Source organism: Phocoena phocoena, chromosome X, assembly GCF_963924675.1.
Source record: "Phocoena phocoena chromosome X, mPhoPho1.1, whole genome shotgun sequence".
In the NCBI taxonomy this organism is placed as follows: Eukaryota; Metazoa; Chordata; class Mammalia; order Artiodactyla; family Phocoenidae; genus Phocoena; species Phocoena phocoena.
In genome coordinates, this window is record NC_089240.1 from 68046205 (window position 1) to 68118293 (window position 72089).

General features: G+C 35.9%; 2 pseudogenes; both read right to left on the reverse strand.

Moving 5' to 3' along the window:
* Window positions 1-40360: 40360 nt before the first annotated feature.
* On the reverse strand, window positions 40361-40735 carry LOC136142161 (ferritin heavy chain pseudogene; annotated as a pseudogene).
* A 4820-nt stretch (window positions 40736-45555) lies between these two features.
* LOC136142973 (52 kDa repressor of the inhibitor of the protein kinase-like) lies at window positions 45556-47315 on the reverse strand (annotated as a pseudogene).
* Window positions 47316-72089: the final 24774 nt, after the last annotated feature.

Genomic DNA, 72089 nt, shown 5'->3' on the forward strand with positions numbered 1-72089 from the left:
ACTTTAACAAATTCATTGAATTGTTCTAGTAGTTTTCTGGTAGCATCTTTAGGCTCCTCGATATATAGTATCATGTCATCTGCAAACAGTGAAAGCTTTACTTCTTGTTTTCTGATTTAGATTCCTTTTATATTTCTTTTTCTTCTCTGATTACTGTGGCTAAAACTTCCAAAACTATGTTGAATAATAGTGGTGAGAGTGGGCAACCTTGTCTTGTTCCTGGTTTTAGTGGAAATGATTTCAGTTTTTCACCATTGAGGATGATGTTGGCTGTGGGTTTGTCATATATGGCATTTATTATGTTGAGGAAAGTTCCCTCTCTGCCTACTTTCTGCAGGATTTTTATCATAAGTGGGTGTTGAATTTTGCCAAAAGCGTTCTCTGCATCTGTTGAGATGATCATATGTTTTTTCTACTTCAGTTTATTAATATGGAGTATCAAATTGATTGTTTTGTCTATATTGAAGAATCCTTTCATTCCTGGAATAAACCCCACTTGATCATGGTGTATGATCCTTTTAATGTGCTGTTGGATTCTGTTTCCTAGTATTTTTTTGAGGATTTCTGCATGTATGTTCATCAGTGATATTGTAGTTTTGTTTTCTTTCTCTGTGACATCTTTGTCTGGTTTTGGTATCAGTGTGAAGGCGGCCTCGTAGAATGAGTCTGGGAGTGTTCTCCCTCTGCTCTATTTTGGAAGAGTTTGAGAAGGATAGGTGTTAGCTCTTCTCTAAATGTTTGATAGAATTCGCCTGTGAAGCCATCTGATCTTGGGCTTTTGTTTGTTGGAAGATTGTTAATCACAGTTTCAAAATCAGTGCTTGTGATTGGTCTGTTTATATTTTCTATTTCTTCCTAGTTCAGTGTCGGCAGGTTGTATATTTCTAAGAATTTGTCCAATTCTTCCTGGTTGTCAATTTTATTGACATCGAGTTGCTTGTAGTAATCTCTTAGGATCCTTTGTATTTCTGCAGTGTCAATTTTTACTTCTCCTGTTTCATTTCTAATTCTATTGATTTGAGTCTTCTCCCTTACTTTCTTGATGAGTCTGGCTAATGATTGATCAATTTTGTTTATCTTCTCAAAGAACCAGCATTTAATTTTACTGATCTTTACTATCATTTCTTTCATTTCTTTTTTGTTTATTTCTGATCTGATTTTTTATGATTTCTTTCCTTCTGTTAACTTTGGGTTATTTTTTTTTGTTCTTATTTCTTTAATTGCTTTAGGGCAACATTAGGTTTTTTATTTGAGATGTTTCCTGTTTCTTAACATAGGATTGTATTGCTATAAACTTCCCTGTTAGAACTGCTTTTCCTGCATCTTATGTTTTGGTTCATCATATTTTAGTTGTCATTTTTTACTAGATATTTTTTAATTTCCTCTTTTATTTCTTCAGTGATCTTTTGGTTATTAAGAAGTGTATTGTTTAGCCTCCATGTGTTTGTATTTTTTACAGATATTTTCCTGTAATTGATATCTAGTCTCATAGTGTGGTGGTCAGAAAAGATAGTTCAGATGATTTCAATTTTCTTAAATTTACCAAGGCTTGATTTGTGACCCAAGATATGATCTATCCTGGAGAATGTTCCATGAGCACTTTAGAAAAATGTGTATTTTGTTGTTTTTGGATGGAATGTCCTATAAGTATCAATTAAGTCCATCTTTTTTGATGTATCATTTAAAGCTTGTGTTTCCTTATTTAGTTTCATTTTGGATGATCTATCCATTGGTGAAAATTGGGTGCTAAAGTCCCCTAGTATGATTGTGTTACTGTTGATTTCCCCTTATATGGCTGTCAGTATTTGCCTTATGTTTTGAGGTGCTCCTAGGTTAGGTGCATACATATTTACAATTGTTATATCTTCTTCTTGGATCGATCCCTTGATCATTATGTAGTGTCCTTTTTTGTCTCTTCTAATAGTCTTTATTTTAAAGTCTATTTTGGCTGATATGAGAATTGCTACTCCAGCTTTCTTTTGGTTTCCATTTGCACGGAATATCTTGTTCTATCCCCTCACTTTCAGTCTGTATCTGTCCCTAGGTCTGAAGTGGGTCTCTTGTAGACAGCATATATATGGGTTTTGTTTTTGTATCCATTCAGCCAGTTTGTGTCTTTTGGTTGGAGCATTTAATCCATTTACATTTAAGGTAATCATCAATATGTATGTTACTATTCCCATTTTCTTAATTGTTTTGGGTTCATTATTGTAGGTCTTTTCCTTCTCTTGAGTTTCTTGCCTAGAGAAGTTCCTTTAGCATTTGTTGTAAAGCTGGTTTGGTGGTGCTGAACTCTCTCAGCTTTTGCTTGTCTGTAAAGTTTTTAATTTCTCCATCAAATCTGAATGAGATCCTTGCTGGGTAGACTAATCTTGGTTGTAGGTTTTTCTCCTTCATCACTTTAAATATGTCCTGCCAGTCCCTTTCGGCTTGCAGAGTTCTGCTGAAATATCGGCTCTTAACCTTATGGGGATTCCCTTGTGTGTTTTTTTGTTATTCTGTTGCTGCTTTTAATATGTTTTCTTTGTATTTAATTTTTGATTTTTTCATTAACATGTTTCCTGGCATGTTTTTCCTTGGATTTACCCTTAATGGGACTCTCTGTTTTTCCTGGACTTGATTAACCATTCCCTTTCCCATATTAGGGAAAATTTCAACTACAATCTCTTCAAATATTTTCTCAGTCCCTTGCTTTTTCTATTCTTCTTCTGGGACCCCTATAATTCGAAAGTTGGTGCGTTTAATATTGTCCCAGTTGTCTGTGAGACTGTCCCTAGTTCTTTTCATTCTTTTTTCTTTATTCTGCTCTGCAGTAGTCATTTCCACTGTTTTATCTTCCAGGTCACTTATCCATTCTTCTGCCTCAGTTATTCTGCTATTGATCTCTTTTAGAGTATTTTTAATTTCATTTATTGTGTTGTTCATCATTGCTTGTTTCCTTTTTAGTTCTAGGCTCTTGTTAAATGTTTCTTGCATTTTCTCTATTCTCTTTCCAAGATTTTGGATCATCTTTACTATAATTTTTCTGAATTATTTTTCAGGTAGACTGCCTATTTTCTCTTCATTTGTTAGGTCTGGTGGGTTTTTACCTTGCTCCTTTATCTGCCGTGTGTTTTTCTATCTTCTCATTTTGTTTATCTTACTGTGTTTGGGGTCTCCTTCTTTCAGGCTGCAGGTTCGTAGTTCCCGTTGTTTTTGGTGTCTGACCCCAGTGGCTAAGTTTGGTTCAGTGGGTTGTGTAGCCTTCCTTGTGGAGGGGACTAGTGCCTGTATTCTGGTAGTTGAGGCTGCATCTTGTCTTTCTGGTGGGCAGGTCCACGTCCGGTGGTGTGTTTTGCAGGTCTGTGGCCTTATTATGATTTTAGGCAGTCTCTCTGCTAATGGATGGGGCTGTACTCCTGTCTTGCTAGTTATTTGGCATACTGTGGCCAGCACTGTAGCTTGCTGGTTGTTGAGTGATGCTGGTTCTTGGTGTTGAAATGGAGATCTCTGGGATATTTTTGCCTTTTGATATTATGTGGAGCTGGGAGCTCTCTTGTGGACCAGTGTCCTGAAGTTGGCTCTCTCATCTCAGAGGCACAGCACTACTCCGGGCTGGAGCATTAAGAGCCTTTCATCCACACAGCTCAAAGAAAGGGAGAAAATTTGAAAGAAAGAAGAAAGAAAGAAAGAAAGAAAGAAAGAGGATAAAATAAAACAAAGATAAAATAAAATGAAATTATTAAAATAAAAAATAATTATTAAGAAGAAAATTGTTTTAAAAGGAAAAAACAAACACAGGAACAAAAAATGGACAGACAGAACCCTAGGACAAATGGTAAAAGCAAAGCTATACAGACAAAATCTCACACAGAAGCATACACACACACATTCACAAAAAGAGGAAAAGGGGAAAAATAATATATCTTGCTCTCAAAGTCCACCTCCTCAATTTGCGATGATTCGTTGTCTATTCATGTGTTCCACAGATGCAGGGTACATCAAGTTGATTGTGGAGATTTAGTCCGCTGCTCCTGAGGCTGCTGAGAGAGATTTCCCTTTCTCTTCTTTGTTTACACAGCTCCTGTGATTCAGCTTTGGATTTGGCACCGCCTCTGCTTGTATGTCACCTGAGGGCATTTGTTCTTTGCTCAAACAGGACAGGGTTAAAGGAGCCGATGATTCGGGAGCTCTGGCTCACTCAGGCGGGGTGGAGGGAGGGGTACATATGTGGGGAGAGCCTGTGGCGGCAGAGGCCGGCTGACGTTACACTAGCTTGAGGCACGCCGTGCGTTCTCCTGGGGAAGTTGTCCCTGGATCACGGGACCCTGGCAGTGGCGGGCTGCACAGGTTCCTGGGAGGGGAGGTGTGGATAGTGGCCTGTGCTCGCACACAGGCTTCTTGGTGGCGGCAGCAACAGCCTTAGCATCTTATGTCCGTCTCTGGGGTCTGTGCTGTTAGCCGCCGCTTGCGCCAGTCTCCAGAGCTCCTTTAAGCAGTGCTCTTAATCCCCTCTCCTCGCACACCAGGAAACAAAGAGGAAAGAAAAAGTCTCTTGCCTCTTTGGCAAGTCCAGACTTTTTCCCGGACTCCCTCCCGGGTAACCGTGGTGCAGTAACCCCTACAGGCTGTATTCATGCTACCAATCCCAGTCTTCTCCCTGCGATCCATCCGAAGCCGGAGCCTCAGCTCCCAGATTCCGCCAGCCCCGGCGGGTGAGCCGACAAGCCTCTCGGGCTGGTAAGTGCTGGTTGGCGTGATGCTATGTGCGGGAATCCCTCCACTTTGCCTTCTGCGCCCCTGTTGCTGTGTTCTCCTCATGGCTGCAAAGCTTCCCCCCTCCGCCACCCACAGTCTCTGCCCGCAAAAGGGCTTCCTAGTGTGTGGGAACGTTTCCTCCTTCACAGTTCCCTCCCCCTGGTGCAGGTCCCGTCCCTATTCTTTTGTCTCTGTTTATTCTTTTTTCTTTTGCCCTACCCATGTATGTGGGGAGTTTCTTGCCTTTTGGGAGGTCTGAGGTCTTATGCCATCGTTCAGTTGGTGTTCTATAGGAGCAGTTCCACGTGTAGATGTATTTCTGATGTGTCTTGGGGAGGAAGTTGATCTCCACCTCTTACTCATCTGCCATCTTCCTCCCAATCTCTTCATATATATCTTCTTTATCCATTCAATTTGTGGTGGATACTTAGGTTGCTTCCATATCTTGTCTATTGTAAATTGTGCTGCTATGAACATTGGGGTGCATCATCTTTTTGAGTTAGTGTTTTCATTTTTTTTTGGATGTACACTCAGCAGTGGAAATCCTGGATGATATGATAGTTCTATTTTCAGTTTTTTAGAGGAACCTCCATATTGTTTTCCATAGTGGATGCATCAGTTTATGTTTCCACTAACAGTGTTCAAGTATTCCTTTTCCTTTGCATCCTAGCCAACCCTTATTTGTAGTCTTTCTGACTATAGCCATTCTGACAGGTGTGAGGTGATATTTCAGTGTCATTTTAATTTGCATTTCTCTAATAATTAGCAATGTTAAGCACCTTTTTATATGCTCATTAGCCATCCATATGTCTTCTTTGGAAAAAATGTCTATTCAAGATATATATATATATATATATATATATATATATATATATATATATAGTTTGGATATTAACTACTTATCCATCATATCATGTGCAAATATTTTCTGCTGTTCAGTAAGTTGTCTTTTAATTTTGTTGGTAGTTTTCTTTGCTGTGCAAAATCTTTTAAGTTTAACTAGGTTCCGTTTGTTTATTTTTGCTCTTGTTTCCTTTGCCTGAGGAGACAGGTACAAAAAAATATTGCTACAATTTATGTTAAAGAGTGTTCTGCCTATGTTTTCTTCTAGGAGTTTCATCATTTTAGGTCTTACATTTAGGTCTTTAATCCATTTACAGTTTATTTTTGTATAAGGTGTTAGAGAATATTTTGAGCTCATTCTTTACATGAATCTGTTCAGTTTTCCCAGCAGCACTATTGAAGAGACTGTCTTTTCTCCATTGCATATTCTTGACTCCTTTGTTGTAGATGAATTGACCTTAGGCATGTGGGTTTACTATGTTCCATTGATCTTTGTGTCTGTTTTTGTGGTAGTACTATGCTCTTTTCATTACTGTAACTTTGTAGTATAGTCTGAATTCTTGATACCTCCAGCTCTATTCCTTTTTCTCAAGATTGTTTGGCAAATTGGGATATTTTCTGTTTTCATAAAAATTTTTAGATTATTCGTTCTAGTTTTCTGAAAAATGTCATGGATATTTTGGTAAGGATTGCATTAAATGTGTAGATTGCTTTGACTAATATTGTCATTTTAGCAGTATTAATTCTTTGAATCCATGAACCCAGGATTTCTTTCCATTTCTTTGTATCATCTTCAATTTCCTTCATCAATGTTTTATAGTTTTCAGAGTATAGATCTTTCACCTCCTTTGTTAAATTTATTGCAAGATATTTTATTCTTTTTGATAAAATTTTAAATGGGATTTTTTTCTTGCTTTCCCTTTCTGATAGTTCATTATTATATCTATAAAAAGCAACACATTTTATATATTAATTTTTTATCTTGCAACTTTAGTGAATTCATTTATTAGTTCCAAGAGCTTTTTGGTGGACTTTTGGGTTTTCTATGTAGATTTTCATGTCATCTTCACAAAGTGACAGTTTTGTTACTTCCCTTCCAATTTTGATGCTTTTTATTTTTTACTTGTCTGATTGCTGTGGCTAAAATTTCCAGTACTGGGTTAATTAGAAGTAACAAGAGTGGGCATCCTTGTCTTATTGATTTTAGAGGAAAGGCTTTCATCTTTTCATCATTGAGTATGATGTTAGCTGTGGATGTGTCATAAATAGCTTTTGTTATATTGAGATATGTTTTCTCTATATGAACCTTGATGAGAGTTTTTATTATGAAGGGGTGTTGAATTATTTTCAAATGATTTTTCTGCATCTATTGAGATGATCATGTGAGTTGAATTCTTCCTTTTGATAATGTGTTGTATAAAATTTCATATCTGGAGTAAATCCCACTTGCCCATGGTGTGTGATACTTTTTATGTATTGGTGAATTCAGTTTGCTAATACTTTGTTGATGATTTTTGCATCTATATTCATCACAGGTATTGAGCTGTAATTTTCTTTTCTCATAGTGTCTTCGTCTAGTTTTGGTATCAGTGTAGCTGTGCCCTCAAAAAATTGATTTGGGAGTGTGTCCCTCCTCTGTAATTTTTTGCAATAATTTGAGAAGGATAGCTATTAGCTCTTCTTTATATGTTTGGTAGAATTCTCCTCTGAAACCAACAGGCCCTGGACTTCTGTTTACCAGGAGGGTTTTTTTTTATTACAAATTCAATTTCAATGCTATTGATTAGTCGGTTCAGATTGTCTGTTTCTTTCTGATTCATTCTTAGCAGATTGTATGTTTCCAGAAAATTTTTTATTTTTTCTAGGTAGTCCAATTTTTTGGTGTGTAATTGTTCATAGTATTCTCTTATGATTTTTGTACCTCTGTGGTATAAGTTAATATTTCTCCTTTTTCATTTTTTATTGTTTTCTGGGTCCTCTCTCATTTCTTCTTATTAGCCTGGCTAAAGGTTTATCAATTTTGTTTATCTTTTTAAAAAAACAGCTCTTGGTTTCATTGCTGTTTTCTATGTTTTTTTTTCAATCTCTATATTATTTATTTCCTCTCTGATCTTTATTATTTCCTTCTTTCTTCTGACTTTGGGCTTTGTTTGTTTTTCTTTTCTAATTCCTTTAGATAGAACATTATGTTGTTTATTTCATATTTTCCTTGTTTTTGACAAAGGCCTTTATTGCAATTAACTTCCCTCTCAGAACTGCTTTTTCTGTATCTCATAGATTTTAAAAAGCTTTGTTTCCATTTTCATCTGTCTTGTGGTATTTTCTGATTTAATCTTTGATTTCTTCATTGACTTATTTGTATTCTAGTAGCATGTTGTTTTGTCTCCACCTGTTTCTGCTTTTCTCAGTTTTCTTTCTGAAATTTATTTCTAGTTTTATACATTGTGGTTAGAAAAAGTTCTTGATATGATTTCTATCTTCTTAAATTTTTTGTGACTTGTTTTGTTTCCTAGAATGTCATCGATCTTGGAGAATGTTCCATGTGCCCTTGAAAAGAATGTATATTCTGCTGTTTTTGGAAGGAATGTCCTGTACATATTCTATGTCTCATGGGTTTATTGTGTCATTTAAGACCACTGTTGCCTTGTTGATTTTCTGTCTGGATGATTTGTCCATTGATGTAACTGGGGTGTTAAACTCCCTTACTATTTTTGTAGTACTGTCCATTTCTCCCTTTATGTCTGTTAATATTTGCTTTTTATATTTAGTTGCTCCTGTATTGGGTGCATGTATGTTAAAGAGTGTAATATCCTATTCTTGTATTAATCCTTTCGTCATTATATAAATACCTTCTTTGGCTTCTGTTATTGACTTTATTTTAAAATCTATTTCATTTGATATGAGTATTTTTTCTTGTTTTTTCCATTTTCATGAAATATTTTTCCATCCTCTCACTTTCTGTCTGTGTGTGTTTTTACCTCTGAGGTGAGTCACTTATAAGCAGTATATAGATGGGTCTTGTTTTTTTTTTTTTTTTTAATCCAGTAAGTAAGTCACATTGCTTCTTGGCCTTTTGGCTAAGATCAAGTGCAAAAAGTAAGCCACACTTAAGTCTTTGATTGGAGCATTTTTTCCATTGACTATTGAAGTAATTATTGATAGGTAAGTACTTATTGACATTTTGGTACTTGTTTTCCACTTGTTTTTGTAGTCCTTCTCTATTCATTTCTTCTTCCTTTCATTTCTTCCATTGTGGTTTGATGATTTTCCTTAGTAGTATGCTTCAGTTCCTTTCCTTCTACTTTTCGTGTATCTATTTTGGGTTTTTAATTTGTGGTTACTATGTGTTTCATATAAGTGGACCTATAATTATAACCACTTATTTTAAACTCATGGTCATTTAAAGTTCAAACACATTCTAAAAGATCCACCTCTTTTACTCACCTCCCTTACATTTTTATATTTTTGGTATAATTTTTATCTTGATCATTAATCACTTCACTGTTAATTGCAGTTATAGTTGCTTTCACTTTTTTTGTCCTTTAACCTTCATATGAGGCTATGTAAGTTGTTGGGCTTCAAATATTACTATATATTAACCTTTCTTAGTGGGATTTTTTCCCTTTCCTATAGATTCTCACTTTTTGTTATAGCCTTTTCTTTGCCACTAAGATAAGAGCATTTAACATTTCTTTTAGGGTGGGTTTAGTATTGATAAACTCATTCATTGTTTTCTTGTCTGAGAAGTTCTTTATCTCTCCACTTCTAAATGACAACTTGCTGGTTAGAGTATCCTGGGTTGTAGGTTTATCCCCCTCAGCACTTCAGATATATCATCTTATTACCTTCTGGCCTGCAAAGTGTCTGCAAAAAATCAGCTGATAGCTTTATGAGATTCTCTTGCAAATGACATTTATTTTTCTCTGCTGCCTTTAGAATTCTCTTTTTATCTTTTGCTATTTTAATTATCATATGTCTTGGTTTGGGACTTTTTGGTTTCATCTTGTTTGGGACCCTCTGTGCTTCATGGACCAGGATATCTGTTTCCTTCTTCAGGTTTGTGAAGTTGTCAACCATAATTTCTTCAAATACTTTTTTGATACCCTTCTTTCTCTCTCTCCTTCTGGTATCCCTATAACGTGAATGTTGGTATGAGTCATATTATCTCAAAGACCTCTTAAACTACTCTTGTTTTTATTATTTGTTTTTCTTTCTACTGTTCTGGTTGAATGTTCCCATTATTCTATCTTCCAGATCACTTATGCATTTTTCTGTACCAGTTAGTCTGCTATGAGCCTCTTAGACAGCCTCATCAATCAGGGGGAAGACAGAGGAAGCAAGAAGAACAACAACTCTGCAGCCTGCACAATGGAAACCACAATCACAGAAAGTTAGACAAAATGAGACAGCAGAGGAATATGTCCCAGATGAAGGAACAAGATAAAACCCCAGAAGAACAAGTAATTGAAGTGGAGATAAGCAATCTACCTGAAAAATAATTCAGAGTAATGATAGTAAAGATGATCCAAGATCTCAGAAAAAGAATAGAGACACAGATAAAGAAGGTACAAGAAATGTCTAACAAAGACCTAGAGGAATGAAAGAATGAAAAAACAGAGATGAGCAATAACTGAAATGAAAAATACACTAGAAGGAATCAATAGCAGAATAACTGAGGTGGTAGAACTGATAAGTGAGCTGAAAGACACAATGGTGAAAGTCACTGCTTCAGGGCAGTGTAAACAAAAAAACATGAAAAGAAATGAGGAGAGCCTAAGAGAACTCTGGGACATTAAATGCACCAACATTCACATTATAGGGACCCGAGAAGGAGAAGAGAGAGATAAAGGACCTGAGAAAATATTTGAATAAATAATAGCTGAATATTTCCCTAACATGGGAAAGGAAACAGGTACCCAAGTCCAGGAACTCAGAGAGTCCCAGGCAGGATAAACCCAAAGAGGAACACACTAAGACACATAGTAATCAAATTTACAAAAATTAAAGACAAGGAAAAAATACTAAAAGTAACAAGGGAAAAATAACAAATAATGTACAAGGGAACTCCCATAAGGTTATCACTGATTTCTCAGCAGAAACCCTGCAGGCTAGAAGTCAGTGGCATGATCTATTTAAAGTGATGAAAGGGAAGAACTTAGAACCAATAATACTCTACCCACCAAGGCTCTCATTCAGATTCAGTGGGTAAATCAAAGATTTACAGAAAAGCAAAAGCTAAAAGAGTTCAGCACCACCAGACCAGCTTTGCAACAAATGCTAAAGGAATTTCTCTAGGCAGAAAAGAAAAGACCACAACTAGAAACAAGAAAATTACAAATGGAAAAGTTCACTGGTAAAGGCAAAGATACAGTAAAGGTAGGAAATCATCTGCACACAAATATATGAAAACCAGCAATTGTGAGAAGAGGAGAGTACAAATGCATGAAATGGGAAATGCATTTGAAGTTAAAAGACGAGCAACTTAAAGCAATCTTTTTTATATATAGACTGCTATATCAAAACCTCATGGTAACCACAAACCAGGAATCTACAGCAGATACACACACACAAAAGAAAAAGGAATCCAAACACAATACCATAAAGTTAGTCATCAAATCACAGGAGAAGAGAACAAAAGAGGAAGGGAAGAAAAATGACCTACAAAAACAAATCCCAAACAATTAACAAAATGGCAACAAGAATATACATATTGATAATTACCTTAAATGTAAACAAGTTAAATATCCTAACTGAAAGACATAGACTGGCTGAATGGATACAAAAACAAGACCCTTATATATGCTGTTTAAAAGAGACCCACTTCAGATCTAGGAGCACATACAGACTGAAAGTGAGGAGATGGAAAATGGTATTCCATGCAAATGTAACTCTAAAGAAAGCTGGAGTAGCAATCCTTATATCAGACAAAACAAACTTTAAAATAAAGAGACATAGAAGGACACTACATAAGGATCAATGATCAAGGGAGCAATCCAAGAAGATATAACAATTGTAAACATATATGCACCCAAGATATGATCACCTCAATATATAAGGAAAATACTAACAGCCATAAAATGGGAAATTGACAACAACACAATAATAGTGGGGGACTTTAACACCCCACTTTCACCAATGGACAGATCATCCAAAATGAAAATAAATAAGGAAACACAAGCTTTAAATGATACATCAAACAAGATGGACTTAATTGATATTTATAGGATATTCCATCCAAAAACAGCAGATTACACTTTCTTCTCAAGTGCTCATGGAACATTCTCCAGGATAGAACATACCTTGTGTCACAAATGAAGCCTTAGTAAATTTAAGAAAATTGAAATTGTATCAAGTATCTTTTCTGACCACAACACTATGAGACTAGATATCAATTAGAGGAAAAAATCTGTAAAAAATACAAACACATGGAGGCTAAACAATACACTACTAAATAACCAAGAGATCACTGAATAAATCAAAGAGTAAGTCAAAAAATACCTAGAAACAAATGACAGTGAAAACACGATGATCAAAACCTATAGGATGCAGCAAAAGCAGTTCTAAGAGGGAAGTTTATAGCAATACAAACCTACCTTAAGAAACAGCTCAAATAAACAACCTAACCTTATACCTAAAGCAATTAGAAAAGGAAGAACAACAAAAATAAAAACCCAAAGTTAGTAGAAGGAAAGAAATCATAAAGGTCAGACCAGTAATAAGTGAAAAAGAAATGAAGGAAACAATAGCAAAGATCAATAAAACTAAAAACTGTTTCTTTGAGAAGATAAACAAAATTGATAAACCATTAGCCAGACTAATCAAGAAAAACAGGGAGATTGGAGTGGAGATGGAAGGGCTAAGGCTGGAGCCAGATGTGAGTCATGGCTTCCCCTCTGATCACTGGTTATCCCTATCTTATCAGAGGCAGGGTTGGATCCTGAGTTGATGGAGCAGAAGCCCTGAGGTTTGTGTCCAAGCTGTCTCTGTTTCCTTTACGTGTGTGTTCTCCTGTCTCCCAGCACTGGTACCCCTGCTCCAGAGGGGAGCAGTGTTGGAGCAAGAGTGGCCTGTGTGGGCTCTCAGCTTGTAATAGGGCACAGGCTGTTGGGGGCTGACCACAGACAGAGATCTGGAGTGCCTCCAATGTGCTCTCTGCACAACCACCAGCAGTGGCAGTTACCACTCAGTCTGAGTATCCTTTGTTCTTCACAGCTGATCAATACCCCCTTGTTGTCGAGCCATGCCACAGGGCAGGTGGGGCTCGCATGGGCTTTCTGCATATATGGGGTGTGGGCTGAAGTGGTCTGACTGCCGTAGCAGATTGTGATTGTCCCTGAAGTTCTGTCCATGCAAGTGTCAGTGATGCCAACCCCCACAATGCTCAGATGTCACCCTGGGTTTGAGTCCCTCTGCATCCCATGGCTGAGTTCTCTCCCTGGTCATGGAAGATTTTGATTCAATGTGGAGCTGTGAGTTGAAGTAAGTGGGGCTGCAACATTCACTTGGCTCAGGCTGCAGTGTGTGCTCAGTGGTTTTCTGCCAATTTAGAGTTAGTTTTCAGTAAGAATTGTTCCAAACGTAGATGTATTTTTAATGTGCTTATGAGTGGAGGTGAGTTCCATGTCCTCCTAATCCACCATCTTGATCTGTCCCCCAACTCACCTTTTTGATTCTTCCTTCAAATTGCCATTCACATGATATATTCTTAATTTAAAACCTTGTCATTTCATATCTGATATTATATAATATCTCCATAATAGAACTCCTTATCCATAATCTTTTCCTTCTTCATTCCAACCTACATCAGGTCACCAGGAATCTCCAAAACACTTTCTGATGCTATCACTCTCATTCAATCACAAGATAATTTTAAGTTCAGGTATATAGCCATATAGCCCACAAAGCTCTTAACAATATGGCTCCACCTCACTTTTCCAGCTTCATCACTTTCCAGGTTTTTCCTCTACCAACACATTCATATTCTCTCCCTCCCTCCCTCCTTCTCTCTCTTTCTCCTACATCAACACTGGACTAGTTGCTATTTCCTGAACATTCACAAAATACCATTCCTCATGCCTTGAGAGACACATCCTTCAGGGTACAGCTCAAATTTCTCCTCTTCTGTAAAGAAGACTTCTCTAAATCTGGCACTGATGTGCACTTGCCAATTGTGTGATCTTGAATCAGTTACTCAACTTCTTTAGGTTTTAGTTCATTTAATCCAAAAAAAAGGTAAGGAAAAGTAATTTAACACTTATGCTATCTACAGTTTTATGTGAGAACAGATAAAAGCAAAAATGATAGGAAAATAGAAATATGATTGCTGAACAGTAAATTTTGAAGCAAAAAAGTTACTTTTACACTCACAACTTTTAAAAACAGAAATTTTAAGTACCTATAATTTTTATGAGCTTTGTATGGTAAAGAGATAGATAACGTCTATATGATAGCTATTTAGGAAAAGACACCAGAAAAGGTGACATTTCGGTTTGAATAAAACATCTTGTATCTCATAGTTCACAATGTACTTTCATATGTAGTTGTTCTTTGAACTAAATGTTAGAAATTTTATATTAGGGCTTGGACTTTCAAGATGGCAGAGGAGTAAGATGTGGAGATCACCTTCTTCCCCAAAAATACATCAAAAATACAGCTACATGTAAACAACAACTACAGAACTCCTAATGAACGCTGGTAGAAGACCTCAGACTTCCCAAAAGGTAAGAAACTCCCCATGTACCTGGGTAAGACAAAAGAAAAATCAGAGACAAAAGAATAGGGATGAGACCTGCACCTATGGAAGGGAGCTGTGAAGGAGGAAACTTTCCACACACAAGGAAGCCCCTTCACTGATGGAGATGGTGGGTGGGTGGGGGGGAAGCTTCAGAGCCATGGAGGAGAGCATAGCAACAGGGGTGTAGAGGGAAAAACAAAGGGATTCCTGCACAGATTATTGGTACTGAAAAACACTCACCAGCCTAAGGCTTGGCTGCTTACCCACTAGGGTGGGTGGGGGCTGGGAGCTGAGGCTAGGTCTTCAGAAGTCAGACCCCAGGGAGACGACTGGAGTTGGCTACGTGAAGACAGCCTGAAGGGAGCTAGTGCGCCACAGCTAGCTGGGAGGGAGTCCAGAAAAAAGTCTGGAACTGCCTGAGTCAAGAGACCATTGTTTCATGGTACGCAAAGAGAGGAGATTCAGAGTGCCGCCTAAATGAGCTTCAGAGACAGGCGCAAGCCACAGCTATAAGCGCAGGCACCAGAGATGAGCATGAAACACTAATGCTGCTGCTGCAGAAACAAAAAATCCTGTGTGCAAGCACAGGTCACTATCCACACGTCCCCTCCCAGGAGCCTGTGCAGCCCACCACAGCCAGTGTCCTGTGATCTAGGGACAACTTCCCCAGGAGAACACACGGCATGCCTCAGGCTGTTGCAACATCATGCTGGCCTCTGCTGCCACAGGCTCGCCCCATATTACGTACCCCTCCATCACCCCGACCTGAGTGAGCCAGAACCACCTAATCAGCTTCTCCTTTAACTCCTTTCTGTCTTGGCGAAGAACAGATGCCAGAGGGTGACCTACATATAGAGGGGGCACCAAATCCAAAGCTGAACCTCAAGAGCTGTTTGAACAAAGAAGAGAAAAGTAAATTTCTCCCAGCAGCTTCAGGAAAAACAGATTAAATTTCCACAATCAACTTGATGTATCCTGCAATTGTGGAATACCTGAATAGACAATGAATCATCCCAAAATTGAGGTGGTAGAATTTGGGAGCAACTGTAGACTTGGGTTTTGCTGTATGTGACTGACAAATTTCTGATTTATATGCTTATCTTAGTTTAGTTTTTAACACTTGTTATCATTGGTGGATTTATTGGTTTGGTTGCTCTCTTCTTTTTTTTAATACGTTTTATTTTTTTAATTATTTTTAATTTTTTAATTTTAATAGTAATTTAAATATTTTTTATTTCAATAACTTTTATTTTATTTTATTTTATTTTATTTTATTTTATTTCTTTCTTATTTTCTCCATTTTCTTCTCATCTGTGTGACTGACAGGGTCTTGGTGCTCCGGCCAGGTGTCAGGCTTCAGCCTCAGAGGTGGGAGCGCCGAGTCCAGGACATAAGATCACCAGAGACCTTACAGCCCCATATAATATCAATTGGCAAGAGCTCTATCTAAACACTAATATCCAGCTCCACACAATGACAAGCAAGCCCCAGTATTGGACACACCAGACCAAACAACTAAGAAGACAGGAACACAAGCTCATCCATTAGCAGAGAGGCTGCATAAAATCATACTAAGTTCACAGACACCCCAAAACATACCACTTGACATGGTCCTGCCCATCAGAAGGACAGGATCCAGCCTCATCCACCAGAACACAGGCACCAGTCCCCTTCACCACAAAGCCTACACAGTGCACTGAACCAACCTTAGCTACTGGGGGCAGACACCAAAAACAATGGGAACTACAACCATGCAGCCTTGAAAAAGGAGACCCCAAACACAGTAAGTTAAGAAAAATGAGAAGACAGAGAAATACACAGCAGATTAATAAGCAAGGTAAAAACCCACCAGACCAAACAAATGAAGGGAAAATAGACAGACTACCTGAAAAAAAATTCAGAATAATGATAGTAAAGATGACCCAAAATCCTGGAAAGAGAAAGGAGTAAATACAAGAAACACTTAACAAGGAGCTAGAAGAACTAAAGAGCAAACAAACAATGATGAAAAACACACTAAATGAAATTAAAAACTCTCTAGAAGTAATCAATAGAAGAATAACTGAGGCAGAACAGATAAGTGACCTGGAAGATAAAATAGTAGAAATAATTACTGCAGACCAGAATAAAGAGAATAGAATAAAAAGTTGAAGACTGTCTCAGAGACCTCTGGGACAACATTAAACACACCAACATTCGAATTATAGGGGTCCCAGAAGAAGAAGAGAAAAAGAAAGGTTCTGAGAAAATATTTGAAGAGATTATAGTTGAAAACTTCCCTAATATGGGAAAGCAAATAGTCAGTCAAGTACAAGAAGTGTAGAGAGTCTCATACAGGATAAATCCAAAGAGAAACACATCAAGACATATATTAATCAAACTATCAAAACTTAAAAACAAAGAAAAATGTTAAAAGCAGCAAGGGAAAAGCAAAAAATAACATACAAGGGAATCCCCATAAGGTTAAGAGCTGATCTTACAGCAGAAACTCTGCAAGCCAGATGGGAGTGGAGGACATATTGAAAATGATGAAAGGGAAAAACCTACAATCAAGATTACTCTACCCAGCAAGGATCTCATTCAGATTTGACAGAGAAATTAAAACCTTTACAGACAAGCAAAAGCTAAGAGAATTCAACATCACCAAACCAGCTTTACAACAAATGATAAAGGAACCTCTCTAGGCTGGAAACACAAGAGAAGGAAAAGACCTAAAATAACAAGCACAAAACAATTAAGAAAATGGTAATAGGAACATGCATATTGTTAATTACCTTAAATATAAATGGATGAACTGCTCCAACCAAAATACACAGACTGCCTGAATGGATAAAAAAAAAAAGACCCATATACATGCTGTCTACGAGAGACCCACTTCAGACCTAGGGATGCATGTAGACTGAAAGTGATGGTATGGAAAAGGATATTGCATGCAAATGGAAATCAAAAAAAAAGCTGGAACACCAATTTTCATATCATACAAAATAGACTAAAATAAAGACTATCACAAAAGACAAACAAGGACACTACATAATGATAAGGGAATCAATCCAAAAAAAAGATATAACAATTGTAAAATGTTATGCACCCAACATAGGAGCACCTCAATACATAGGGCAATGCTAACAGCCATAAAAGGGGAAATCAACAGTAACACAATAATAGTAGGGGATTTTAACACCCCATATTCACCAATAGACAGATCAACCAAAACGAAAATAAATAAGGAAACACAGCTTTAAATGACACATTAAACAAGATAGACTTGATAGTTATAGGACATTCTATCCAAAAACAACACAATACGCTTTCTTCTAAAGTGCTCAGGGAACATTCTACAGAATAGATCATATCTTGGGTCACAAATGAAGCCTTGGTAAATATAAGAAAATTGTAATCATATCAAGTATCTTTTCTGACCACAACACTCTAAGACTAGATATCAATTACAGGAAAAAAAAAAACTATAAAAAATATAAACACATGGAGGCTGAACAATACAATACTAAATAACCATGAGATCACTGCATAAATCAAAGAGGAAATAAAAAAAAATTCCTAGAAACAAATGACATTGAAAACACGATGGACTTAAACCTATGGGATGAAGCAAAAGCAGTTCTAAGAGGGTACTTTATAGCAATACAATCCTACCTCAAGAAACAAGAAACATCTCAAATAAACAATGTAACCTTACACCTAAAGCAATTAGAGAATGAAGAACAAAAAAACCCCAAAGTTAGCAGAAGGAAAGAAATCATAAAGATCAGATCAGAAATAAATGAAAAAGAAATGAAGAAAATGATAGCAAATATAAATAAAACTAAAAGCTCATTCTTTGAGACGATAAATAAAATTGATAAACCATTAGGCAGACTCATCAAGAAAAAAAGGGAGAAGACTCAAATCAACAAAATTAGAAATGTAAAAGAAGAAGTAACAGCTGACATTGCACGAATACAAAAGATCACGAGAGATTAATACAAGCAACTATATACCAATAAAATGGACAACCTGGAAGAAATGGCCAAATTCTTAGAAAAGCACAACCTTCTGAGACGGAAGCAGAAAAAAATAGAAAATAAAAACAGACCAATCACAAGCACTGATTTTGAAACTGTGACTAGAAATCTTCTAACAAACAAAAGCACAGTACCAGATGGAGTCAGAGGTGAATTCTATCAAACATTTAGAGAAGAGCTAACACCTATCCTCAAACTCTTGCAAAATATAACAGAGGGAGGAACACTCCTAAAATTATTCTACAAGGCCACCATCACCCTGATACCAAAACTAGACAAAGATGCCACAAAAAAAGAAAACTACAGACCAATATGACTGATGAATATAGATGTAAAAATCCTCAACAAAACACTAGCAAGCAGAATTCAACAGCACATTAAAAGGATCATATATGATGCTGAAGTGGGGTTATCCCAGGAATGCAAGGACTCTTCAGTATAAACAAATCAATCAGTGTGATAAACCATATTAAGAAATTGAAGGAGAAAAATCATATGATCATCTCAATAGATGCAGAAAAAGATTTCGACAAAATTCAACACCCATTTATGATAAAAACTCTCCAGAAAGTAGGCATAGAGGGAACTTAGCTCAACATAATTAAGGCCATATATGACAAACCCACAGCAAATATTGTACGCAATGGTGAAAAACTGAAAACGTTTCCTCTAAGATCAGGAAAAAGACAAGGTTGCCCACTCTCACTACTATTATTCAAAATAGCTTTGGAAGCTATAGCCACAGCAAGCAGAGAAGAAAAGGAAATAAAAGGAATCCAAATTGGAAAAGAAAAAGTAAAACTGGCAGTGTTTGAAGATGACATGGTAATATATAAAGAGAATCCTAAAGGTGCTACCAGAAAACTACAAGACCTAATCAATGAATGTGGTAATGTAGAAGGGTACAAAATTAATGCACAGAAATCTTTTGTATTCCTATACACTAATGATGAAAATTGTGAAAGAAAAATTTAGGAAAACTCCCATTTACCATTGTAAGAAAAAGAATAAAATACCTAGGAATAAACCTACCTAAGGAGACAAAAACCTGTATGCAGAAAACTGGAAGACACTGATGAAAGAAATTAAAGATGATACAAACAGACAGATAAAAGTACCATGTTCTTGGATTGGATGAATCAATATTATGAAAATGGCTATACTACAAAAAGAAATCTACATATTCAATGCAATCCCTATCAAAATACCAATGGAAATTTTCACAGAACTAGAACAAAAATTTTCACAACTTTTTAAAGTTTTTCAAATTTATTGTGCAAAGAATCATGTGCAGTATTTTTTTTAACATCTTTATTGGGGTATAATTGCTTTACAATGTTGTGTTAGTTTCTGCCCCATAACAAAGGGAATCAGTTATACATATACATATGTTCCCATATGTCTTCCCTCTTGCATCTCCCTCCCTCCCACCCTCCCTATCCCAGCCCTCCAGGCTGCCACAAAGCACAGAGCCAATATCCCTGTGCCATGCGGCTGCTGCCCACTAGCTATCTACTTTACTACGTTTGTTAGTGTGTATATGTCCATGATTCTCTCTCGCCCTGTCACAGCTCACCCTTCCCCCTCCCCATATCTTCAAGTCCGTTCTCCAGTACGTCTGCATCTTTATTCCTGTCTTACCCCAAGGTTCTTCATGACATTTTTTTCCCTTAAATTCCATATATATGTGTTAACATACGGTATTTGTCTTTTTCTTTCTGACTTACTTCACTCTGTATGACAGACTCTAGGTCTATCCATCTCATTAAAAATAGCTCAATTCCGTTTCTTTATATGGCTGAGTAATATTCCATTGTATATATGTGCCACATCTTTATCCATTCATCTGATGATGGGCACTTAGGTTGTTTCCATCTCCGGGCTATTGTAAATAGAGCTGCAATGAACATTTTGGTACATGACTCTTTTTGAATTTTGCTTTTCTCAGGGTATATGCCCAGTAGTGGGATTGCTGGGTCATATGGTAATTCTATTGTAGATTTTTAAGGAACCTCCATACTGTTCTCCATACTGGCTGAACCAATTCACATTCCCACCAGCAGTGCAAGAGTGTTCCCTTTTCTCCACACCCTATCCAGCATTTATTGTTTCTAGATTTTTTGATGATGGCCATTCTGACTGGTGTGAGATGACATCTCATTGCAGTTTTGATTTGCATTTCTCTAATGATTGATGATGTTGAGCATTCTTTCATGTGTTTGTTGGCAGTCTGTATATCTTCTTTGAAGAAATGTCTATTTAGGTCTTCTGCCCATTTTTGGATTAGGTTGTTTGTTTTTTTGTTATTGAGCTGCATGCGCTGCTTGTAAATTTTGGAGATTAATCCTTTGTCAGTTGCTTCATTTGCAAATATTTTCTCCCATTCTGAGGGTTGTCTTTTGGTCTTGTTTATGGTTTCCTTTGCTGTGCAAAAGCTCTGAAGTTTCATTAGGTCCCATTTGTTTATTGTTGTTTTTATTTCCATTACTCTAGGAGGTGGGTCAGAAAGGACCTTGCTGTGATTTATGTCATAGAGTGTTCTGCCTATGTTTTCTTCTAAGAGTTTGATAGTTTCTGGCCTTACATTTAGGTCTTTAATCCATTTTGAACTTATTTTTGTGTATGGTGTTAGGGAGTGATCTAATCTCATACTTTTACATGTACCTCTCCAGTTTTCCCAGCACCACTTATTGAAGAGGCTGTCCTTTCTCCACTGTACATTCCTGCCTCCTTTATCAAAGATAAGGTGACCATATGTGCGTGGGTTTATCTCTGGGCTTTCTATCCTGTTCCATTGATCTATATTTCTGTTTTTGTGCCAGTACCATACTGTCTTGATTCCTGTAGCTTTGTAGTATAGTCTGAAGTCAGCGAGCCTGATATCTCCAGCTCCTTTTTTCGTTCTCAAGATTGCTTTGGCTATTCTGGGTCTTTTGTGTTTCCATACAAATTGCTAAATTTTTTGTTCTAGTTCTGTGAAAAATGCCAGTGGTAGTTTGATAGGAATTGCATTGAATCTATAGATTCAGATTGGGTAGTAGAGTCATTTTCACAATGTTGATTCTTCCCATCCAAGAACATGGTATATCTCTCCATCTATTTGTATCATGTTTAATTTCTTTCATCAGTGTCTTATAATTTTCTGCATACAGGTCTTTTGTCTCCTTAGGTAGGTCTATTCCTAGATACTTTCTTTTTGCTGCAATGGTAAATGGAAGTGTTTTCTTGATTTCACTTTCAGATTTTTCATCATTAGTATATAGGAATGCCAGAGATTTCTGTGCATTAATTTTGTATCCTGCTACTTTACCAAATTCATTGATTAGATCTAGTAGTTTTCTGGTAGCGTCTTTAGGATTCTCTATGTATAGTATCATGTCATCTGCAAACAGTGAAAGCTTTACTTCTTCTTTTCTGATTTGGATTCCTTTTATTTCTTTTTTTTCTCTGAGTGCTGTGGCTAAAAATTCCAAAACTATGTTGGATGATAGGGGTGAGAGTGGACAACCTTGTCTTTTTCCTGATCTTAGTGGAAATGCTTTCAGTTTTTCACCATTGAGGATGATGTTGGCTGTTGGCTTGTCATATATGGCCTTCATTATGTTGAGGAAAGTTCCCTCTATGCCTACTTTCCGCAGGGTTTTTATCATAAATGGGTGTTGAATTTTGTCAAAAGCTTTTTCTGCATCTACTGAGATGATCATATGGTTTTTCTCCTTCAATTTGTTAATATGGTTTATCACATTGATAGATTTGCGTATATTGAAGAATCCTTGCATTCCTGGAATAAACCCCACTTGATCATGGTGTATGATCCTTTTAATGTGCTGTTGGATTCTGTTTGCTAGTATTTTGTTGAGGATTTTTGCATCTATGTTCATCAGTGATATTGGCCTGTAGTTTTCTTTCTTTGTGACATCCTTGTCTGGTTTTGGTATCAAGGTGATGGTGGCCTCGTAGAAGGAATTTGGGAGTGCAGGTTGTGCATTTCTAAGAATTTGTCCATCTCTTCAAGCTTGTCCATGTTATTGGCATAGAGTTGCTTGTAGTAATCTCTCATGATCTTTTTTTATTTCTTCAGTGTCAGTTGTTACTTCTCCTTTTTCATTTCTAATTCTATTGATTTGAGTCTTCTCTCTTTTTTTCTTGATGAGTCTGGCTAGTGGTTTATCTATTTTGTTTATCTTCTCAAAGAATCAGCTTTTAGTTTTATTGATCTTTGCTATCGTTTCCTTCATTTCTTTTTCATTTATTTCTGATATGATTTTTATGATTTCTTTCCTTCTGCTAGCTTTGGGTTTTTTTTTTTCTTCTTTCTCTAATTGCTTGAGGTGCAAGGTTAGGTTGTTTTTTCGAAATGTTTCCTGTTTCTTAAGTGGGCTTGTATTGCTATAAACATCCCCCTTAGAACTGCTTTTGCTGCATCCCATAGGTTTTGGGTCGTTGTGTCTCCATTGTCATTTGTTTCTAGGTATTTTTTTATTTCCTCTTTGATTTCTCCAGTGATCACTTCATTATTAAGTAGTGTATTGTTTAGCCTCCATGAGTTTGTATTTTTTACAGATCTTTTCCTGTAATTGATATCTTGTATCAATGCATTGTGGTCAGAAAGGATACTTGATACAATTTCAATTTTCTTAAATTTACCAAGGCTTCATTTGTGACCCAAGATATGATCTATCCTGGAGAATGTTCCATGAGCACTTGAGAAAAATGTGTATTCTGTTGTTTTTGGATGGAGTGTCCTATAAATATTAAGTCCATCTTGTTTAATGTATCATGTAAAGCTTGTGTTTCCTTATGTATTTTCATTTTGGATGATCTCTCCATGGGTGAAAGTGGGGTGTTAAAGTCCCCTACTATGAATGTGCTACTGTTGATTTCCCCTTTTATGGCCGTTAGCATTTGCCTTATGTATTGAGGTGCTCCTAGGTTGGGTGCATAAATATTTACAATTGTTATATCTTCTTCTTGGATCGATCCCTTGATCATTATGTAGTGTCCTTCTTTGTCTCTTCTAATAGTCCTTATTTTAAAGTCTATTTTCTCTGATATGAGAATTGCTACTCCAGCTTTCTTTTGGTTTCCATTTGCATGGAATATCTTTTTCCATCCCCTTACTTTCAGTCTGTATGTGTCTCTAGGTCTGAAGTGGGTCTCTTGTAGACAGCATATATAAGGGTCTTTTTTTGTATCCATTTAGCCCATCTGTGTCTTTTGGTGGGAGCATTTAGTCCATTTACATTTAAGGTAATTATCGATATCTATGTTCCTATTCCCATTTTCTAAATTGTTTTGGGTTCGTTATTATAGGTCTTTTCCTTCTCTTGTGTTTCTTGTCTAGAGAAGTTCCTTTAGCATTTGTTTTAAAGCTGGTTTGGTGGTGCTGAACTCTCTCAGCTTTTGCTTATCTGTAAAGATTTTAATTTCTCCATCAAATCTGAATGAGATCCTTGCTAGGTAGAGTAGTCTTGGTTGCAGGTTTTTCTCCTTCATCACTTTCAGTATGCCCTGCCACTCCCTTTTGGCTTGTAGGGTTTCTGCTGAGAGATCAGCTGTTAACCTTATGGGGATTCCCTTGTGTGTTATTTGTTGTTTTTCCCTTGCTGCTTTTAATATGCGTTCTTTGTATTTAATTTTTGACAGTTTGATTAATATGTGTCTTGGTGTATTTCTCCTTGTATTTATCCTGTATGGGACTCTCTGTGCTTCCTGGACTTGATTAACTATTTCTTTTCCAATATTAGGGAAGATTTCAACTATATCTCTTCAAATATTTTCTCAGTCCCTTTCTTTTTCTCTTCTTCTTCTGGAACCCCTAGAATTCGAATGTTGGTGCATTTAATGTTGTCCCAGAGGTCTCTGAGACTGTCCTCAGTTCGTTTCATTCTTTTTTCTTTATTCAGCTCTGCAGTAGTTATTTCCAATATTTTATCTTCCGGGTCACTTATCCGTTCTTCTGCCTCAGTTATTCTGCTATTGATCTCATCTAGAGTACTTTTAGTTTCATTTATTGTGTTGTTCATCGTTTCTTGTTTCATCTTTATTTCTTCTAGGTCCTTGTTAACTTTTTCTTGCCTTTTGTCCATTCTATTTCCAAGATTTTTGATCATCTTTACTATAATTTTTCTGAATTCTTTTTCAGGTAGACTGCCTATTTCCTCTTCATTTGTTAGGTCTGGTTCATTTTTATCTTGCTCCTTTATCTGCTGTGTGTTTTTCTGTCTTCTCATTTTGCTTATCTTACTGTGTTTGGGGTCTCCTTTTTGCAGGCTGCACGTTCATAGTTCCTGCTGTTTTTGATGTCTGTCTCTAGTGGCTAAGGTTGTTTCAGTGGGTTGTGTAGGCTTCCTGGTGGAGGGGACTAGTGCCTGTGTTGTGGTGGATGAGGCTGGATCTTGTCTCTCTAGTGGGCAGGTTCACGTCTGGTGGTGTGTTTTGGGGTGTCTGTGGACGTATTATGATTTTAGGCAGCCTGTCTGCTAATGGGTGTGGTTGTGTTCCTGTTTTGCTAGTTGTTTGGTATAGGTTGTCCAGCACTCTAGCTTGCTGGTCGTTGAGTGAAGCTGAGTGCTAGTGTTAAGATGGAGGTCTCTGGGAGATTTTCACCATTTGATATTACATGGAGCTGGGAGGTCTCTTGTTGACCAGTGTCCTGAAGTTGGCTCTCCTACCTCAGAGGCAGAGCCCTGACTCCTGGGTGGAGCAACAAGAGCCTTTCATCCGCATGGCTCAGAATAAAAGGGAGAAAAATTAGAGAGAATTAGTAAAAGTATGAAGAAAGGAAGAAAGAAAGGAGGGAAGGAAGGAAGGAAGGAAGGAAGGAAGGAAGGAAGGAAGGAAGGAAGAAATGAAGAAAGAAAGAAATAAGCAAAGAAGGAAAGAAGGCAAGAAGAAAAGAAAGGAGGCAGGGAGGGAGGAAGGAAAGAAGGAGGGAAGGAAGGAAAAAGGACAGAAAGAAAGACGATACAGTAAAATAAAATAAAGTATAATAATGTTATGGAATTAAAAAATAATTATTTAGGAAAAAAGGGATGGATAGAACCTTAGGACAAAGCTATACAGACAAAATCTTACACAGAAGCATACACATACACTCTCACAAAAAGATGTAAAGGGGAAAAAATCATAAATCTTGCTCTCAAAGTCCACCTCCTCACTTTGGGATGATTCGTTGTCTAAAGGAGGGAAGGAAGGAAAGAAAGAAAGAAAGAAAGAAAGAAAGAAAGAAAGAAAGAAAGAAAGAAAGAAAGAAAGAAAAGTATAACAAAGTTATTACAATTAAAATTATTTATTAAGGAAAAAAATTTTTAAAAATCCATGGACGGATAGAACCCTAGGACAAATGGTTGAAACAAATCTATACAGACAAGATCTCACACAGAAGCATACACATACACATTCACAGAAAGAGGAAAAGGGGAAAAAATCATAGATTTTGCTCTGGAAGCCCACCTCCTCAATTTGGGATGATTCGTTGTCTATTCGTGTATTCCACAGATGCAGAGTACATCAAGTTGATTGTGCAGCTTTAATCTGCTGTTTCTGAGGCTGCTGGGAGAGATTTCCCTTTCTATTCTTTGTTCGCACAGCTCACGGGGGCTCAGCTTTGGATTTGGCCCTGCCTCTGCGTGTAGGTCGCTGGAGGGCGTCTGTTTTTTGCTCAGACAGGACGGGGTTAAAGGAGTCGCTGATTCGGGGGCTCTGGCGCACTCAGGCCGGGGGGAGGGAGGGGCACTGTGTGCGGGGCGGGCCTGTGGCGGCAGAGTCCGACGTGACGTTGCACCAGCCTGAGGCCCGCCATGCGTTCTCCCGGGGAAGTTGTCCCTGGATCCCGGGAACCTGGCAGTGGCGGGCTGCACAGGCTCCCTGGAAGAGGGGTGTGGATAGTGACTTGTGCTCGTACACAGGCCCCTTGCTGGCGGCAGCAGCAGCCTTAGAGTCTCTCGCCTGTCCCTGGGGTCTGTGCTTTTAGCCGCGGCTCGCGCCTGTCTCTGGAGTTCCTTTAAGCAGTGCTCTTAAACCCCTCTCCTCGAGCACCAGGAAACAAAGAGGGAAGAAAAAGTCTCTTGCCTCTTCAGCAGGTGCAGACTTTTCCCCAGACTCCCTCCCGGCCAGCCGTCGTGCACTAACCCCTTCAGGGTATGTTCAAGCCGCCAACCCCAGTCCTTTCCCTGCACTGCAACCGAAACCTGAGCCTCAGCTCGCAGCCCCGCCCGCCCCGGCTGGTGAGCAGACAAGCCTCTCGGGCTGGTGAGTGCCAGTTCGCACGTATCCTCTGTGAGGGAATCTCCCTGCTTTGCCCTCCACACCCCTGTTTCTGTGCACTCCTTCGCGGCTCCGAAGCTCCCCCCTCCGCCTCCCGCAGTCTCTGCCCGCAAAGGGGCTTCCTAGTGTGTGGAAACTTTTCCTCCTTCCAACTCCCTCCCACTGGTGCAGGTGCCATCCCTATTCTTTTGTCTCTGTTTTTTCTTTTGCCCTACCCAGGTACGTGGGGAGTTTGTTGCCTTTTGGGAGGTCTGAGGTCTTCTGCCAGCCTTTAGTAGGTGTTCTGTAGGAGTTGTTCCATGTGTAGATGTATATCTGTTGTATCTGTGGAGAGGAAGGTGATCTCTGCGTCTTAATCTTCCGCCATCTTTAAGGTCCCCCCCGTGTTTAATTTTTGAGTAGCCACTAAAGTATTTTCCACAGCCGCTGCCCCAATTTACATTCCCACCAGCAATATATGAAGGTTCCAATTTTTTCACATCTTCATCAACACTTCTTATTTTTTTTTAATTATATTTATTCTAGTGGGTATAATGTGGTATCTCACTATGATTTTAATTTATTTTTCCTTAATGACTAATAATATTGATTATCTTTTCACATGTTTATTGGCCATTTGTATATCGTATTTGTATAAATGTCAAGTACTTTGACCATTTTAACTTGGATTTTTTGTTTTTAACTGTTAACGTAAGGTCTCTTTATATATTCTGGATATTAGACTCTTGACAGATGCATGATTTGCAAATATTTTCTCCCATTCTGTTGTTTGTCTTTTCACTTTCTTGATAGTATCCTTTGAGGGAAAAATGATTTTAATTTGATGAAGTCCAGTTTATCTATTTTTTATTTTGTTTCTCATGCTTTTGGTGTCATATCTAAAAATTCATTCCCTAATCCAAAGTCAGAAAACTTACACTTATGTTTTTCCTGAGTCTTATAGCATCAGCTTTCAAATTTATATCTTTAATCCATTTTGAGTTATTTTTGTATATGTTGTAAGGCAGGAGTCCAAGTTCATTCTTTTGCATGTGGATATCCAGTTGTCCCAGAACCATTGGTTGAAAAGACTATTCTTTCTTTGTTGAATGATCTTGGTTTTAAGGGGGTGGTATTCAAAACAAGACATTTGATAGTATTGTAAGATACAATCAATAAATTTTCAAGATTTTAAAACTAGGACCTTAAGTAAGTAAGCAAGTAAGTAAGTAATGTGGAAGAGTAATACTGAAGAATAGCAATACATAGACTGTATGAATGTGATTATAACTAGAATTTACTAAGCATGAAATGAAGCATTCATAATAAATCACATATAACTTGTTTCACTGTATATATAAGTAAATCATGTGAAAATATGTTCTGTTCTGACCACCAGCACAGGGTGTTCCAACAGTCATTCACTATTATCTAAATCTCTTTCCTGCCATGAAATTTTATTCCATTCTTCTATGTTGATTGGTCTCATAAAGCTATGTTAATTTTTTGCAGCTGAAATACTTTTCCCCCTCTTAAAGTTCCACTGGTCTTGTTTTACTGCCTCTTATAGGAAGCTTGCAAAGTCATTTCCTTTTCTTTCCAAATTTCTCATACTTTATCTTGTTCCTTTTCTTTTCACTGTTTTCTTTTCTCTTTGTTCTGTGTGCTTCATTTTACTTTCATTCGTCTTTTTTTTTTTTCTATTTCTTTATGCCTGTAATGAATAGGTGAGCAAACCGATTCATTATCCCGCATTGTGAAGGTAAAAGATTGACTTTCTAGCAAAGCCATCATAAATAATTGCTTCAGGAAAGAAATTTACCATTTATCATTTTCTGATTCCTGCTTGATCTCAATCATCCTTAGTCCTCCTAGTGCCAAAGCTCGGACCACTGTTCTCACATGCAGGCTTAGCCTGGAAACATTGATTTTAGAATATAAGGCTTTAAAAATTGCCATCCTATCACTCTGTGACTCAATATCAAGTTACTCATGCTACTTGTTTGGACCCGCAATTATGATCCTTTGGATAAATGCTCTTGTGATTTGTTCATTTTGTCCCCATCTTGCCGTTCTGATAACCCATTTTCATTAATTATTTTCTGAGCCTGAGTCTCTATCTTGGTACCTTGCCTTCTACTTCAGTCTTCTAGGACTGGATTTTTGTTTTGTTTCTGTCCATTCCCCCTTCTTCCCTGGAGTTCTCCTTTCTGAACACCAGGACAGTAGCCAAGTCCATGTTAACTTGCTGATGGTCTACTCTGACTTCTGTATTAGCCTCATGAATCCCTTTTTTCTGCTCAGCTGGACTGTTGGGAATTACTATTGTCTTATAAGCAAATAACCTCAAGTTCACCATTCTTAAACTTCAGTGTGCATAGAAATAATTTGTGGTATATATTAGAATTTCAGATTACTGTATTCTATGATCTGAAATTTTGATTCATTATATTTGGGGAAAAGCACAGGTCTTTTAATATTTAACAAGCTCTTTTGGTGATTCTTATGCCAGTGGTCAGCAGACCATACTTTGAAAAACATTATAACTTACAATTATGGCTCGCCAATGAAATGTTCACTATTATCTATTGCCATATTATTTGGAAGCTACTTCTGAATTGAACTTCAGAGTCTAAAGGACTGGATCTGTTTTAGCTGCCTGTCATACCTGATGATTTCCACCTGTGAGGTTTGCTGAGACCTAAATGGCTTGTTTCATTTTTTTATTTTTGAATTTTTATTGGAGTACAGTTGATTTACAATGTTGTGTTACTTTCAGGAATACAGCAAAGTGAATCAGTTATATATATATATATATCCACTCTTTCTTAGATTCTTTTCCCATACAGGCCTTTACAGAGTGTTGAGTAGAGTTCCCTGTGCTATACAATAGGTCCTTATTAGTAACTTATTTCATATATAGTAGTGTGTATATGTCAATCCCAATCTCCCAATTTTTCCCTCACCCCCTTACCAACTGGTAAGCATAAGGTTCTTTTTATACATCTGTGAGTCTACTTCTATTTTGTAAATAAGTTCATTTTTACCCTTTTTTTCTTTTAGATTCTACATATAAGTGATAACATATGATATTTTTGTTTCTCTGACTTCTGAATTGAACTTCAGAGTCTAAAGAGCTGTATTCCCTGCCTGTCATATCTGACGATTTCCACCTGTGAGGTGAGATCTCAATGGATGGTTTCTGCATGCAAACTAAAGATGGGCAGGACCAGGCTCTGATCCTAGAAGTAGGCCCTATATGTGTGGCTTGAAGTTGAAATCACACTTTCCAAGGGTGCATAACAAATGAGCTCAATTTGAGTGTGATTTGATGGGTGATGCTTAGTAGCAGGGCAGAGACAATACTTGTGTTGTCAAGTGATAAGTGGGAATCTGGAAAATATTCAGCATCATGGACATTTGATGGTTTTGGTTGCCCAGCATTAATTTCCTTTTCTTAATTAGTATTTTAATTTCATTATGAGGAATTACCTCTTCTCCATTGCATCTTCTGTAATCAGGTCCCACTTCCTCCCCTAACCAAAGAATGAAATAGTGATCATAATTATGCCAACTTAACACTACTTTCCTGGAATTTCAAGCTTGAAGGGAATTGCAAAAATTCCCTTGTTTGAATCTATTCTATTCCAGCAGAGGGTCCAGTGCATACTCTTTTGCTACAAGAGAATTCCTATTCCTATGGTTACATCTTCTTAGCCTTTAGCTGCCTTTGTTCTTGCTGATTTCTAAACCTGGTTCTCCAGCCTTCGGGTGATTTCTATGAAGAAACAATATGTTTCCAATTAATTTCATTGTGCCTAAGTTAGCCAGATTTACTTCCTGTTGCTTGTAAATAAAGAACTGTAAAGGATATATTCAGGAAGATAAGGCAAAAGGACTGGAAAATTGTAATACAAGCTTGGGGGAAGAGGGTTCTCTGAAGGGAGAGCAACATGTTGGAGGACTCATGTGGGCCCAGAATTTGGACTAAGAATACCAGTTTTAGGGCTGAGAATAAGAGAACTAAGTCTAGATTCTACCTGTCAGTGATAATGTGTTACTAATGTATTGAACGGTGTTGAACCTGCAATTTGAAGTTTTTATACTTATAGAGAGAAGTAGCTGGAAAAGGTAGAGACTGATGGGGCCTGACACACCCCAAAGATCATCTCTAGTTCTAAACCTAGGCCCTGTTAATCATCTTCATCCACTTCTGGAAACCACACTATTCCTGACTACTGAGATACACCTCTAAGAACAAGCAGCATATTGTGAGGATCAAGATAAATACTGGTTCAGACCTTTTAATTTATGCCTTTCCACATGTATATCACATTTAATAATTTTTATTGGTGGGGATGGAAGTAAGGGTAAAGAGGATACAGGTGTTGAAAATTATGTTTATATTTATATCTTGAAAATAAAATTCATTGACATTTCCTAACATGCCATCTTGTTATGGTAGGAAGAGAAGGCAGAGCTAGAGATTGATGAGTCAAACTATGATGGGGTTGTACTTGAGCTGGATAATTTCCACCTGGACAAATAAGAAATGTTCAAGAAAAATGTTTACTTATTCAGCATTAGGAAGTATAAAAATATTCTATATTTGATTCTAAAAATCATATGCAACTCTTCTTTCTACTAAAACTGTGTCTATAATACAATTTTTTCATTTTTAAACTATTTTATTTTACAGGTATTTAGCAGGCAAACTTCTGGAAAGTAATAGTTATAAGCATGACATTTGCAGCATAAAAGACCAGAATCTGAATATCAGTTCTATTATTTACTAATTGTGTAACCTTGGAAAAACTGTTTAAACTCTCTGAACCTCAGGTGTTTTTGTTTTAATTTTTAAAATAGTCATAATAATACTTCATAGTCTTGTATAAAATAAAGTAATAATCACAAAGCATCTAGCACTGTGCCTGGAACTTAGTAAGTAGTAAATATATTATTAGTAGCAGTAATAGTTGTAGTTATAAATTGAGAGACTGTATTGATTTGCCAGCATGATTGCCTGTCTTTTTTGGAAAGATGATTTTTAACATAAATTTTAAAAAATTGATTAAATATTCATTTTTTAGTTTAATTTGGGTCAGTTTTTTAGGAGACTGATTGTACCAAACTATCAACTGTCAGCAACAACTGAGTCAGTCTTTGGTCTCCCAACAAAGCTGGTTAGTGTCATAGGAGCCCCTGATGGAGCATTCAGCTAGTATCTCAGAAAACAGTTCATGGCTGTCTCTAACTAACTGTCTGTCTCATAACTAATCTAATATAATCTTCATAGCCCAGCGAGATAAATAGGGATATCATCTCATGTTACATAACTGAAGTGCAGAGGGCTTAAAAGACTTGCCCAAGATTACATAGTCTGGAAATGAGTCAAACTCAAATCTTTTGTTTTCAAATCCTGTGTTAATTCCATTATGTTTAGAATATGGTAATTTTTGGTATCATATTATAATGCAAATAAGAGCTGTCAATGTTATTAAAGGAAATGTGGTGGGGAGGGGCAGCAAACCAATATGGATAAGTTGTTTAAAAAGAATCTTCTTTTTGGTTTTATAGCAGGTTCCATTTGACTGAATTATTCAGTTGAATTGCTTTAATGTTAGTATATCTATAGTGAATAATCAGTATTAGTAAGAAAGAACATAGTCACACAAATCTAGAGAATGATGATATCTCCTCACGGATCATCTCCCTAGTGATTCTCTACCATAGCTGGCTGCACATTTACAGACCAATAAAATCTGAAATTGGGGAAGGGGCTCTGAATATATACTTTTAAAAGCTACCAAGGTGATTCTCATGTGTAACCAGAGTTGATAACCCCTGATTAGCCCAACTCCTTATTTAGCAAAACATGGTGACCTCAAACTAGTGTCTTAACTACTGCATTAAATATAATTAAACATATCTATATTTTCCATATTGCTCTTGGAAAATCTTGCACTCAAATTTTTATTGACATTATCACCTATTTTGCTTAAGTATTGACTTTACAAGAGTATGGTCTTGAATTAGCATAGCCCAGCGAAGACATGAAGAAAAGGTCCTTGAAGTTTTATTAACTTTTTGCTCAAAGGGAAGTATGAACTTGCAAGGAAATATGTAAACCAGAATGTTTAGGGAGAGAGGTCACCTCTGCTTTTGGTTGTTGCTTTCCATTAGTTTGAAAGGTGTGGTAATTCATTGGCAGGGTGGAATGGAGTGGCTGTAAATAGTTGAACCAGAGGTCAAGATGTGGAAGTTTAACATATAGCCCTTTTTAGTTTTGATTCATTGTTCAACCTAAAGTAAAGTCCTAGGATATTGGAGGCATATATATTTAAAGATAAGAATAATATACCTTTTAAAGGCCAAGTACAAGTCACTTTTAGATGGTCACCGTTGGAGATTATTCATGCTCTGTTTGGGATAATTAAGAACTGATTCAAAATAGTGCTTTTTATTTGACTTAAAAAATTTTTGTATTTATACTTAAATACAGATGTTTTAAATGCATTAAGAATTCAACTAAAATAATTTAATGATCCCATCCCAAAGACCTGTTGGTGATATTGGGTGCTTTACAATTTTCAAAAATTTCACACACATGATTTCATATAATCCCCAACACCCTTATATTGCTCTTCCCCTCCCTCTCCCCACTGGTAATCAATAGTTTGTTTTATATATCAGTGAGTCTGCTTCTTTTTTGTTTTATTCATTAGTTTGTTTTCTTTTTCAGATACCACATATAAATGATATCATACAGTATTTGTCTTTCTCTGTCTGACTTATTTCATTTAGTATAATGTTATTTCTTTAATATATGTCATTATTAACTGAATTATCTTGTTTTTTATGGAAAAATACTTTGTAATTAAAAATAAATTTCAAAGTAAAATTCATACGGTATTTACCGGAATCTTTTAGCTTCATTACTTTAAATATAAATTTGCTTATTGGTGAAATTTTCTATGAACAGCATAAAAACTGCAATTGCATTATCAATCATTCTATGTTGATTTAGTTTTGCTGTGTGTTCAATTTGGATATGGAAGGGTTATTTGTTTACAGAGATATTAAAACTATTGGTCAGGTTTGATTGGTTCAATGGGAGTATTGCTGTCTTTTCTGCATTATATTCAATGGTGTGGTTATAGGTTTTGTGGCCATTTCTTGGTTATTTATGCTTAAGTAATCCCAAAGGAATGGCTTAAGTAATCCCCAAATAATTTCTATGTGCCTTTGGAATATGATTTTGAATTTCCATTCTATTATAAGAATTTTATGTTCTAGGAATATTTTTTAAAATAATTATATCACACCTTTATATTTCACCCTGTACTGGCATTTCTTTGCCAGTTCATATATCACTATTGGTAGAGAAAGGCCTTTATATTCTAGCTTCTGCCATCATAAAAATAATGAACTTGGTTAAAAGAGTGACTATTTTTTTTCATTTTCAAGCAATTGTTCTGCTCCTATTTTGTATTAGGCACTCTGCTAGGTACAATAAGAGACACATAGATGAAGAAGATATTCCCTTCCTTGAGAGAATCATAGTCAAAAAACAAAGACAATATACATGTATCTATAATGCTTAGAGAAGTACAGAGTGCAGAAGATTTATTTCTAATTTGGGTGAGGATGAAAGGGAGCAGAGAAAGACTTTTAAGTAGGGTTCTGAAGGATTAGTAATATCCAAGTATCTGAGTAAGGGAGAGAGTATCTTTCCAGACAAGGGGAAGATTGAGGCATGTTGGGGATGTGATGAGTAATCACAAAAGGGAGTGATGGCAAATAAGTTTGGAAATATAACTGAAAAACTCATCCATGAGGTCAGTTAGAATATGATAAAATTATAGTGGATAGTAATACCACTTGTATGTAAATGAGAGTTGAATATTCTAATAAAAGATGGAAATATTTTATTGAGATGATCTCAACTGTAAATATGTTATATAGATGTATTAATGTTTTATTTTTGATATTTTATGTTACATTTGAGATGCAAGAGAAGTTTCATTTGAAAATGGGCAATAGAAGACCTGAGGAGTTTCGCTGGCACATACATTAAATTTAGTGCAGTTACAGCAATCCAGACAAACTAATGAGGGTATGGAGTGGAAACTTTTGTAATTTCATTAATTAAAAAGAAAGCCATTATTATGTAGCTATTTTATTTATTACAAAATTATATTTAGAAACATTGAGTTTTTTGCAAATTTGTAATAAGTTTAATAGACTCATTGAAATTAGGTCACAAAGTGAAACCTGCTCTTGTGAATGAATTGCTAGTCAGAAAGTAAGTTCTGCCACTGATGCTCAAGGGGTCTATTTTCCTCCAGGTAAAATGATTGACTTATTTGGCCTTCAGCCCTCAAGTCTGAATTCAGGAATCAGCACAGTCCAGTAGGAAAAGGGCTGAACAAAGACTTAAAGGGATATTTGGCTTAAGTTTCAGTTCTTGTAGAATGTATTTTTTTTATGACTGTGTTTACACAAGGGATGGATCAAGTTGGGGCCATAATTTTTTGGGGGGTCTTGGGGTTTTTTTTTGCGGTACACAGGCCTCTCACTGTTTTGGCTTCTCCCGCTGCGGAGCACAGGCCCCGGACGCGCAGGCTCAGCGGCCATAGCTCATGGGCCTAGCCTCTCCGTGGCATGTGGGTTCTTCCCGGACCAGGGCACGAACCCGTGTTCCCTGCATTGGCAAGCGGACTCTCAACCACTGTGCCACCAGGGAAGCCCGGGGCCATAAATTTTAATCTAAAGTAACACAATAACAAGTATACCAAGTATGCCAAGTATACCAAACATTTTCCCATAATTCACAAAATAAAAGCTAAAACAACACAAAAGGGAGGAGCTAGTGCAGAAAAGTAGCTCAGCTTTTAGAATGTTTGCATCAGTTATTTAATTAATTAGTAGCAAACTGTGTTTTCTTAAGGGGAAAACAATTCTGACATAAACATTCCCCACATCTGATTTCAGAAATCCTTGCATGTATAACTTAGTTAAATTATACCTGCCTAATAAGTGATGGCTTTTTGAAATATATGCTGATTGTGATTTGAAATAAAGTTTAAATGTACCAAAGAAATAAACATTATGTTCTTGCTTGAATTTCCCACCTCCCTAGTCAAGTGGAATTTATTCTATATGATATACTTGTTAAACAAAAACTTGAGTGAGAGAAAACATATTTCACATTTGGAGTAGAAATGTCAAGAGACATCCAGTTCTTGGAATTAGGTATTTCCATAAACGAAGTCATTAGGGCATAAAAATACATTTGTACAAAACATAACAGTTCAGAGTATTTTCATATCAATTTTATTCTCAATTGTTAATTGTTATTAACACTTTTATTGGATAGGTATGACAAATAAAATTCTTTACATTTTACTGTTGAGGAAACTGGAATTCAGAGAGTTTGCCTTAGACAACTCAGACTAGAATGCACATCTCTTGACAGACTGGAACTTTAAAAAAATTTTTTTGAAATAATTTCATACTCATATAGAACTTTCAAAACCAGTATGGATTAAATGCTATGTACCTTTCACCCAGCTTCCCCCAATGACATCTTATGTAACTTATATACAATGTCAAACCCATAGTATGACACCCTTTCCTCCCTTTCTTCCTTTATTTATTTTTTGTGTATAGTTCTATAAAATTATCATATGTTGAAATTTGTGTAACCACCATTACAATCAGGATACAGAACTGTTCTATCACCCCAAAGAAATTTCTCTTTATACTTATACTCTCTTCCAAATGTAACCTTTGGCAATTACCAATTTGTCTAGATTCAAGTCCTTTGTCAGATATGTGATTTACAGATACTTTCCCCCAGTCTGTAGCCTGTCTTTTCATTCTCTTCTGAGAGTCTTTCACAGAGCAAAAGTTTCTAATTGTGAAGAGGTACAATTGATCAACTTTACCATTTACAGATTGTTCTTTTGGTGTCAAGTTTACAGACTTGTTGCCTAGTTCTAGATCCTGAAGATTTTCTCTATTTTTTTTAATTGAAGTACAGTTGATTTACAATATTGTGTTAGTTTTAAGTATACAGCAAAGTGATTTAGATATATATTATATATACAAATACATATTTGTATTTCACATGTTTCCATTATAGGTTATTACAAGATATTGAATATAATTCCCTGTGCTATACAGTTAATCTTTGTTGCTTACCTATTTTATGTATAGTAGTTTGTATCTGTTAATCCCACACTCTGAATCTATCCCACTCCACCCCCCATTTTGGTAACCACAAGTTTTTTTTCTATGTCTGTGCCTTTGTTTCATATATAGATTCATTTGTATTATTTTTAAGATTCCACATATAAGTGATAGAATATAATATTTGTCTTTATCTGACTTACTTCACTAAGTATGATATTATCTAGTTCCATCCATGTTGCTGCAAATGGCAATATTTCATTCTTTTTTATGGCAGATAAATATTCCAGTGTGTGTGTGTGTGTGTGTGTGTGTGTGTGTGTGTATGTGTGCATATATATACATAATATATATATATATTATATATATATATATATATATATATATATATATATATATATATATATCACATCTTCTTAAGCCAATCCTCTGTTGATGGGCACTTGGGTTCTTTCCATGTCTTGGTTATTATAAAGAGTACTGTTATGGACTTCTCTGACAGTCCAGTGGTTAAGGCTCCACATTTTCACTACAGGGGGCATGGGTTCGATCCCTGGTCAGGGAAGATCCTGCATGCTGTGCAGTGCAGCCAAAAAAAAAAAAAAATTAGTGCTGTGATGAACAGTGGAGTGCACGTATCTATTCGAATTAGTGTTTTCATTTTTTCCAGATATGTACCCAGGAGTGGGATTGCTGGATCATATAGTAGCTGTATTTTTAGTTTTTTAAAGGAAACTCCATACTGATTTCCATAGCGGCTACACCAATTTACATTCCCACCAAGAGTGTAGGAGGGCATCCTTTCCTCCACACTCTCTCCAGTATTTATTATTTGTAGACTTTTTGAAGATAGCTTTTCTGGCCAGTGTGAGGTGATACATCATTGTGATTTTGATTTCCATTTCTCTAATAATTAATGATGCTGAACATCTTTTTATGTGTCCGTTGGCCATCTGTATGTCTTCTTTGGAAAAATGTATATTTAGGTCTTCTGTCCATCTTCTGACTGGGTTGTTCATTTTCTCAATATTGAGTTTTATGAGTTGTTTGTATATTTTGGATATTAAGCCCTTGTCAGTTGCATCATTTGCAAATATCAAATATTTTTTCCTATTTTGTAGGTTGTCTTTTCTTTTTTTTTTTTTGCAGTACATGGGCCTCTCACTGTTGTGGCCTCTCCCATTGCGGAGCACAGGCTTCAGACATGCAGGCTCAGTGGCCATGGCTCATGGGCCCAGCCACTCTGTGGCATGTGGGATCTTCCCGGACTGGGGCATGAACCTGTGTCCCTTGCATCGGCAGGCAGACTCTCAACCAATGCACCACTAGGGATGCCCTGTCTTTTCATTTTATTGATGGTTTCCTTTGTTCTGAAAAAGTTGTATGTTTGATTGGGTCCCACTTCTTACTTTTGCTTTTATTTCTTTTGCCTTGGGAGACAGATCTAGGAAAATATTGCTACAATTTATACCCAAGAATGTTTTGCCTATGTTCTCTTCTAAGAGTTTTATGGTGTCATGTCTTATATTTAGGTCATTAAATTGTTTTGATTTTATTTTTATATGTGGTGTGAGGGAGTGGTCTAATTTCATTGATTTACATGTAACTGTCCAGTTTTCTCAACACCACTTGTTGTAGAGATTGTCTTTTTTCCATTGTATATTATTGCCTCCTTTGACATAGATAGACCACAGGTGAGCGGGTTTATTTCTGGACTCTCTATTCTGTTCCATTGAGCTATATGTCTGTTTGGGGCCAAAACCATGCTGTTTTGATTACTGTAGTTCTGTAGTATAGTCTGAAGTCTGGAAGGGTTATGCCTCCAGCTTTATTTTTTCCTTATGATTGCTTTGGCAATTCTTGGTCTTTTGTGGTTCCATATAAATTTTAAGATACTTGTTCTAGTTATATGTAGAATGTCATGAGTATTTTGATAGGGATTGCATTAAATCTGTAGGTTGCTTTGGGTAGCATGGCCATTTTAACCATATTAATTCTTCCAATCCTAGAGCATGTGATGTCTTTATATTTCTTTGAATCATCTTCAATATACTTTGTCAATGTTTTACTGTTTTCAGCATACAGGTCTTTCACCTCCTTGGTTAAATTTATTCCTAGGTATTTCTTTTTCATGTGATTTTAAATGAGATTTTTGGTTTTTTACCTTCCTTTTCTGAAATTTCATTGTTAGTGTAAAAAATGTAACAAATTCTTTATATTAACCTCGTATCCTGCAACCTTACTGAATTCATTTATTAGTTCTAATAGTTTCTGTATGGAAACTTTAGGGTTTCCTATGTAAAGTATCATGTCATCTACAAATGACAGTCTTACTTCTTCCTTTCAATTTAGATATATATTTTTCCTTTTTCTTGTCTGATTGCTATGGCTAGGACTTCCAATACTATGTTGAATAGGAGTGGTAAGAGTGGGCATTCTTGCCTCATTCCTAACTTTAATGGGAAGGCTTTCAGTTTTTCACTGTTGAGTATTATGTTGGTTGTGGCTTTGTCATAAATGACTTTTATTATGTTTAGATATGGTCCCTCTATACCCATTTCAGTGAGAGTTTTTATCTAGAATGGATGTTAAATTTTGTCAAATGGTTTTACTGCATCTATTGAGATGATTATGTGGCTTTTGTCTTTCCTTTTATTAATGTGGTATATCACTTTGATTGATTTGCTTATGTTGAACCATCCTTGCAACCCTGGAATGAATCCAACTTGATCATGGTGTATGGTATTTTTTACGTATTGTTTTTGATGTATGATTCTGTTTCCTAATATTTTGTTGAGGATTGTTGCATCTATATTCATTAAAAATAGATGTTGGCCTGTAATTTTCTGTTTTGTAGTGTCTTTTGTTTTGTTATCAGGGTTATGGTGGCTTCATAGAATGAATTTGAGAGTGATCCCTCCTCTTCAATTTTTTGTAATAGTTTGAAAAGGATAGCTATAAGTTCTTTGTATGTTTGTTAAAATTCCCCAGTGAAGCCATCCAGTCCTGTACTTTCGTTTGGAGGGAGTTTTTTGTTTTTTGTTTTTTTTGATTACATATTCTATTTCACTTTTAGTGATCAGTCTGTTCAAAGTGTCTGTCTCCTCTTGACTCAGTATTGGAAAGCTTTCTGTTTCTACAAACTTGTCAACTTCTTCTGGGTTGTCCAACTTGTTGACACATAATGGCTCATAGTATTGTTTTATGAGTTTTGTATTTCTGTGGTATCAGTTGTTATTTCTTTTCTTTCATTTTTTTGATGAGCCTGGGTAGAGGTATGTTGATTTTGTTTATTTTTTCAAAAAACCAGCTCTTGTTTAATTGATCTATTTTATGGTTATTTTGAACTCTATTTTATTTCATCTCTGATCTTTATTATTTCCTTCCTTCTGCTGACTTTAGGTATATTTTGTCAGGGGGGGAGTACCAAATTACTTTATTTGAAGAAATGAAAGTACTGAGGAAAGAACTTGTAGATGTTTTGGTACAACTTATAGAAAAGGTAAAAGTAACCCAAATATGCAGGCACTGCATTGGTGACAAAGGAAGTCACCCCTCTGGCTATGGAAAGCCAACCTACAGCTTAGCTCTTGTTATCAGTGTTTCCCAGGGTGTGCTTGTCAAAGAAATACTTTGCCATGCCACGTTTGGTGGCCCCCATCTTATGCAAGTTGTTAACATGGTCACCTAATTCTTTGATGGATTTCACCTGCTCCTTCAGGTAATGAGTCTCAATTAAGTCACACAAATGGTGGTCATTTTTGTCAGTGGCCAGCTTGTGCAGTTCCAGTAGCGACTGATTCACACTTTTTTCCAAGTGTAGTGCACATTCCATTGCGTGCAGCCCATTCTCCGAGTCATAATGGTCTGGTTTCTTGATATGCTGAAAGAAGATTTCGCCACCCAGTTGGTTTACTATTTTCCCATTTTTCTTAGAGTGGTTGATTTCTGGTTTCATATCACTGTGGTTAGAAAAGATACGTGAAGTAATTTCTATCCTCATAAATTTGTTAGAGGCTTGTTTTCTGACCTACTCTGTGGTGCATCCTAGAAAACATCCCATGCATGCTTGAAAAGAATGTGCATTCTGTTCTTTTTGGATGTAGTGCCCTATAGATATCCATTAAGTTCAACTGGTCTATTGTGTCATTTAGAACCTCTGTCACCTTATTGATTTTCTGTCTGGATGATCTGTCCAATGATGTCAATGGGATGATAAAGATTCCTACTATTATTGAATTATTGTCCATATTTCCATTATTTATTTATTTATTTATTTTTGGTTATCCTTTTAAATTATTTTTTAACATCTTTATTGGAGTATAATTGCTTTACAATGGTGTGTTAGTTTCTGCTTTACAACAAAGTGAATCAGCTATACGTATACATATATCCTCATATCTCCTCTCTTTTGTGTCTCCCTCCCACCCTCCCTATCCCACCCCTCTAGGTGGTCAGAAAGCACCGAGCTGATCTCCCTGTGCTATGTGTCTGCTTTCCACTAGCTATCTATTTTACATTTGGTAGTGTATATATGTCCATGCTACTCTCTCACTTCATCCCAGCTTACACTTCCCCCCTCCATATCCTCAAGTCCATTCTCTACATCTACGTCTTTATTACTGTTCTGCCCCTAGGTTCTTCAGAAACATTTTCTTTTTACATTCCATATATATGTGTTAGCATACAGTATTTGTTTTCTCTTTCTGACTTACTTCACTCTGTATGACATACTCTAGGTCCATCCACCTCTCTACAAATGATTCAATTTTGTTTCTTTTTATGACTGAGTAATATTCCATTGTATATATGTGCCATATCTTCTTTATCCATTCATCTGCTGATGGACACTTAGGTTACTTCCATGTCCTGACTATTGTAAATAGAGTTGTAATGAACATTGTGGTACATGACTCATTTGAAATATGGTTTTCTCAGGGTATATGTCCAGTAGTGGGATTGCTGGGTCATATGGTAGTTCTACTGCTTGTTCTTTAAGGAACCTGCATACTGTTCTCCATAGCGGCTGTACCAATTTACATTCCCACAAACAGTGCCAGAGGGTTCCATTTTTCCACACTCTCTCCAGCATTTATAGTTTGTAGATTTTTTGATGATGGCCATTCAGAGTGGTGTGAGGTGATACCTCATTGTGGTTTGGATTTGCATTTCTCTAATGATTAGTGATGTTGAGCATCCCTTCATGGGTTTGTTGGCCATCTGTATGTCTTCTTTGGAGAAATGTCTCTTTAGATCCTCTGCCCATTTTTGGATTGTGTCGTTTGTTTTTTTTGATATTGAGCTGCATAAGCTGCTTGTACATTTCAGAGATTAATCCTTTGTCAGTTGCTTCATTTTCAAATATTTTCTCCCATTCTGAGGGTTGTCTTTTTGTCCTGTTTATGTTGTCCTTTGCTGTGCAAAAGCTTTTAAGTTTTATTAGGTTCCATTTGTTTATTTTTATTTCCATTTCTCTAAGAGGTGGACCAAAAAGGATCTTCCTGTGATTTATGTCATAGAGTCCTCTGCCTGTGTTTTCCTCTAGGAGTTTTATAGTCTTACATTTAGGTCTTTAATCCATTTTAAGTTCATTTTTTGTGTATGGTGTTAAGGAGTGTTTTAATTTCATTATTTTACATGTAGCTGTCCAGTATTCCCAGCACCACTAATTGAAGAGGCTGTCTTCTCTCCATTGTATATTCTTGCCACCTTTATCAAAAATTAGGTGACCATATGTGTGTGGGTTTATCTATGAGCTTTCGCTCCTGTTCCATTGATCTATATTTCTGTTTTTGTGCCAGTACCATAATGTCTAGATGACTGTAGCTTTGTAGTATAGTCTGAAGTCTGTGAATCTGATTCCTCCAGCTCTATTTTTCTTTCTTAAGATTGCTTCAGCTATTCTGGGTCTTTTGTGTTTCCATACAAATTGTGAAATTTTTTGTTCTGGTTCTGTGGAAAATGGCATTGGTAGTTTGATAGTGATTGAATCTGTAGATTGCTTTGGGTAGTATAGTCATTTTCAGAATGTTGATTCTTCCAATCCAAGAACATGGTATATCTCTCCATCTGCTTGTATCATCTTTAATTTCTTTCATCAGTGTCTTATAATTTACTGCCTACAGGTCTTTTGTCTCTTTAGGTATATTTATTCCTAGGCATTTTATTCTTTTTTTTCAATGGTAAATAGTAGTGTTTCCTTAATTTGCCTTTCAGATTTTTCATCATTAGTGTATAGGAATGCAAGAAATTTCTGTGCATTAATTTTGTATCCTGCTACTTACCAAATTCATTGATTAACTCTAGTAGTTTTCTATAGCATCTTTAGGATTCTCTATGGATAATATCATGTCATCTGCAAACAGTGACAGTTTTAATTCTTCTTTTCTGTTCTGGATTCCTTCTATATCTTTTTCTTTTGTGATTGCTATGGCTAAAACTTCCAAAACTATGTTGAATAATAATGGTGAGAGTGGGCAACCTTGTCTTGTTCCTGATCTTTTTGGAAATGTTTTCAGTTTGCACCACTGAGAATCATGTTGACTGTGTGTTTGTCATTTTTGACCTTTATTATGTTGAGGTAAGTTCCCTCTATGCCTAATTTCTGGATTTTTTTTTATCATAAATGGGTATTGAATGTTGTCGAAAGCTTTTTCTGCATCATTGAGATGATGGTGTTGTTTTTCTCTGTCAGTTTGTTAATATGGTTTATCACATTGATTGATTTGCGTATATTGAAGAATCCTTGCATTCCTGGGATAAACCCCACTCGATCATGGTGTGTGATCCTTTTAATGTGCTATTAGATTATTTTTACTAGTACTTTCCTGAGGATTTTTGCATGTATGTTCATCAGTGATATTGGCCTGTAGTTTTCTTTCTTTGTGACATCTTTGTCTGATTTTGATGTCAGGGTGATGGTGGCCTTGTATAATGAGTTTGGGAGTGTTCCTCCCTCTTCTATATTTTGGTAGAGTTTGAGAAGGATGGGTGTTAGTTGTTCTCTAAGTGTTTGGTAGAATTCGCCTGTGAAGCCATCTGGTCCTGGGATTTTGTTTGTTGGAATATTTTTAATCACAGTGTCAATTTCAGTGCTTGTGATTGATCTGTTTATATTTTCTGTTTCTTCCTGGTTCAGTCTCAGAACTTTGTTCTTTTCTAAGAATTAGTCCATCTTTTCCAGGTTGTCCATTTTATTGGTATAGAGTTGCTTGTAGTAATCTTTCATGATCCTTTGTATTTCTTCAGCGTCAGTTGTTACATCTCCTTTTTCATTTCTAATTATATTGATTTGAGTCTTCTCCCTTTTTTTTCTTGATAAGTCTGGTTAATGGTTTATCAATTTTGTTTGTCTTCTCAAAGAAGCAGCTTTTACTTTTATTGATCTTTGCTTTTGTTTCCTTCATTTCTTTTTCATTTATTTCTGATCTGGTCTTTATGATTTCTTTCCTTTTGCTAATTTTGGAGATTTTTTGCTCTTCTTTTTCTAATTGTTTTAGGTGTAAGTTTAGGTTGTTTATTTGAGCTGTTTCTTGTTTATTGAGGCAGGATTGTATTGCTATGAACTTCCCCCTTAGAACTGCTTTTGCTGCATCCCATATGTTTTTGGTTGTTGTGTCTTCATTGTCATTTGTTTCCAGGGACTTTTTGATTTCCTTTTTGATTTCTTCAGTGATCTGTTGGTTATTTAGTAGTGTATTGTTCAGCCTCCATGTGTTTGTATTTTTTACAGATTTTTTTCCATAATTGATATCTAGTCTCATAGTGTTGTGGTTGGAAAAGATACTTGATACTATTTCTTGTGTTTTTTTGTTTCTTCATTTTTAAACAAAATTCACATTTTATTTAAGTTGAAGTAAACTATACAAAATTGATTTTCTTCACCAAAAATAACAGCAATATTTTCTGTATTATTACTAGATAAACCATAAAACACTTATTTTTGTAGGTTTTCTAGGTTTTGGTTGTAAATCAAGATAAGGCAGTATATACAGTCATGGAAAAGGCAAAAGAAAACAGACAAATCAGTTGTTAATATCCATGGCTTGTGATCCTGTCTTGACCATGAAACAGAAGTGTTCAAAATATACCTGTCAAAAAGCTTATGAAGATCTAGGCTCAATAAAGGAATGTAAGCAGCAACAATCAGATGTGGAACAACAATGGCAGGCTCTTCCATTCAAATTTAACTATAATTTATTCCTTCAACTTCATTTGATAAAAAAAAAATCTACACCGAAATCCTTGTTTGGCAAGCTCAGACGTTTGTCTCACAGTCTGATAATTTTCTTAATGGTCCCTTACAGGTATTTAACAGCATACTTAAAACTCCTACTATTCAAAGGTCAGTCATGAGTTTCATTGTAATGTTTTATAAAATGTATTCCTTCCTCCTGTACCTCCTCAAAATTTATTTCTTCAAAGAACTGATAACTCACTATATGACAGTTGGATCCACAGTGATTAATGTTATGTCTAAAGTGACTTAACTTATACAGTTCCAAAATGCCATTAGCAGAGATCACAGAGCATAATATGGTACTTTCAATGTTATCTTCTGGAAGAACAGTTAGGTCTCCAAAGCATGGGACTTCAAATGGGGCATTTAAACAGGCAGATTATCAATGACTAATGTCTCAATGGTAAGCCTACAGGTCAAGATATTCAGTGATTAAGTGGCCTACGTACACCTTACAACTTTTCTGTAAGATATTTTCAAATTTCTTACAGATTTTTTTCAAATATCAAATATAAGAGAACGCCTATTTTAAAAGTCTCTTAGGTATTTTCAATGGTTTCTGAATTACCTGTAGGAAGCTCTGACTTTCTTGTATATAGTTTGATATATGTATCCACCATTAAATCCAAATGTTGTTTTATATCAAATTTTATGTTAAGCAAAGCTAAGTTACTTGACCTTTGGTCTGTCAAAGTATTCCTCGGGTATGCTTTGAGACACTTTTGCCCATTTTCATAGCGTTGGTTCTCAACCTTCACCAGAGGAAGAATACATAGGACCTTCAGCAGTGCATAAGCATTAGGAAAAATCTTGATGTCTGGCAGATGAAGGGCTTCATAAATAGTGGATGGAAGTTCTATATCTTTCCCTCTGTGTTTCCACTTGATTCCGCAACAATGCAGCTCAGCAGAGCATGCGTCAGGATTAGGTAAATCACTGTTGTACATGTCAGCATGATGCTCCTCTGATGTATTGAATTTGAGCTGTTCCATGACAGAGAGATCAGAGATAAGCATTTAAGAGCTCTGAGGTGCTGTTCTGAGGCTATATCTTTCAGTTCCTGAATAATGTGTTCCACTGTTGGAACACTTAGAGTTTCTTTATAGTAACTCTCAGAGGTTAGCTGAGATTCCAGGTTACTGTGTGGAGCTCTATGAAATTTCCCTGGGAGTTTCATCTGAATATCAAGTTTGGTTGCCAAATGTGTGGCTTCTTCAAACCAAAATTCATGATAAACTTTGATATTTTCCATCACTTCATTTAGTGAATGCAGCACTGTAGTCAAACTACTGGCTGCAAAGAAGACATCAGAAGTTTGCCCCTGAAGATTTTTCTCAAAGGCTCTTGTAAAAGATATAACATTTTAAAAACCAACAGTGGTAATGATTAAATCAAAATCTGTTACCACACTACAGAGTACAAATGGTCGGCCAGCTATAAAGTTATTCCATCTAACATTTGTGTCATTATTTATACCATCTAAACATAAAACAAGTGCTTGTAGGAGGTCCACTAAGATTTCAAAAGCATCATGCCTGCCTGTCCACTAGGAATGGCAAATTTCCTTCAGTACTTTGCCCCTTTCTTCACTGTTCTGAAATAGGACAGAAATTACATTGTCAAGCTCTAAAAGCAGTTGTGGTGATTGATGGAGAAAACAACAAACTTCCTCAATTGTTCCTAATGCGACAGATACTCCCATAACAGACACTGATAATTCCAACAACATATTTAAGGCACAGGAAGAGCAGAGTGTGTAGATAGCTTGGGGATACTTCTCTAAAAGTCTAGAAGCAACAACTTTTATTTTGGAAGAAAGTCCACTGAACACAATCTAAGCCTGGCCACGACAGTACTCCATGTTTAATCTCCACTTCTCAGTTATTTTAGTGTGAAATTTCACAGCCAAAATTTCTGCATCAGCTTCATAAGGCAGGAAGCCCACAAATTCCTCTCTCAGGTAGTGAGCTTCATCAACAAACCTCACCAACAAAGGCAGGTGCTCTTTCCCTGCTATGTCCACCACATCGTCAGTGACAATGGAAAAGAAGTGAGAGTCTCTCACTTCCCTGAGGGTTTCTTCCTAAATGCAGCTCTCACAGATCTCTAGCATCTGTTTCTGCTGTGTTTTCGAACAGAACAATGTGCTCACTGCTGTTGATTCAAAGCGCTTTCTCAGATCCTCTTCACCAGAATTGATCTGGCACTCCAGCAGTGCTTGAAAATTATCAGGAGTAAAGAGACTTTCTGGGACTTCATAAGCTTCAGGTCCATCCAGAGGTATGTTCTGTTTTCCCATAAGAATCAAAATTTCAAATAAAGATTTTAAGTATTCTTTGTTTTCCTTCTCTTCAAGGGTTAAAGGTAAAATGTCTTCTTCATCCTGCTCTTCACCCCCTTCGTCTGCACTGCTGTTGTTTATTTCCTTATGTTTTGGTTCCTCTTCAGAAGTTTCATCAATTTTTCTCTGTTTCAGTGTCCTGATTTGATCTTCACTCGATTCTTTTATTCATTCTCTGTGTCTACCGTGTGGATTTTTCAAATGGCTGGTAAGATCAAATATTGTTGGTATTGCATTATCTCAAAGAACTGTCCTATAAGGACTAGTTCTACAGATCACAGAAGTCTTAAACTGTTTGTCACAATACTGATAATGTTTATTTAGTTGATCAGGTGTTTTATCTTTTAAGTCTGCTCTCCTACAATTCTCCACCCACTTCAGGCATCTGGCTAGATCCTGTGGGAACCTGAAAAAGGCCAGGCCAGACTGCGTGCTCTTCTGTATGCCATCAGGGGCCACACAGAAGTTCAGCAGCAGCATCTGCCTGCTGGCCAGCCCAACCCTCCCCTCCCCACCTCCTCAGGGAAGCCCTCCCGCCTGTCGGGGCCACGGAACTTGATACGATTTCAATTATCTAAAATTTACCAAGGCTGGATTTGTGACCTAAGATATGATCTATCCTGGAGAATGTTCCATGAGGACTTGAGAAGAATGTGTATTCTGTTGTTTTTGGATAGAATGTCCTATAAAAATCAATTAAATCCATCTTATTTAAGGTATCATTTAAAGCTTGTGTTTCCTTTTTTATTTTCATTTTGGATGATTTGTCCATTGGTGAAAGTGGGGTGTTAAAGTCGCCTACTATGATTGAGTTACTGTCGATTTCCCCTTTTATGGCTGTTAACATTTGCCTTATGTATTGAGGTGCTCCTATGTTGCGTGCATAAATATTTACAATTGTTATATCTTCTTCTTGGATTGATCCCTTGATCCTTAGGTAGTGTCCTTCTTTGTCTCTTGTAATAGTCTTTACTTTAAAGTCTATTTTTTCTGGTAGGAGAATTGCTACTCCAGATTTCTTTTGATATCCATTTGCATGGAATATCTTTTCCACCCCCTCACTTTCAGTCTGTATGTGTCCCTAGGTCTGAAATGGGTCTCTTGTAGACAGTATATATATGGGTCTTATTTTTGCCTCCATTCAGCCAGTCTGTGTCTTTTGGTTGGAGCATTTAATCCATTTACATTTAAAGTAACTAGTGATATGCATGTTCCTATTCCCATTTTCTTAATTGTTTTGGGTTTGTTATTGTAGATCTCTTTTCCTTCTCTTGTGTTTCCTGCCTAGAGAAGTTCCTTTAGCATTTGTTGTAAGCCTGGTTTGGTGGTGCTGAATTCTCTTAGCTTTTGCTTTTCTGTAAAGGTTTTAATTTCTCTGTCATATCTGAATGAGATCCTTGCTGGGTAGAGTAATCTTGGTTGTAGGTTTCTCCCTTTCATCACTTTAAATACGTCCTGCCAGTCCCTTCTGGCTTGCAGAGTTTCTGCTGAAAAATCAGCTGTTAACCTTATGGGGATTCCCTTGTATGTTATTTGTTGTTTTTTCCTAGCTGCTTTTAATATTTTTTATTTGTGTTTAACTTTTGCTAGTTTGATTAATATGTGTCTTGGTGTGTTTCTCCTTGGGTTTATCCTGTATGGGACTCTCTACACTTATTAGAATTCATTGACTATTTCCTTTCCAATATTAGGGAAGTTTTCAACTATAATCTCTTCAAATATTTTCTTAGTCCCTTTCTTTTTCTCTTCATCTTTTGGGACCCCTATAATTCGAATGTTGGTGCATTTAATATTATCCCAGAGGTCTCTGAGACTGTCCTCAAATCTTTTGATTCTTTTTTCTTTATTCAGCTCTCTGGTAGTTTTTTCCACTATTTTATCTTCCAGGTCACTTATCTGTTCTTCTGCCTCAGTTCTTCTGCTATTGATTCCTTCTAGAGAATTTTTAATTTCATTCATTTTGTTGTTAAACATTGTTTATTTGCTCTTTAGTTCTTTTAGGTCCTGGTTAAACCTTTCTTGTATTTTCTCCTTTCTATTTCCAAGATTTTGGATCATCTTTAGTATCATTACTCTGAATTCTTTTTCAGGTAGACTGCCTATTTCCTCTTCATTTGTTAGGTGTGGTGGGTTGTTTCCTTGCTCCTTCATCTGCTGTGTGTGTTTCTCTGTCTTCTCATTTTGCTTAACTTACTGTGTTTGGTGTCTCCTTTTTGCAGGTTGCAGTTTCATAGCTCCTGTTGTTTTTGTTGTCTTCCCCCAGTGTCTAAGGTTGGTTCAGTGGGTTGTGTAGGCTTTCTGGTGGAGGGAAATGGTGTCTGTGTTCTGGTGGATGAGGCTGGATATTGTCTTTCTGGTGGGCAGGACCACATCCTGTGCTGTGTTTTCGGCTGTCTGTGACCTTATTATGATTTTAGGCAGCCTCCCTGCTAATGGGTGGGGTTGTGTTCCTCTCTTGCTAGTTGTTTAGCATATTGTGTCCTGCACTGGTCATTGAGTGGAGCTGGGTCTTACGTTGAGATGGAGATCTCTGGGACAGCTTTTGCCGTTTGATATTACATGGAGCTGGGAGGTCTCTGGTGGACCAATGTCCTAAACTGAGCTCTCCCACCTCAGAAACACAGGCCTGACACCCGGCCGGAGCAAAAAGGCCCTGTCAGCCACACGGCTCAGAAGAAAAGAGATTAAAAAATAAAGAAAGAAAGAAAAAATAAAAGTTATTAAAGTAAAAAATTACAAAAATATTAAAAATAAAATAAATTTAAAGTAATAATAAATGGAAAAAAATGAAAGAAAGAAAGAAGAGAGCAACCAAACCAAAAATCAAATCCACCAATAATTACAAGTGCTAAAATCTATACTAAAAAGAAAAAAAACGGACAGAGAGAACTTTATGGCAAATGGTAAAAGCAAAACCATACAGACAAAAATCACACAAAGAAGCATACACACTAACAAAAAGAGAAAAAGGAAAAAATATATATCTAAATATTTTTAAAAAACGGAAGAGAGCAGCCAAATCAATTAGCAAATCTACCAATGATAATAAACTGTAAATAACAAAGTAAGATAAACATAAAATCAGAAACAATTTAGGTGCAGAAAGCAAACCCCAAGTCTACAGATGCTCCTAAAATCCGCTGCCTCAATTTTGGGATGCTTCATTGTCTATTCAGGTATTCTACAGATGCAGGGTACATCAAGTTGATTATGGAGATTTAATCTGCTGCTCCTGATGCTGCTGGGAGAAATTTCCCTTTCTCTTCTCTGTTTGCATAGCTCCTGGGATTCAGCTTTGGATTTAGCCCAACCTCTGCGTGTATGTCACCTGAGGGCATCTTTTCCCTGTCCCAACAGGACGGGATTAAAGTAACAGTTGATTGGGGGGTTCTGGCTCACTCACACCAAGAGGAGGGAGGGGTATAGAATGCGGGGCGAGCCTGTGGTGGCAGTGGCTGGTGTGATATTACAACAGCCTGAGGTGCACCGTGTGTCTCCTGGGGAAGCTGTCCCCTGGATCATGGGACCCTGGCAGTGGCAGGCTGCACAGGCTCCCTGGAAGGGAGGTGTAGATAAGTGACCTGCGCTTGCACACAGTTTTCTTGGTGGCTGCAGCAGCAGCCTTATTGTTTCATGCACATCGCTGGTATCCATGCTGATAGCCGTGGCTTGCCCCAGTCTCTGGAACTCGGTTAGGCAGTGCTCTGAATTCCCTCGCCTAATGCACCCCCAAAAAATGTCTCTTGCCTCTTAGGCAGTTCTAGGCTTTCTTCTGGACTCTCTCCTTGCTAACTGCAGTGCACTAGCCCCCTACAGGTTGTGTTCACGCAGCCATCCCAAGTCCTCTCCCTGGAATCTGACCTCTGAAGCCAGAGCCTCAGTTCCCAGCCCTCACTCACCCCAGCATGTGAGCAGACAAGTCTCTCAGGCTGGTCGGCACCAATCCTCTGTGTGGTTATCTCTCCAATTTGCCCTCTGCACACTTATTGCTGCACTCTCCTCCATGGCTCTGAAGCTTCCACCCCACAAACCCCCGTCTCCACCAGTGAAGGGGCTTCCTAGAGTGTGGAAACTTTTCCTCCTTCACAGCTCCCTCCCAGAGGTGCAGGTCTTGTCCCTATTTGTTTGCCTGTTTTTTCTTTTTTCTTTTGCCCTACCCAGGTACATGGAGAGTTTCTTGCCTTTTGGGAAGTGTGAGGTCTTCTGCCAGTGTTCAGTAGGTGTTCTGTAGGAGGTGCTTCACATGTGGATGTATTTCTGATGTATTTGTGGGGAGGAAGGTGATCTCCATGTCTTACTCCTCCACCATCTTGAAGGTCTCCCCTCCATTTATGTTTGTTAGTATTTGTTTTATGTATTTTGGTGCTCTTATATAGGGTGAGTATATGTTAAATAGTATAATATTTTCTTGTATTGATCCCTTTATCATTACACAATACCTTTTTTTTGTCTTTCTTAATGATCTTTTTTTAAAAGTCTCTTTTGTCTGAGTATTGCTATCCCTGATTTCTTGTCATATCCATTTTCATGAAATATCTTTTTCCATACCCTCTCTTTCAGACTGCATGTATCTTTTGCCCTGAAGTGAGTCTTTTATAAGCAGTATATTGTAAGTTCTAGATTTTTATCCAATGTGCCACTCTATGTCTTTTGATTCGAGCATTTAGTCCATTGACATTTAAAGTAATTATTGATAGGTATGTACTCATTGCAATTTTAAACCTTGTTGTCCAGTTGTTTTTGTAGTTCTTTGTTCCTTTCTTCTTTTTTTTTTCCTTTTGTGGTTTAATGATTTTCTTTTATATTATGCTTGTGTTCTTTTCTTTTTTGTTTTTGTGAATCTATCATATGTTTTTGATCTGTGGTTATCCTGGTTTTCACATATATTGACCTATAACTACAGCTACTGCTGTAACTGATAGTCATACAAGCCTCCAGTGGAAGGCTCTCTCTGCCTCAATTGTTAGCAAGCCAGCATGTCTGCAGTCCTCATAAATAGAGTCTAGGCTTCTCTAGCCCTTCTATCTGTCTCAGAAGATTTCCCAGCAGTCAAAGGGGCTTGTGTATTCTGTGCAAGGCTCTAGGACTGGAAGGCCTAGTTTGTGAGTCAACATGCTCCCTCCCCAGGATAAGTGCCCATCCATGTGGACCTTCTTTTCCTTACAGTTTCCTCCCTGGGGAGCAGATCACGACCTGATTCCTTTCTTTCCCCCATCTTACCCAGTTATGTGGAGATCTTTCTTGTAGCTTTGGGTGTATAACAGATTTTCCAGTTTCCATTTAGTTTCCTGTGCATGTTTTTCCACATGTAGATGTATTTTTGATGTGTTTATGTGGGTGTGGGGGGAGGTGAGCTCCATGTCCTTCTACTCTATCATCTTGACCCTCCTCCCCAAAGATTTTCTATTGTTTTATTTTCACTAATAGTTTTACACTTTTACATTTCACATTTTGATGTATGATCTAGTTTGAATTAATTTTGTAAAATATATGAGGTTTAGGTAGAGGTTTATTTTTTTGTCTGCGGATGTTCAATTTGTTCCAGTACCACTTGTTGTAAAGTCTATCTTTTCTCTATTTAGTTGCTTTTGTATTGTCAAAAATCAATTAGGTGTATTTGTGTTGGTCTATTTATGGCATCTATATTCCATTTCATTGATATGTATGTCTGTCTCTCTGCCAACATCATATTGTCTTGACTACTGTAGCTATATAGTAAGTTTAAAATCAGGTAGTGTTATTTTTCCAACTTTATTCTTCTTTTTCAAAATTGTAGCTATTCCAGTGATCTTCATTTCCTTTATGAATTTTAAAATTATCTTGTCTATATGTACAAAATTGCTCCTATTTTTATAGAAATCAAGTTGAACTTGTAGCTCAATTTGAGGAGAATTAATAGTCTTTACTAGGTTGAATCTTCCAAGCTATGGACACAGTATTTATGTGTATTTATTTATGTTATATTTATTTTATCATCTTTTTGTACTTTTCATTATGTTTCCTGTATATAATTTGTTAGATTGATACTTAAGTATTTCATCTTGGGGAGCTATTGTAAAAGATATTGTGTGTAAAATATAGTTTCTGATTATTCACTGCTGTGTATGCAAACATGGTAATGTTTTTTTCTTTTTTTTTTTTACTTTAAAATATTTATTGGGTTTTTCTCCATGGATATTTCCCACTCCTTCAATTTCTTTTTTAAAAACTCAAATATAATCAGCAATAGTGATTGCATAAATCTACACATGTAAAAAAATGGCATAGAACTATACATGTAATTGTAAAACATCAATTTTGTGGGTTTGCTTGATATTTAAGTAAAATGTACTTGTGACTATCCTGTACTATCTTTGCAACTTCCTGTGACTCTGTAACTATCATATATAACATTCTTGAAATGACAAAATTTTAGAAATAAAGAAAATTAGTTGTTGCCAGGGATTAGGAGCAAGACAGGAGGTGGGATGGAAGTAAGCATGTTTAGAAAAAGGCAACATGAAATATCCTTATGGTGATTTAACTTTTTCATTTTGACTATTATGTCGAGGTGGATACATATGAGGACAAACAAAACTAATGAAATATGAATAAAATTGGTGCATTTTATCCATGTCAATATCTTACTTGTGATATTGTACATTCTATTGTAAGATGTGAGAATTGGGGGAAACTAGGTAAAGTATATTAGGTAATAGGACATCTCTGTTGTATTTCTACAACTCCATGTGAATCTATAATTTTCTTAAAATAGAAAAGTTTAATTTAAAAAGTTGTATCTTCATAAACCATCAGCATTTTATTCATGTGGATTCCAGCATTAACTACTCAAGTTTCCTCTGAAAACTTTAAAATAACGTTCAAATATTATTTATTTTTGTATTAACCTTTAATACTGCCACATTAATAAACTCATTCGTTTTAGGAGGTTTTTTGTATATTAATTGGGATTGTCTATGTAGACATGCTTATCATTTACACATAGGGAAACTTTTACTTTATCCTTTCCAATCTGTGAGCCTTTTATTTTTATTTTTTATTTTTTGGCTAAGACATCCAGTACTATGTTGTGTGTTGCAAACAGACATACTTGCTTTGCTCTCAGTTTAAGGGAGAAAGTATTCAGTCTTTCATCATTAAATACGATGCTAGTGGTAGTGTTTTAGTATTTTATGATTGAGGAAACTACCTTCTACTCCTATTTTAGGGAGAGTTTTTTTTTTTATCATTGTTCCAGCACTATTATTGCAAGTCCATCGTTTCTTCACTGATCTGAAATATCTTCTGTTATATGTCAAGTGCCTGTACATATGTGGGCCTTCTTATGTGCTCTCTGTTGTTTTCTAGGTCTATTTGTCCATACTTGTGTCAATACCACACTATCTTACTAATATGTTTTATAATAAATCTATATATTTCTCTTAAAATCTTATCATCTGTTTTCTTTAAGAGTGTTTTGGCTATTCTTGGCTCTTTCATTTCCATATATATTTTAGATTTAGCTAGTCAAATTCTATGAAAAAAGCAAATTGAAAATTTTATTGAGATAACATTGAATCTTTTTATCTCTCTCTAAAGTGAGAGAGAATTGACATCTTTATAATATTTAAACTAAACAAAGGTTTGGCATGTTTTTATTAAATTTATTTCTAGGTACTTTAATTTTGGATATTACTATTAATGGTTTATTTTCTATGTTTATTCTCTGAGTTTTCTGAAATAAAGGGGTACAGTTCATTTCAGTACATTTATATTGTATCTAGAAGCCTTAGTAAACTCTCATATTAATTTAAATAATAGAAATATAATTTTTTTCAGATTTTCTATGTACTCAACTATATTATCTACAAATAACTACCTTTGTTTCTTCCTTTTGAATCCTTATGCTTTTATCTCTTTCTCTTGTCTTGATGATAATTCAGTCCTTTTCTATACTATGTTGACTTTCAATTATAAGGGACCAGTAAATGGGAAGGGGCAATAAGATGATGGAAGGGGAGGATTGATATGAAAAGTACATAGATTTCTTGGTTTAAAACATTTCCTCCAGAGTTAGTGTCAATATCAAAGAAACTATGAAAATCAACTACAGCTCATTCATTCTTCAGATACTATTGCTTCTAAAATCATCGCAACCATTATCTGCCTTGGGTATTTTCTAATTTGCTTAAGTCCTTTAAGTGTGGTGTCCTGAAATGAACAGAGTTTACTAGGTCTAATCATCACAAACTGGAACCAGACTATCACATCCTTTATTCTAACCTCTAAATTTATTTTAATGTAGCCTATAATAGCATTAGCCTTTTTGCTAAATCTACAGTCTACTGAGACCCTGAAAATTTTTTCCACATAAACTTTCAAGCAGTGGCATATTTATTAAATTCTTCTAATTAAGAGTTACTAACACATTAGAATTTATTTCTAAAAACTCTGGTTAAATTTTAAAACAGAAGAGTAAACTCAAGGAAAATCTGTCACTTGACTAGTCTCTACAACTACCATGTCATATGCAAAATGATCCCAGTTAAAGTAGTGATAAGTGGACTAAGAGCTGAATCTCATTACCTGTAAAATGTGTTGAGTTTCTAATTGTTGTACAGAAGTAAGAACACCTATGTCGCAAGTGCCACATTCTTGCTGTTCTTTAGTGTTTTTACTTTTTTAGTTAAAATTGGAAAAGTTAGTGGTATGTCAGTCTAATAGTAAGCATTTAAAATATTTCATGAGAATTATTTGGCTGTCAGAGCTCATATTGAAGGACATTTAGGTCATACCATTGTTCTTGAATCTTTAAAAAAAAATTATTAATTTGAAATTTGAGATGACTGTATGCTGTCAGATTTTTATTTCTGGAACTTACAACAACATGGAATTTAGTAGTAGACAGTTTTAAATAAATAATTTTACCAAAACTTGACATTTAATATTTATTTTTCTGTAAATTTTTTACTAGTTTCATAGAAATAAAAATTATAACAACAACTATTTAAAATGACAAACCATGATGATTAATTTACATATATGATTTTTATAAAATTTCTTTGAATGTTTTAAATTGAGATTAAAGAAAGCTGTTCTAAAGGTGTTTTCTTTCAGTAGGTGGGGCTGAAGTAAGGGAAAGTATAGGTGATTTCTGCTCAGTTTAAAAATGATTTAATTTTTGAAGTATGAAATAGGAGAAGTTAAAGGAGGAAAGGTAAGGAGAATTACTTTTTGTTCCTGTTCAGTTATTAATGGTGATAAGTCTGAAGCAAACTTTCTAAACTTTTAATAACTCCATTATTGCAAAAGTATAATAATCAAGATTTAAAATAAGAACTTTTTATTAGATTTTATTGAATTCTAGGTGCTTTATTAAAGGTAAAAGCAAGTATTAGCAATTACAGCAGTTCTTTCAGTGTATTATGACATCTTAGAAATGTTATGTAATTTTGGAAGCATGGAATATCATCTTAATTGCACTAAAAAGACATAGGAAAACCAATTCATTCACCTGCCATAATCAACTTTCAAAAGTTGACTTGCTCACTTGCAGAATTTGCCTTTTTTTTCTCAAAATTTCACAAACGCATTTTGATTTTCTGTTCCAAATATGATTCTTATCTGTTATTTTTAAATTTTTCCAAGGATAATATAGAGGAAAAAATGGGAAGGCATTAGTAAATAATAATTATTGTGGGGTGGGAAACAATAATTCTGGAGCAAAATGCTGGAGCATTGTGTGGAAACTGGAAATGTTGTTCTCGTACATCGAATACTATAATTTCAGAGATAAGAGATCTCTTCTTAGAGATGGCAAGGTTGGCTATACATTTGGCTTCAAAGCTAAGTTATTTCAACATACACCTATTTAACTCTGCTAAAGGCAAGGCACTATACTTCTGTCGTAAGTTACTGAAAAATGAAATTAGTGACACGAATCACCAGTGAGCAATAAAATCCCTCCCAATCATCAATATGACTGGAAGAAAAGGGGAAAAAATCTTGTTTTAGATTCCCATTCTATTCTTTCTTCTAAGAGGCTTTCATAATAAATATTGGAAGATTGGTTCTCTGCTGAATCTGAACTACACTTCAGAATGTTGTGAACCACTGCAAAAAAACAATAGCATTTCATTGATTTTTTCTATATTTTAGTCTCTTTTTTATTTATTACTGTTCTGATCTTTATGATTTCTTCTACTAACTTGGGTTTTGTTTTTTCATCTTTTCCTAGCTCCTTTAGGTATAAGGTTTGTTTGGTTGAGATTTTTCTTGTTTCCTGAGGTAAGTTTTCTCACTATAAATTTCCCCTTAGAACTGCTTTTGCTGCAACCCATATATTTTGGATCATTGTGGTTTTGTTTTCATTTGTCTCCAGGTATTTTTTGATTTCCTCTTTGATTTCTTCAGTTATACATTAGTTGTTTAGTAGCATATCATTTAGCCTCCAGGTGCTGCTGTTTTTTACACTTTTATCCTTTTAGTGTTTTCTGAAACTGAGATAGTCTTTTGAAAAGATAAACAAAATTGATAAACATTTAACCAGACTCATCAAGAAAAAAGAGAGAACAGCCAAATCAATAAAATCAGAGATAAAAAGGAGACATTACGACTGACAACACAGAAATACAAAGGATCACAAGAGACTACTACAAGCAAAAAGATGTGAATAAAATGAACAATCTAGAAGAAATGGACAAATTTCTAGAAATGTACAACCTTCCAATACTGAACCAGGAAGAAATAGAAAATATGAACAGACCAATTACTGGTAATGAAATTGAATCAGTAATAAACCCAACAAACAAAAGTCCAGGACCAGATGGCTTCACAAATGAATTCTAACAAACATTTAGAGAAGAGTTAATACCTATCCTTCTCAAATTATTCCAAAATTTGCAGAGAAAGGAACACTTTTGAATCACTCTATGAGGCCACCATCACCCTGTAACAAAAACCTGATAAAGATATCACACACACAAAAAAATTACAGGCCAATATCACTGATGAATATAGATGCAAAAGTCCTCAACAAAATATTAGCAAACTGAATCCAACAATACATAAAAAAAAATAATACACCATGATCAAGTGGGATTTACCCCAGTGATGTATTTTTCAATATCCACAAATCAATCAGTGTGATATGCCACATTAACAAATTGAATAAAAATAATATGATCATCTCAATACAAAAAGCTTTTGAGATTTTTCAACATACACTTATGATAAGAAACTCTCCAGAAAGTGGGCTTAAAGGGAATATACCTCAACATAAAAAGCCACATATGAGATGAATACAGCTAGCATCATACTCAACAGTGAAAAGCTGAAAGCATTTCCTCTAATACCAGTAACAAGACAAGTATGCTCACTCTTGCCACTCTTATTCAACATAGTTTTGGAAGTTCTAGCAACAGTAATAAGTCAAGAAAAAGAAATAAAATGAATCAAAATTGGAAAGGAAGAAATAAAACCGTCACTGTTTTCAGATGATATGATAGTCTACAAGAAAATCCTTAAAAAGCCATGAAAAAATTACTAGAACTCATGAATGAATTCAGTAAAGTTGCAAGATAAAAAAATAACATACAGAAATCTGTTATATTTCTATACACTAACAATGAAGTATCAGAAAGAAAAATTAAGGGAACAATCTGATTTATCATCACATCAAAAGAATAAAATACCTAGGAATAAACCTACTTAAGGAGGTTAAAGATCTGTACTCAGAAAACTATAAGATACTGATGAAAGAAATAAAAGATGGCACAAACAGATGGAGAGATATACCATGTTATTGGACTAGAAAAATCAATATTGCCAAAACAAATATACTACCCAAAGCAATCAACATATTCAATGCAATCCCTATCAAATTACCAAGGGCATTTTTTACAGAATTCAAACAAAAAATTTTACAATTTGTATGGAAACATAAAAGAACCTGAATACCAAAAGCAATCTTGAGAATGAAAAACAGAGCCAGAGGAATCGGGTTCCCAGACTTCAGACTATACTACAAAGCTGCTGTCATCAAAACAGTACAGTACAGACATATAGATCAATGGAAAAGGATATAGAGCCCAGAAACAAACTTATGCACTTATGGTCAAATAATTTATGAAAAAGGATGCAAGAATATACAGTGGAGAAAAGACTGTCTCTTCTATAAGTGGTGCTACAGAAACTGGACAGCTCCATGTAAAAGAATGAAATTAGAACATTCTCTAACACCATATACAAAAATAAACTCAAAATGGATTAAAGACCTAAATGTAAGACTGGAAATTTTAAAATTTCTAGCAGAAAACATAGGCGGAACACTCTTTGACATGAATCACAGCAATATTTTTTTGATCTGGCTCTTAAAACAAAGGAAATAAAAACAAAAATGAACAAATGGGACCAAATGAAACTTAAAAGCTTTTGCACAGCAAAGGAAACCATAAACAAGACGAAAAGACAACCTACTGAATGGGAGAAAATATTTGCAGATGATATGACTGATAAATGATTAATATTCAAAATATACAAACAACTCACACAGCTCAATATAAAAATAATCAACCTGATTTAAAAATTGGGTGAAAACCTGAATAGACACTTTTCCAAAAAAAACATACAGATGGCCAACAGTCATATGAGAAGATGCTCAACATCAATAATCATAAGAGAAATGCATATTAAAACTACAATGAGATATCACCTTACACCTATCAGAATAGCTATCATCAAAAAGCCCACAAATATCAAGTGCTGGTGAAGATGTGGTGAAAAGGGAACCCTCACACACTTTTGGGGGGAATGTAAATTGGTTCAGCCACTGTGGAAAACAGTATGGATGTTTCTCAAAAGACTAAATTCCACTCCTGAGTATGAATCTGAAAAGAAAAAATGGAAACACTAATTCTCAAAGATACATGCACCCCAATGTTCATAACAGCGTTTTTTATAATTGTCATAGTATGGAAGCAACCTAAGTGTCCATTAATAGATGAATGGATAAAGAAAATGTGACACACACACACACAATGGAATAGTACTCAGCCATAAAAACAAATGAAATTTTGTCATTTGCAGGAACATCAGTGGACTTGGAAGACATTATGCTAAGTAAAATAAGTCAGACAGAGAAAGAAAATATTGTATGTTATCACTTATATGTGCAATCTAAAAATTACAACAATCTAGTGAATATAACAGAAAAGAAGTCAGACTCACAGATATAGAGAAAAAACTAGTGATTATCAGTGAGGAGAGGGAATGGGGGAGGGACAAGATAGGGGTAGGAGATTAAGAGGTACTAACTAATATGTATAAAATAAATAAGCTACAATGTTACATGTTGATAGTATAACAAAGGGAATATAGCCAATATTTTATGATAACTATAATTGGAATATAAACTTTACAAATTGTAAATCACTATGTTGTACACCTGAAAATTATGTAATAATGTACATCAACTATACCTCAATAAAAATATAATTGTAAACAAAACTAACAAAAATATTAAATTGTCATTTCAATGAAATTCAATAAACTTTATACTTATCTTTAATTTCCTTTTAATCCATTTGACTAATTCCATGAAAGATTTGAAACCCAATTAGGAGCTAATGTTACTTCTCTATCTTCATTTTCATATCTGAAATAATGAAACAGGAACAATAGAGATATTTATTAATCCTTCCTGTTTTTCAAATAAACATTTAACCAATGTTGTGCCTGTACTAGATTAAGTGCATACAATCTAGTAGCAGGAATACTATGAGAAAGTTGAAAACGCTGATGTTGGTGTTATAAATAAGGTATAAAAAGCCATGGAATACAAAATAAGGGGTAATATTTTTTTCCATCCAGAATGATTTAGAGCTCATGGAAGAAATGAATTTAGATCTAGGCTTTGAAGAGCAAGTAGGGTTTCAGCAGGACATTTAAAGTAGAGGAAACAACATAATAAAAGCATGTCAGCACAAACATATACAGAATGGAAATAAAAAAAAAGGATGAACTGCTCCAGTTTAGCTAGAATACATAGGGTAGACGAAAGGAATGTTGGGTTAAAATTTTGGAATGATATCTTGGAGGAAAATACTAAAATACATTGAATTCTGGATGAAAAATTTTGTACCATATTCAGGTTTATAAACAGGAAAATATTAGACACAAGTTATGCTTTAGATAAAAGATAAATCTGGCATGGAAATATTTAAGATGGATTGAAACATGGAGAGATTTAGGGAGGACTGTACTGGTAAGAATGCTATTGTGATAATACAAGTAAGAAGATAAAGTCCTGAACTAGAAGAGAAATGGGAATAGAAAGAAAATCTTGAATGAGAAGACGTCTGTGGTTATAATTTGCTGAATTTGGTGTGTAATTGTAAAGAACAAAGAGGCGGAAAAAGGCAAATATGATTCTGAGGATTTCCATCCTGTGTAACTAGGAAGAAGATATTTTTACTAATAGAAATTAATATGTAAACATTTGGTCACTTTTCTGGTAATCATCTAATAATGTCTTTACAGAATGTTTTACTAGCCACCCTGACTCAACATTTGGATTAAAGAGTATTGTGGTGAAGGTTCCACTTCTGCCTAAAATGGAGTAACAAGTGGTTATATCCTCCCACCCGAAACAACTAAAAAACAGACAAAAATTTGAAACAAAAGTGAAAAAATTCTCAAGACATTGGAAAATAGGCAAGGAGGGCAGTGATTCCCTGACTCTCAAATGACTGTCAGAGTCACTGCTTTGAGAGAGTTTCCAGATCACAGCACAAGGAAGAGAATGTAAGTAGAACATGTTACTCTTGCAGTTGGGGAGATGGAATGAGGACTTTGGGGGAGGCCACAGTGACTAGAACAAGTACTGAAACTAAAGCAATACTGTGATACCAAAACCAGACAAAGACATCAAAAGAAAAATAAAAACCAATATCCCCAATAAACATATGTTTAAATATTTGAAATAAAATTTTAGCAAATAGAAGCCAACAATATAATAAAAGGATAATACATCAATTAATGTAATTCACTATATAAAAAACTGAAAAAAAAACATATTATCACCTCAACAGATGTAGAAAAAGCACTTGATAAAATCCAAAACTCTGTCATGATAAAAAAAAAAATCACTCAACAACCTAAGAGTAGAAAGAACTTCCTGAATCTAATAAAATATCAAAAAAACCTTACAGTTAACATCATACTTAATGGTGAAAGACTAGGGCTTTACCACTAGTATCAGAGACAAGGAGAAAATGTCTACTTTCACCAAGTCTATTCATCATTGTACTGGAAGTTCGAGGCATTTCAATGAGGCAAGAATAAAGGACTTGCATCCAAGTTGGGAAGGAAGAAAATAAAGCTATCTTTATTCATAACAAACATAAACTATGTAGAAAATCTGATGGAATTTATAAGCAAAAGCTTTTAGAACTAATAAATGAGTTTAGCAAAGTTGTAGGATATATACAAAAAAATCAAAAATCAAATCTATCTCTATATACCAGAAATGAACAATCAGTAATCAAAATAAATGCCATTTACAGTGCAATAAAAATATAAAACATTAAACATAAGTGCAAGAATTACACATTGAAAACTGTAAAATGTTGCTGAAAGAAGTTGAAATCAAAAAAATGGAGAGATATATGCTGTACGTGGATTGAATAACCCAATATTGTTAAGACTTCCAATGTCCACAGCTTGATCTTTTGATTTAAATCAATCCCCCAAATAATCCAAATAGGCTTTTTGTATATTATGGTAAGAAGCTTTAATTTGTAGACAGTAGGAAAGTAGATGTAAAGCCTTTTTACAAATCCTCTTTCCCTAAAAAGTAATGGTGGAAAATTTAGACGACAAAGAAAAATTAAAAGAAGTGGGGGAAAAGCCCTTCTACCTTTCCAAAGGATTCCCACCCTCTAAAGGCAACCATTATTATCATTCTAGCTTATTTTCTTCCAGACTTCTTTTCTATGTAGTTTTATTTTAGAACTTCATTGGAGTATAATTACTTTACAATGTTGTGTTAGTTTCTGCTGTACAACAAAGTGAATTGACTATATGTGTACATATATCCCCATATACCCGCCCTCTTGAGGATCCCTCCCTCCCTCCCTATCCCACCCCTCTAGGTGGTCACAAAACAGTGAGATGATCTCCCTGTGCTATGCAGCTGTTTCCCACTAGCTATGTATTTTACATTTGGTAGTGTATATATGTCAACATTACTCTCTCACTTCATCTCAGCCTCTCCCCCCCCAACCTGTGTCCTCAAGTCCATTCTCTACATCTACATCTTTATTCCTGTCCTGTCCCTAGATTCTTTAGAACCTTTTTTATTTTTTAGATTCTATATATATGTGTTAGCATATGGTATTTGTTTTTCTCTTTCTGACTTACTTCACTCTGTATGACAGACTCTAGGTCCATCCACCTAACTACAAATAACTCAATTTCATTTCTTCTTATGGATGAGTAATATTACACTCTATATATGTGCCACATCTTCTTTATCACTTCATCTGTCGATGGACACTTAGGTTGCTTCCATGTCCTGATATTGTAAATAGTGCTGCAATGAACATTGTGGTACATGGCTCTTTTTTTTTTTTTTGTGGTATGCGGGCCTCTCACTGTTGTGGCCTCTCCCGTTGCGGAGCACAGGCTCCAGACGCGCAGGCTCAGAGGCCATGGCTCATGGGCCCAGCCGCTCCGCGACATGTGGGATCTTCCCAGATCGGGGCATGGCTCTTTTTGAATTATGGTTTTCTCAGGGTATATGCCCAGTAGTGGGATAGTAAGCTCTTTTTTAATGACAAGCTGATCCTATAATTTATATGGAAAGGCTAAGGACCTATAATAGCCAAAACATCTTTGCAAAAGAAAAACAATGTTTGAGGACATACACCTGATTTCAACACTTAATAGCTACAGTAATCCAGACAGTGCAGTACAGTCACCAAAATACACAAAGAGATCAATAAAACAGAATAAAGCCCAGAAAGACACCCACACATATATGGCCAATTGACTTTTTGACAAAGAAGCAAAGGCAATTCAGTGTAAAAAGGATAATCTTTTCAGCAAAGAGTGCTAGAACAATTGTCTCTCCATGTGCAAAAATTTAAACTTCTATTTGAAACTCACACCAAATACAAGATTATTTCAAAGTAGAGCATATAAATGAAGAACCCCTAACAGAAAAACTTCTGGAATGAAACATGGGAAGAAGATATTTGTAACTTTGATTAGGCAAATTATATCTAAGAAATTATTAGATATAATTTCATAATCATAGTGCATAAATTAAAAAATATATTTTATACTGGGGTATAGTTGATTAACAATGTTGTGTTAGTTTCAGTTGTACAGCAAAGTGATTCAGTTATACATATACTTGCATTATTTTTCAAATTCTTTTCCCAGTTAAGTTATTAGAGTGTACTGAGCAGCGTTCCCTTTGTGGTAGAGTAGGTCTTTGTTGGTTTTCTATTTTATATATGGCAGTGTGTACATGTCAATTCCAAATTCTCAATCTATCCCTCCCCTCACCCTTCCCCCCTGGTAACCATAAGTTTGTTCTCTAAGTCTCTGAGTCTGTTTCTGTTTTGTAAATAAGTTCACTTGTGCCATTATTTTTAAGATTCCACATATACGCGATATCATATGATATTTGTCTGACTTACTTCACTTAGTATGATAATTTCTAGGTCCATCCATTTTGCTGCAAATGGCATTATTTCATTCTTTTTTATGGATGACATATTCCATTGTATATATATACCACATCTTTCTCCATTTATCTGTCGATGGACATTTAGGTTTCTTCCCTGTCTTGGCTATTGTAAACAGCACTGCAATCAACATTGGGGTGCAGGTATCATTTTGAACCATGGTTTTCTCTGGAAATATGCCCAAGAGTGAGATTTCTGAATCATATGGTAATTCTATTATTAGTTTTTTAAGGAACCTCTATACTGTTCTCCATAGTGGCTGTACCAAGTTACATTCCCATCAACAGGGTAGGAAGGTTCCCTTTTCTCCACACCCTCTCCAGCATTTATTGTTTGTAGATTTTTTGATGATGGCCACTCTGACTGGTGTGTAGTGATATCTCATTGTAGTTTTGATTTGCATTTCTCTAATAATTAGCAATGTTGAGCATATTTTCATGTGCCTATTGGAAATCTATATGTCTTCTTTGGAGAAATTTCTATTTAGCTCTTCTGCCCAATTTTTGGTTGGGTTGTGTGTGTGTGTGTGTGTGTGTGTGTGTGTGTGTTTTATTGAGCCACATGAGCAGTTTGTAAATTTTTCAGACTAATCCATTGTCTGTCTCATCATTTGCAAATATTTTCTCCCATTCTGTGGGTTGTCTCTTTCTCTTTTTTTTTGTGGTACGTAGGCCTCTCACTGCTGTGGCCTCTCCTGTTGCAGAGCACAGGCTCCAGACGCACAGGTTCAGCAGCTATGGCTCACGGGCCCAGCTGCCTCGCGGCATGTGGGATCCTCCCAGACCGGGGCACGAACCCGTGTCCCCTGCATTGGCAGGTGGACTCTCAACCACTGTGCCACCAGGGAAGCCCTGTGGGTTGTCTTTTTATTTTGTCTCTGGTTTCCTTTGTTGTGCAAAAACTTTTGAGTTTAATTAGGTCCTATTTGTTTATTTTTGTTTTTATTTCCATTACTCTAGGAGATGGCTCAATAAGATATTGCTGTGATTTACGTCAAGGTGTGTTCTGCCTGTTTTCCTCTAAGAGTTTTATAGTATCAGGTGTTACATTTAGGTTTTTAATCCATTTTGAGTTTATTTTTATGTGTGGTGTTAAAGAACGTTCTAATTTCATTTTTAACTTGTAGCTGTCCAATTTTTCCAGCACCATTTATTGAAGAGACTGTTTTTTCTACATTGTATAGTCTTTGTCAGAGATTAACTGACCATAGGTGTGTGGGTTTATTTCTGGGCTTTCTGTCCTGTGCCATTGATCTATATTTCTGTTTTTGTGCCAGTACCATACTGTTTTGATTATTGTAGCTTTGTAATATAGTGTTAAATCAGGGAGCCTGATTCCTCCAGTTTTGTTTTTCTTTCTCCAGATTGCTTTGGCTATTTGGGGTCTTTTGTGTCTCCATACAAATTGTAAGATTTTTTGTTGTAATTCTGTGAACAATGCCATTCATAATTTGATAGGGATTGAATTGAACAGGGATTTGCATTGAATAGTAGATTGCCTATGGTCCTATAGTCATTTTGACAATATTGATTCTTTCAATCAAAGAACATGGTATATATTTCCATCTGTGTCATCTTTGATTTCTTTCATCAGTGTCATAATTTTTGGAGTACAGGTTTTTGCCTCCTTATGTATGTTTATTGCTAGGTATTTTATTCTTTCTGATGTGATGGTAAATTGAAATGTTTCTTTAATTTCTCTTTCTGATCTTTTGCTGTTAGTGTATAGGAATGCAACAGATTTCTGTATATTAATTTTATACCCTGCAACTTTACTGAATTCATTGATGAGCTCTAGTAGTTTTCTAGTAGCACCTTCAGGTTTTTCTATGTATAATATCATGTCATTTGCAAACAGTGACAGTTTTACTTCTTCTTTTCCAATTTGGATTTATTTTATTCTTTTTTCTTCTCTGATTGCCATGGCTAGGCCTTCCAAAACTGTGTTGAATAAAAGTGGTGAGGGTGGGCATCCTTGTCTTATTTCTGATCTTAGAGGAATTGCTTTCAGCTTTTCACTTTTGGGTATAATGTTAGATGTACGTTTGTCATATATGGCTTGTATTATGTAGAGTTATGTTCCCTTTATGCCCACTTTGTGGAGAGTTTTTACCATGAATGGGTGTTGAATTTTGTCAAAAGCTCTTTATGCATCTATTGATATGATAATACGGTTTTAATTTTTCAATTTGTTGATGTGGTGCATCACACTGATTGATTTGTGGATATTGAAAAGTCCTTGCATCTCTGGGATAAATCCCACTTGATCATGGTGTATGTGATCCTTTTAATGTATTGTTGGATTCAAATCACTAGTATTTTGTTGAGGATATTTGCATCCATGTTCATCATTGATATTGGCCCATAATTTTCTTTTTTTATGGTATCTTTCTCTGGTTTTTGTATCAGGGTGATGGAGGCCTTATAGGATGAGTTTGGGTGTATTGCTTCTTCTGCACTTTTTTGGAATAATCTCAGAAGGATAGGTATTAACTTTTCTCTAAATGTTTGATAGAATTCACCTGTAAAGCCATGTGGTCCTGGACTTTTGTTTGTTGGAAGTTTGTAAATCTTAGTTTCAATTTCTCTACTTGTGATTGGTCTATTCATATTTTCAGTCTTCCTGGTTATATCTTGGGAGATTGTACCTTTCTAAGAATTTGCCCATTTCTTTTAGGTTGTCCATTTTATTGGCGTATAGTTGCTTGCAGTAGTCTCTTATGATCTTTTGTATTTCTGTGGAGTCTGTTGAAACTTCCCCTTTTTCATTTCTAATTTTTTTGATTTGAACACTTTCCTTTCTTTTCTTCATGAGTCTGGCTAAAGTTTTATCAATTTTGTTTACCTTTTCAAAGAACAAGCTTTTGGTTTCATTGATCTTTTCTGTGTTTTCTTCCTCTCTATTTTATTTATTTCTGCTCTGATCTTTATGATTTCTTTCCTTCTGTTAACTTTGGGTTTTGTTTGTTCTTCTTTCCCTAGTTCCTTTAGATGTAAGATTAGGTTTTTATTTGTGATTTTTTTGCTTCCTGAGGTAAGATTGTATTGCTATAGAGTTTCCTCTTAGGACTCCTTTTGCCATGTCCCATAGGTTTTGGATCATCGTGCTTTCATTTTCATTTTTCTCTAGGCATTTTTAAGTTTCATCTTTGATTTCTTTGGTGATCCATTGGTTGTTTAGTAGCATATTGTTTAACCTCCACGTTTTTGTGTTTTTTACAGTTTTTTTCTTGTTGTTGATTTCTAATCTCATAGAGTTATGGGCAGAAAAGTTGCTTGAAATGATTTCAATTTTCTTAAATTTATGGAGGCTTGCTTTGTGACCCAGCATGTGGTCAGCCCTGGAGAATATTCCATGTGCACATGAGAAGAATGTATACTCTGCTGCTTTTTAATGGAATGCTGTATAAATATCAATTAAGTTTATTTGGTCTAATGTGTCATTTAAGGCCTGTGTTTCCTTATTGATCTTCTATCTGGATGATCTGTCCATTGATGAATATGGGATGTTAAATTCCCCCTTATTTTTGTGTTACTGTTGATTTCTCCTTTTTGGCTGTTAGCATTTGCCTTATATATCAAGGTGCTTGTATGTTGGGTTCATATGTATTTACAACTGTTATATCTTCTTCTAGGATTGATGCCTTGATCATTTTCTATTGTCATTTTTTTGTCTCTTGTAACAGTCTTTATTTTAAAGCCTATTTTGTCTGATATGACTATTCCTACTCCAGCTTTCTTTTGATTTCCATTTCAATGGAATATCTTTTTTCATCCCTTCACTTTCAGTTTGTAAGAGTCCCTAGATCTGAAGTGGGTCTTTTGTAGACAGCATATATACAGGTCTTGTTCTTGTATCCATTCAGGCAGTCTATATCTTTTGGCTGGAGCATTTAATCCATTTACATTTAAAGTAATCATTGATATGCATATTCCTATTAACATTTCCTTGTTTTGTATTTATTCTGGTAGGTCTTTTTTGTTCCTTTCCTCTTTTGCTCTCTTCTCTTGTGATTCAATGACTAACTTTAGTGTTGTGTTTGCATTCCATTTTCCTTTTTATGCGTGTATCCATTGTAACTTTTCAGTTTGCAGTTATCATGAGGATTTGATATAGAAGTCTATATATGAACAAGATGGTTTTAAGTTGCTGGTCTTTTAATTTCAAATGCATTTCCAATATTCTGCATTTGTGCTCTCCTCTTCTCACAGTTGCTGGTTTTGATATCATATATGTATGCAGATGATTTCCTGCCTTTACTGTATGTCTGCCTTTACTGGTTAGCTTTTCCATTTGTAATTTTCTTGTTTCTAGTAGTGGCCTTTTCTTTTCCACTTAGGGAACTTTCTTTAGCATTTATTGCAAAGCTGGCCTGGTGGTGCTGAATTCTCTTAGCTTTGGCTTTTCTGTTAAGCTATTGATATCTCTGTTGAATCTGAATGAGAGCCTGTTGGTAGAGTGTTTTAGGTTGCACTTTCTTCCTTTTCATCACTTTAACTATATCTTGCCACTAACTTCTGGCCTGCAGAATCTCTGCTGAAAAATCAGCTGATAACCTCATGGGAGTTCCCTCATATATTATTTTTTGCTTCTCCCTTGTTGTTTTTAATATTTTTACTTGTCTATGATTTTTGTCAATATGATTACTATGTGTCTTGGCATGTTCCCACTTGGGTTTATCCTGCCTGTGATTCTCTGTGCTTCCTGGTTTGGTGAGTGTTTCTTTTCCCACATTAGGGAAGTCTTCACCTACTATCACTTCAAATATTTTCTCAGGTCCTTTTTCTCTCTCTTCTCCTTCTGGGACCCCTATAATGTGAATGTCAGTGCATTTAATTTTGTCCCAGAGGTCACTTCGATTGTCTTCAGTTCTTTTCATTTGTTTTTCTTTTTTCTGCTCCAAGGCACTGATTTCCACCCTTCTGTCTTCCAGGTTATTTATCTATTATTCTGCCTCAGTTACTCTGCTATTGATTCCTTTTAGTGTAGTTTTTACTTCAGTTATTGTATTGCTCATCTCTATTTGTTTGTTCTTTATTTCTTCTAGATCTTTGTTAAACATGTATCTTCTCAATCTGTGCCTATTCTTTTTAGAGATCTTGGATCATCTTCACTATAATTACTGTGAATTTTTTTTTCAGGTAGTTTGCCTAGCTCCACTTCACTTAGTTGTTCTTTTGGGGTTTTATCTTGTTACTTCATCTGGGATATATTCCTCTGCCATCCCTTCTTGTCTTTCTGTGATTTTGGGTTCTGTTCTGCAGGCTGCAGGGTTGTAGTTCATTTCTTCTGCTGCCTATCCTCTGTTGAATGAGGCTGCCTAAGTCACTCATGCAGGCTTACTCGTGGGAGGGCTTGATTCCTGGCCACTGTTGGGCAGAGATATGTCTTATCCCTCTGGTGGGGAGAGCCATATCAAGGGGTGTGTTCAGCAGGCAACTGTGTGCTCAGGAATACTTTAATAGCCTATCTTCTGATGGGTGAGGCTGTGTTCCCACCTTGTTGGTTATTTGGCCTGAAGCATCCCAGCACTGGAACCTACAGGCTTATGGGTGGGGTTAGACCTTTGTGAGAAAATTGCAGCCTCCAAGAGGGTTCATGTCAATGAGTACTTTGCACAACCACTGCCACCAGTGTCTTTGTCTCTGCAGTCAGCCACAACCACCCCCTACTTCTGCAGGAGTTCATCCAATACCAGCAGATAGGTCTGGACCAGGCTCTTCTGAGGCCACTGCTTTTTTTCCCATGGCCCTCGTGTGCACATGACCTTTTGTGCACTCTCCAAGAGTGGAGTTTCTGTTTCCCCCACTCCTGTGGAATTCCTGTGATCAAACCCTGTTGGCCTTCAAAACCAGATTCTCTGGGGGCTCTTATTCCTATTGCCACACCCCCAGGCTGTGGAGCCTCAGAACTTTCACTTCTGTGGAAGAACTTTTGTGGTATAATCATTTTCTAGTTTTTGGGGCCCTCACTCAGGAGGTATGGCGCTTGATTTTATCACAATTTCTCCATTCCTACCATCTCTTTGTGGCTTCTTCTTTGTCTTTGGATGTAGAATATCTTTTTTGGTACGTTCCAGCATTTTTTTGTCAATGGTTGTTCAGCACTTAATTGTGATTTTGGTGTTTTCATAAGAAGAGGTGAGCTCACATCCTTCTACTCCAACATCTTCTTTCTGCTACCCATAAAATTAAAAAAAATCATCAATTGTAAATCATAAAAATTTAGAACCATCTGTTAGGAGAAGAAAAGATAAAACAGAGAGTGGTAGAAAGTATTTTGCAAATCAAATAGCTAATAAGATGCATGTCTAGAATGTATAAAGCACTCTCTCCAAACTCGATAATAAAATAAATAATCAAACTAAGAATGGACAAAATACTTAAAACACACATTTCACCCCAATGATATAGGGATGCAAATGAATACATGAAAAGATGCTCAACATTATTAATCATTGCAGAAGTGCATATTAAAACCACAGTGAGATACCACTATGCACCATTTAGAGTAACTAAAATAAAAAGACTCAAATAGCAAATGTTGACAAGGATGTGGAATCACTGGAACTATCATACACTTGTGGTGGGAATGTAAAATGGTACATTCACTTTGAAAAAAGTTTAACATTTTATTAAAGAGTTAAACATACATCTATCATATTACCCAGTCATTCTATTCCTAGTTATTTACCAAAGGAAGATGAAATAATATGTACATACAAAGACTTACATGTGAATGTTTGTTGCAGTTTTATTTGAAATAACCAAAAACTGGAAACAACCCACATGTCTTTCAATAGGCATAATGTGATATAGTTATACCATGGAATACTACTCAAAAAATTTTTAAAAATATTCATACAAACAATGACAGGAATGAATATCAAAGTAATTTTTCTGGGTGAATGAAGCCAGACAAAATAGAATACACATTATGTGATTCCATTTATTTACCATTCTAAAAAATCTAAACTAATCTGTAGTGAAATAAAGCTCAG